This window comes from Aquarana catesbeiana, linkage group LG08, assembly GCF_042186555.1.
Source record: "Aquarana catesbeiana isolate 2022-GZ linkage group LG08, ASM4218655v1, whole genome shotgun sequence".
NCBI classification, from domain to species: Eukaryota; Metazoa; Chordata; class Amphibia; order Anura; family Ranidae; genus Aquarana; species Aquarana catesbeiana.
In genome coordinates, this window is record NC_133331.1 from 193,874,512 (window position 1) to 193,946,600 (window position 72,089).

Genomic DNA, 72,089 nt, shown 5'->3' on the forward strand with positions numbered 1-72,089 from the left:
TGCCTTCCAGTGACATGGGAACTTCCCTCCGTCTGCCAGATTGTTTTCCGTACATCAGCTGGGAAGGAGTGAGGGGGGTGTGACAGTCATGTGATTGTCAGTGTACCAATGGTAATATGAGCCTTGGCCTTTCGGGGGGGGGGGGGGGGGTTGGGGGTGCGAGGCATTGACTACATCTTTTAGAATGAACTCAGTAAACATAAAAGACATACATCATACTTACTGAGCTTTTCTATTTCACAGCCAATCATTTAGTATGATATGTGTATATAAAATAGCAGTCAATTCTTCTCTATTACATTGTAGATTATTATTATTATTATTATTATACAGGATTTATACAGCTCCAACAATATAAAGGGTGAATTATAATACTGTTTTAATACAGAAGAATTAGGAAGGCCCTGCTCATGGAGCTTACAATCTAAAGTTTATAGTTGTGAGTGGCTGCCAGTGTGTTCAATAATTTGATGCGACCAAAATTATCAAATTTAACAGAAATCATAAGTCACACACCCTCCATCCTATTGATTTAGTAAGTCGATTGGCCGTGACGGAATTTTATTGGTTGTTTCCTATCAAATAGATCATATCTTCAATCAACAGTGTATGTGTTGCATCATTCAATAGTTTAATCAATGATGAATTGCTACTTTGTGATCACTCATACCTAGATTGATCATGAATCCGTCCTCCCTAGATCTCCTGCTCTCTAGCCCCCCTGCCACCTCGGCCCATGCTCACCTCCAGGACTTCTCCCGAGCTTCTCCCATCTTTTGGAACTCCCTACCCCAATCTGTCCAACTATCTCCTAATCTATCCATCTTTAGTTGATCCCTGAAAACCCTTCTCTTTAAAGAAGGCTACACTGTTTTTACTTTCTTCATCAACTCATCCCCCACAGTTACTACCTTTTGTATCACTTGACCCTCCCTCTTAGACCCCTTTCACACTGGGGTGCTTTTCAGGCATTTTAGCGCTAAAAATAGCACCTGTAAAGCGCTTCTCAAGCCACCCCAGTGTGAAATCCCAAATGCTTTCACACTGGGGCGGTGCGCTTGCAGAAGGGGAAAAAAAGTCTTGCAAGCAGCATCTTTGGGGTGGTGCGGGAGCGGTGTATAAAGCGCTCCCAAAACGCCCTGCCCATTAAAATGAATGGGCAGTGATGCCGAAGTGCCTGCAAAGAGATTCGGCAGTGGCGCTACACGGGCGCTATTAACCCTTTCTTCATCCTCTAGCGGGGCTGATAAGCGCCTCAATAACAGTGGTAAAGCGCCGCTAAAACTAGCGGCGCTTTACCGCTAACGCCCGCATCGCCCCAGTGTGAAAGGGGCCTTAGATTGTAAGCTGCAGTGAGCAGGGCCCTCTGAATCCTCTTGTACCAAATTACATTGTAACTAATGTCTGCCTAACTTTGTAAAGCGCCGCGCAAACTGTTGGCACTATATAAATCCTGTATAATAATAATGATTAATCAATACATGTATAGCCACCTTTAAAGTTCCCCATGCATTGCATCATAAAGTCTGCCACACACCTGGGCATTGTAGAGTAGGGATGAGCAGCAGCTGCTAGGGGAGGGAGGAAGCCAAGCATATTTATTTACTCATCACCCCTAGATCAGTGGTTATCAACCAGTGGGCCGCGGCCCATTGCCAGGCCTTGGCCTCCCACCTGCTGAGCTGAGACCTGTAAGGGGTACTGTGCCCTGCACTGCACTGGAATGCAAGTAAAGTTGCAAGACTCCTTCCAGCCAGCTCTCTGCTAGTATGGAAGCTGGGGCCTGGTGTGCACCACTTTTACTGGGATTCAGATGTCTAGATCAGCACATAGCTGCGCCAATGATACCTGCCTGTGCAAGCCCCGTGACACAGCAATGGAGCCCCGGGTGTTCGGTCTGATAGCTGGGGGAGGGCTTATTGATCAGCATAGAACCGTCCTGCAAATACACAGAAGCCCTCTGCGGCCACCAGGTCTGCAGGTTGTGTGTGTGTGAGGAGGGGTGTTCAGTGTTCACTGCTTATATTGGGAAAACAAACAAGAATTCTTGCTTTGGGATAAAACTGCAATTGTGTGATAATTTTCTTCCTTTCAGTTTTAATGCACCAGGCCTATAGTTTTGTATGATAATGGGCTCATTCAAACAGACGCAAAGCCCTGTACAACACAAAGAGCCATTCGTTAATCTTTTTGTTCTAACATGGAGCTGTGTGCGGACACCCTATATAAATTAATGGAGACTCGGCGGCTGTACAGACTAATCCGCACAGCCTAGTATGGCAGATACACAGGGATTTTGTAGTGTGGAGCTTTTTTACTACTACCTCCACCATCATCACCAATACTACTACAACTATCACTACAACTACTAACACCGCCACAACCACCACTACTACTACTACGAGTACTACTACCGCCAAAACTACTACCACCACCGCTGCCACCACCACTAATAACATTCACTTTTTTTTCCCTATTCACATAGAACAAATGTACATGCGCTTTCATCAGCTAAATTGGTTTGAACATATTTCCAAATTCCTGAAGCCTACTGTTTAGTCCATAGCCAATGGCCAGGGGAACATTATATTGAGGCCTGTGTAAATATATGATGGGCTCCTGGTTTAAATTAATAGAATTCAATAAATTTAAGAAGGCTTTCCATTTTGTTAACACAATATATGTGAAGCACAAAAATGTAAATAAGATATCAGAAAGCCTGCAAACAAAATATTCACTGTCCCAAACCTCCCACAGGACAGTCAAGGTAACTTCACATTCTCACATATAGATTAAACACATCAAGGACATAACATGAAAACCTTTTCAGAAATAAATGATATCATCATAAAACAATTCATAACAGTTGTGTGAGTTTCTCATAACATAATTTGGTTTAGATTTCTGTAGAGTTACATAATGACTTATTTTTTCAGAATGCTTGGATCTGCATTAATGTATAGTTTTATGACCTGTGTAATAAGTCCAGTTCTCACTTTAAAATGGCAAAGACTTGAATTTATGTGGCGACAACAAGAATAGCTTTGTGGAGCACTGGCAGCGAGGAGTATAGAACTGTGGGAAGTCTAGATTTTTCAGGACACGGGAGAAATCCCCTGGATACAGAGGTACAGCTAATTCTTCTCAAGATTCAACCCACACTTTCTCAATCTTTGGTAAGCTTCCCCTTAGGGGTTCTTCTGCCAAAAATAAATCCAATAAGGGCTCCTTTTTCACTTGCTTCAGAACTTGGCATTTGACATGCTTTTTTAAAGCACTCTAGATGCCAATCAAAGCACTTCTCACTAAATAAAACGGTAAGCTTACAGTTCTGTTTATACTGTTGTGTTTGCTTTGTTTTGCTTCAAAAATGATACTCCATGTCACTTTCTTGGTGCTTCAAAGCATCTCCAAAGCCTCCATAGAAGTCTTTAACAAGGCTTGCTAACAGCACCTGCAGCTTTTGAGGGGCTTTTAGCTAGCTTCACTTTGTTTTGGAGGTATTGCAGCTATGAGATATACCAGAATACACTGGGAAACCAACAAACGTTAAAGAGGTCACCAGCAGTCACTTCCGGTAATGTGTATATACTGTATTTTGGAAGTGTCTGGTGCAGACGTCACATCTGGGGTGCAACAGGAAGGTGAGTGGAGCAAGGAACTAGCAGACAGCACATGTGGTGTGCAATATAGCGGAAGGTGAATGGGGACTGGAGAGAGAGAGAGAGGACTGAGCAGCAGATAATCAGAGCTGGGGGACAGGAACAGGTGAAAATAGCTGATGTCACACATGGTGCCCAGCGTTGGAGCAATATAGTTGGAGGTAAGCCGTGACCATAGAGAGAGGAGGATCAGCAAACCAGAGGATAAGCAAAGCTGGGGGTTACTACTGAGCGAGGGATCATCAGAGCTGGGGGTTACTACTGAGCGGGGGATCAGCAGGGCTGGTGGACAGAGTGGGGGAATCAGCAAAGCTAGGTGTGCTACTGAGTGGGGCATCAGCAGAGCTGGAGGTACTACTGAGCTTGGCATCAGCTGAATGACAATAACTATAAGCTAGGGATCTGTTGAATAGGGGTACTAATTGTCATGGTTATGCAAGAGTTTTGTCTGTCAGCTTACCTGTCTCCAAGTGTTCATCTCTAAAGACCAGCTGACTCTCACCTGACTGGTTTTATAACCTCTCCTCTAAGCATTACCCCACCCCAGGCCCTATCAGGGAACCCTATATTAACCTGTGCACTGCAAGCCAGCGGTGCTGATCAACCATTGCGTGTTAGCTTTCGTGTGTACTTGCTGTGTTTCCTGCGTCTGATTCCAGTTACCGACTTTGGCCTGTTCTCGACTATTCCTGTCTGCTCGTGACCTTGACCTTTGGCGTGTCCCCGACTATCTCTGTTTGCCTGTGACCCTGAACCTTGGCGTGAACTCTGTTGTCCTTGTCTGCTTGTGGCCCCGACCTTGGCTTATTCTCTTACTATCCCTATCCTCCTGTTTCCTACTGTGGGTGTGAGCTGGGGGATGTGACCTGGAGCCAGTTGCAGCCCAGTCCATCCTCACCACTAGAGGCCCCTGGGGAACACCTGCTGGCTCTTAGACTCCGCGCCCCAGGGAATCTTACGCTCTAATCCCAGTGGGATCCATGCTGGTGTTCCAGCGGCCCTGCCTTCCTTACCACCCTGACTCCCATCCACAGCAGTCAGCCATAGGGTCCACTTCCTTGTGGTGCACTCCTGATCCCTACGATGTGCCTCTGCACCTAGCCTCAAGGTGACCTGACACTAATGAGCTGGGGATATGATGAACAAGGGTAGTAATGAGCTGGGGATCTGCTGAGTGGGAGGGTACTACTGAACTAGGGTTCTACTGGGCCCCCTTAAAACAAATAGGAAATCAACACACACAGGGCAGCTGCCAAGCTTCAGTAAAGCTTCAAAAAAGCACGCCAGAAGTATCACAGAAGCATCAAAAACATAATAAAAAGCACATTGAAGCAGTAAGCACTTCAATGTGGGTTAAAGTCAAAGCAAGTGTAAATAAACCCTAAAAACATATTCCAGTAAGGACCTGTTTATCAAGTAAAGAATCTGGGATACTGGCACTATCTGTCTGGACCTTTGGAGGCACTTTAAACTGGTATGCACCATGGGATGCTTGGCATTTACCAGATGCTATGAAAGCATTTGAAAAGGTAATAAAATCAGAAAAAAATTGATGTAATCCATTACAATCTCATGCAGAACATGCAAACAGGCAAATAATTTGTGCGAAGACCATTAAAGTCTATTCACACAAACGTGAAAAATCAAAAGTGTTCCTTTTAAAGGCTTATATGCAAGTTATTGCCATAAAACGTGTTTGGGGACCCGGGTCCTGCCCCAGGGGACATGTATCAATGCAAAAAAAAATTTAAAAACAGCAGTGTATTTGGGAGCAGTGATTTTAATAATGCATAAAGTGAAACAATAAAAATGAAATATTTCTTTAAATATCGTGCCGGGGGGGGGGGGGGGGGGGTTCCTTAGTCTGCCTGTAAAGTAGCACATCTTTCCCATGTTTATAAAACAGTATCACAGCAAAGTTACATTTCTAAAGGAAAAAATGTAATTTAAAACTCGTGGCTGTAATGTATTTTTGGATCCCGGCAATATAGATAAAAATCATTAACAAAAACTGCGTGGGTCTCCCCCCCCCCAGTCCATTTGGGTCTGGTATGAATATTAAGGGGAATCCCACGCCAAAGGTACAAAAAAAATGACATGGATGACCCTCCCAAAATCCATACCAGGCCCTTCAGGTCTAGTATAGATATTAAGGAGAACCCCGCACCAAAAAAAAAAAAAAATAGCGTGGGGGTCCTTCAGGCACTATACAATCTGAACAGCAGTATATATACTATACGGCCTGCCCTATATATTCTGCAGAATAATTGGGCATAAGGTGTTGGTGGTGCCGGAACACTAACCTCACAGTTACTCTTGTTGGGCGCAGGAACAGGCCCTGCTGTGAAATATGACAAAAATTGTAATTACATGGCCCTGTTAAACAGGGGCAGAAAAATTGGGCCTTTGGTGGCGTCAGAACACTGTAACCCTTCACAGTTAAAAGAATGGAAAGGTCTGGTGTCACCAGTGATACACCTCCATCCCTAAAATATGCAAAACAGAAAACTCGCCCTGGGACTTTAAATGAGGTGGGCACCGCTAAGCCAATAAAAGTAACAGTAAATGCAGTATATATTTATTCCAGTAAAAGTGGTACATGCATTAATATCATGAATAGAAGCCAATTCATATAGCATACATATAAATAGGTAGAGTAAAAAGATGGTACATATATGTGTAAACAATCACATAACATACAGGTATCAGGTGTACCCGACACATTTCGCATTTACACATCCTTTTGGGCCTCGGGTACACCTGATACCTGTATGTTATGTGATTGTTTACACATATATGCAGGGCTTTTTTTCAGGGGGAACTTGGTGAAACTCAGTTCCACCATCTCTGGCTCAGACCCTTTGGTGCCTGCTCACCACAATCACTTGTAAACACAGGAAGTCTGGCTTCTGTGTTTATAAGTGACAGCTCTGCACTCTGTATGTAATGCAATCCTGGTTTTCAATGCCCCTTTAAGACCCTTCTACTGTTTTCGTGAAATTTGACTGAACACACCCACTATTTCATATGATTTGGAGGGGTTTTGTGGGGCCGTGGTTAAGTTCCAGCACCTATTGTTTGAGAAAAAAAGCCCTGCATATATGTACCATCTTTTTACTCTACCTATTTATATGTATTCTGTATGAATTGGCTTCTATTCATGATATTAATGCAGGTACCACTTTTACTGGAATATATACTGTATTTACTGTTACTTTTATTGGCTTAGCGGTGCCCACCTCATTTAAAGTCCCAGGGCAAGTTTTCTGTTTTGTTGAACCCTTCACAGTTACTTGCTGGGCGCAGGAACTGGCCCTGCTGTGAATTATTATATCAAAAATTGTAATTACATGCCCCTGTTAAACAGGGGCAGAAAAATTGGGCCTTTGGTTTTGGTGGTGCCAGAACACTGTAACCCCTCACAGGCCCTGCTGTGAAATATTATATCAAAAATATAAAAAAATATAGCAATTTGGTCAAACTAGCATTTAGACGCTGAGCATATGGCTGAGACCAAATTTCTTTTTACGGTTCAGCAACTGGGGTAGGGAAATTTGCCTGCTAAAATGAATTGGTGTTGTACTGCTAGCAGATTGGCTGCAAGTACTTGGGACACCTATTGCTATACCTTCATTCCTCTCAGTGCAGGTATTTGAGAGGACTGGAGGTATAGTAGGGTTGGAGATCCCAGATGAGGAGCAAGGAGAAGTCTGCCTTTTTCTATGATATGGGTCTTTCAAACGCTGTTGCCAACAGACTGCATGGCAGGTCGTCATGTGTCTGGTCAAGCATGTGGTGCCCAAGTGGCTGCTGTTCTGGCCATGCTTGATCTGCTTCAGACATAGGTTGCAAACAGCAACGCTGCGATCTGCTGCACACGTGTCGAAAAAGGCCCACACCAAGGAACTTTTAAAAGTCAGCGGGGAGTCAGCAGCTCCCTGCACCTGCGCAGCTCTGTGGTGTGATGCAATAGGGTGGCTGTACTTAAGCTGCCCCCTAGAGGACATCCTGTCTCATTGGAGTTGTGACTCCTTCTCCTCCTCTTCTCTCAGGCACCCATGTAGTCAGTGACCTCATCATCTCCTCCCTCATCACTGGAGCAAACTTGGCAGTATGCTGCAGCTGGGGGAACATGACTGCCAGTTTCTTGTCCTTCTATAGCACCCCCTGTCTAGACTCACGTTTCTCCCTTCCTCAACCTGTGAACCAACATCAGAGCCTTCAAATTGCTGCGCATCCTCCAGCAGCATATAACCGACACTGCGGTCGAATAATTCTGGGGACTCCTCCGTGCATGATGGTGAGGCTACGGAAGGAGTAACTGGACAAGGAGCCGGTGGAATAGGCAGTTTTTCGCAGCTGCGTTGGAAGGCAAACTACTCTGAGCCTGGGTGACAGGATGAGGAGGATGAGGACAGCTTTGTTATCCACTCCACCAACTCTTCTGCATGTTGTGGCTCAATAACATGGCCAGCAGCAGAAAAAAAGGACAAGCGTGCCCCACGGCCACCTGCAGAGGATGCACCATGTCCACGACCACCACTGTTGACTGTAGACACAGACTGTTGACTGTAGACACAGAGGCTGCTTGCCCTCTTTTAGTGGCCTCTCCTTGGCGGCCTTCCGGACATTATGTATTTTTGTTTTGCAACACCACACTACACTGTATTATATACTGTGTACACAGCCTAAATTGTATTAGATACTATACACCACCGAATGCACTGTATATATAGGCTACACTGAATGCAGTGTATATATAACTCAAGCTATCTCTCTGTCCACGTCAACACCACTACACATGGCCACTATGTAAGCAGCCTTACATAGTGTGGGGAGTGGACTTAGTCCCCCTGAGCCACGATTGGCCAAGGGCACCCTGCCTTTGGCCAATTATGGCTCTCTCAGCAGAGCGCGCTGTGATTGACCAAAGCATGCAGGTCAGGTACATGCTTTGGCCAATCATACAGCAATGCACTGCGATCTTGCAGTGCATTATGAGGTGTTCTGCATCGCTCAAATTTCCTGCAAATGCCCCATATGTTCGGTTCGTTTTAGAACAAACGAACACCTGACGTTTGAGTTGAACTTAAGTTCGACTCGAACTGCGGACTCATCCCTAATGGTCATACAAGCTTCGATAAATGATCAATTCTTAACAATACAAGATACATAGGTCATGGGACTTTAAATAAGGCAAATCACCGCCAAAACATAATATAATTGGTACACATGATTCCAAATTTATTGATAAAATACATGGACATATCGAGTCTTAAATAGGAATTATAATACATTTCATGTACTGTACAGTAAATACACATAAAAATTCCAATGAGGTGATTCCTAGATTGATATAATATGAATTCATAAATGATCCTGGTATTTGTATAGATAATATAATTTTACAGATAAAAATGCATAATTATAAGACATAGCAACCAGAATTTCTTGACATTCTATGACTCGTATGACGTTTTGCTGATCCCTGTCCACTTCATCAGGAGTTGATGCAAGAAAAATATCTGTGAGAGTAAAAAATACTGGAATAGTCATATAAGAGGTAAATAGCTCCCCAAAGAAAAAAAAAGGGGGAGGAAAACCAAGATAAAACGATAAAGCATTTAAATAATTCTCTGACACATATTTACAGAATGTATGTGTTGTGGGCATGGCTTTTTTTCTAAGGGAATAGGTGCAGGTATCCCCTCCTTCCGAATCACTCCTCGTCTCCACCCCCCCCCCCACCCACCTCCAAGTACCGTCCCTTGGTTCCACCCCCTACCCACCTTCCAGTACTATCCCTTTTAGAGAATACAGAACCAAGTACAGTAATTTGTATGTAATTTGATACTAACAAGAAAAGCAATAAAATACATTCCCTGCAGCCAACTATAGACCCCCCCCACATCAATAATAGACCCTCAGCAACAATAGATCCTGTCACCTGTCCCTCATCCTGGACTTCTATTCGCAGTCCTTCTCATTCTACGCTGCTCCTAATACCCTCTGCTTTCATATAGCTGTTCTCTGAAATCTCCTGGGTTGCAAATCATTTTTACTAAAATTTTCATCTTAACCAATTTATACATGGATTAAAAATTTTTAATAGAAAAGTATTAATTGCCTCTGATGATAGCGAGGAAAAGAAATATATTTCTATCCAATGTCTTCAATCTGCAATAGCGGATCTGGGCATATTAGTATGTTTACGTGTCATCTGTAGATACATTGCATATATAGAACATGCCTCTGTCTCCTCCTTATTCCAAATGTACTCCCCATACACTTGTTTCCCTTCCCCCCGCTCATTTGTATCAGGTCCCAGCTGCTGCCCTGCTGACTTATATTGCTTTAAAAAAAAAAGGACAGATGGCCCATGAATGTGATATATAGCTGTGGAAGAATAAAGATTCATTTTTTGTGCAGGCAAACAGAAATGATCAGGAATGTACACAACTGTTTCTGTCTACAATGATAAATACTAAAAAAAGATCCAGACATCTCAGATTATAATAGCATCACATTGTTTTCAAGTCATTAAGTATCAGCTCATATCATTGCTCTTGCTTACAATGACATTGAAATATGGGAAATATGGGTCATAGGTTACAGCAGTAGATGGGTCCCCATTCCTGAGGGTCTTCCTGCCACTCTATATGATCAGAGGTCTTGTGATTTGATTCCATTCTTAAAGGGTGATCTATTCAAATGTATGACATGACATCATACATAATCTACTGTGAACATGACAGATTGGTAAGCTATAAAGGGAATATATAGTGATTTTGTACATCCTCTATTTCTTTAGTTATGGTCAGGCCTAAAACAATAACATTATTTCTCTTATGAAATATTGCATATTAATATTCTACAAATTCATTTTCAGATAAGATGTGAAACTTTGGTGTCTTTCCCATTTTACTCTTTGCTTCTTTGATGAAAGAAGCTCATTGTATACAGCAGTGTTTCTCAACCAGGGTGTTTCCCCCAGGGTTCCTTCGAGCACATGACGCAGTTTACTCTGGTTCAGTGTCATGCATTGATATGGAGCAGATGAGCCTCCCACCAGCACCAAACATAACATTCAATAACACTCTATGGCCAGGATGTACGACATCATTTGTTGCTACGATACTGGCATCTGCCTCGCCTGCACCATGGCAATGCATGACCCTGCCAGGGTAGGCAACATGCAGGGCTGCTCCACCATTCAGAAGATGGAAGTCCACCTCCTCCAGACCTCCTTCATAAATGTTGGGGCTCTGTGATGGGGGGCTGCATGATGGAGGCTTGATGGGGGGGGGGGGGGGGGGGCTTCTAATGTGATAAGGGACTTCTGATATGATGGGAAGCCTCTGATGTGAAGAGGGGACTCTGATGTAAATGGGGGGTGGGAATCTGATGTGATGAAGAACCTCTGATGTGAAGGAGTGATTCTGATGTGAAGTTAACTACATCAAGGCGGTTATGTGCATTTTCCCAAGCTCAAGTTTCCCTTTGATTAGTAACATTTCAATGTTTTACATTTTAGACTGGGTTGCCTTGAGATTTTGTATACTATTAAAGGTTGCCATGACTGAAAAAAGGTTGAGAAATGCTGCTATACATGGCACATTGGGGTTTATTTACTAATGGCAAATTGACTGTTCACTTTGCAAGGGAAGTTGCACTTTGCAAGGGAATATTTTTGCCAGAGCTTATTGAATTAAGTGAAAATGCTGCTTTTTTATTTTCCTTGTCCATGAATAATTCTTTGCAAAGTGAAATTTCATCACATTTGCTAAGATCTGGGGAAAATTCCCTCGTCTTTAATAAATCAGCCCCAATGAAGCAGGGTAGCAAGCCATGGTAGAGGGTCCAGGCTGAGGTTGCCACACACACCTCAGGGATGTCATGGATGTGCGGCCATAGGGGGACTTTCCCTTCACTCTAAGGGCTCATGCACACTGCAGCTTAAAAAAAGCTGCTTTTACAGGCATTTGAGCTTTTATTTCTCTGCCTCTAGATTTAAATAAACTATACCCCAATGACAAAACAATATAACTGGCAACCTAACAGAGTAACACAGGGATGTCCAAACTACGGCCCTCCAGCTGTTGTGGAACTACACTTCCCATGAGGCATTGTAAAACTCTGACATTCACAGACATGACTAGGCATGATGGGAGTTGTAGTTTCTTACCAACTGGAGGGCCATAGTTTGGACACCACTGGAGTAACAGAAAGTCTACCAAACTGATTATATACAATATACAATGTACACAAAATAAGGAATACAGATCAAGCGGGTAAACTGAAGATGCAGGAAACAGTTGGGAAGGGGAAACTAGGACTGGGATCTGGAAGAAGAGGAACAGATACTGTAAGAGGCAGTAGGGCACAGGATGCAGGAGCAAGATCAGGTTCAGGATCAAAATAAATGGCACACAGTCTCTAGCAGGTGAGCAAAACAATGAGGCGAGAGGCACTAGTAGAGGAGGACCTAAATACCCTCCCAGCAGCCAGCATCAGGTGTAAACTGATTCCTGGGGTCTGCTGGCTACTGGGAGACACCCACTGCTGGACACCAGAACTACAACCTTCCGCTCTGGAAAGCACAGTGCCACCAGAAGGCAATCTAGATCCAGACAGGATTATTTGTAAAACAAATATTATATACATATACTTAAAAAACAGGTAAAAAATTAAAAAAAAAAATTCTAAACTCTGAAACAATCAAAAATAACTGATTCAAAACCATTTTTTATAGTGAAAATGTGGGCCATCGTAAGCAGGCATTAAAGTTTATGTGAACCCTTAACAAAACAAAACAACCCAGTCAGTTTAAAATAGAAATGAAAGACAAAGTACTTGTCTTTCATTTCTATTTTGATATATTTTGATAGGGACAAGGGCCTCTTCCCCACAACCCTGGCCGGTGTTTTGTGGGGGTCTGCATCCTGGGGGGCTTATCAGAATCTGGAAGCCCCCTTTAACAAGGAGTCCCCAGATTCTTCCCCCCCTCCATGTGAATAGTGAATACATAGTACCCCTACTCATTCACCAACAAAGTGTAAATAGTATATAAAACCACAAGTTTTTGACAATTCCTTTATTAAAAAAAAAAAAAATCAAATGTCCCCTGGTGTAGATCCATCGTCAATCACAACGCCCGCCTCCCCTGCCGACCCAAAAAAACCCCCCTCCAATCCCGACAGACTCCCACCGTCTGCCAAAGCCCTCTGACAGCTCTTAAATAGCTAAGGGGCAGGGCCACCCGGTGATGTCGCAGGGTGGTACTGCCCCCTTGTGACATTATCGACTGAGGGCATGCTGGGTTGGTGATGCCACAAGGGGGCCACGCCCCTTCATTATTTAAGAGCTGTCACACGGCGGAGCTGGCAGACTGCAGGAGCCTTTGTCAAAGCCAGAGGTTTTTTGGTTGTTTTTTTTGGGTCGGCGGTGGCGGCGTGATTGACGATGGATCTTGCTGGGGGGGGGGCTTTTTTTTTTTTTTAAGTAAAGGCATTGTCAAAAACAGCCTGTCATTTTTTACACTACACTTTTTTGGTGAACGAGTAGGGGTATTATGTACCCCATACTTATTCACATTGGGGGGTGAGGATCCGGGGGTCCCCTTCTTAGAGGGTTGTGGGGAAGAGGCCCTTGTCCTCATCAACATGGGGACAGGGTGCTTTGGGGGCAGAGCCCCGACTTCCCCAAAGCACTCCCAGGGCATGTGGCCTGGTATGGTTCTGGGGGGGGCGCTTGCTCGCCCTCCCACTCTTTTTTTGACCTGCCAGGCTGCATGCTCGGATAAGGGTCTGGTATGGATTTTGGGGGGAACCTCATACCATTTTTTTTTAATATTGGTGTGGGGTTCCCCATTAAATTTATACCAGACTCAAAGGGTCATTGCCAGCATTCATTTTCACAAGTCGCACCCACATCGCATCTATAATCATAGAGGTGTGACTTTAATGCAACTTTTGAGAGTTTACATCGAGGTCTATGGATCTCAAGTCACATGAAAGTCGGACCAAAGTAGTGCAGGAACTACTTTGAAGTCGCTGTGACTTGATGTCACAGATATGAACAGTTATCATAGGGAAACATGGGGTGCAACTTGTCATGCGACTTTGGGATCCAAGTTGCACAAGTGTGAAGGTGGCCTTAAAGCACCTCACAGTTAGGTGTGTGCCTAGCCTAATGATGGAATAGTAATGAGCTGACATGAATGCTGGCCAATAGTGGGTAGCACTCTCGCCTAGCAGTAAGAAGGGTCGCTGGTTCGAATCCCGACCACAACACTACCTGCCTGGAGTTTGCATGTTCTCCCTGTGTCTGCGTGGGTTTCCTCCGGGTACTCTGGTTTCCTCCCACACTCCAAAGACATGCTGGTAGGTTAATTGGATCCTGTCTAAAATTGGCCCTAGTATGTATGAATGTTAGTTAGGGACCTTAGATTGTAAGCTCCTTGAGGGTGTAGGGACTTATGTGAATGTATAATGTATATGTAAAGCGCTGCGTAAATTGACGGCGCTATATAAGTACCTGAAATAAATAAAAATAAAATAAGGCCCACTCTCTCTATTGCCCATCACTATTATAAGGAAACACCCAAGCCAATGCAGTGATGTGGGGGGCAAGCTAGGTATCATGTAACCTTGATGTTGAGTTTCCAATTTTTCTGGGGTTGAGAGGTTTTCTGCTACATATCAGAAAATTTCATGCAGACACCTGAAGGTGCCAACTACTGAATGTGAGTCCTTGCTACCTATGTTTATAATGCCACAAAGTCACATTCTGTCAGCATATTAAAAAATAATCCTGCCTGGTATTGCTACATTGTATAGCAATATTGTGAATAAAAATACTTTAAACATTTTCATGTTTGTAAATGCATAAAACCACAAAGATTGTAGCTTAAATAAACAGACACATCATTTCAGTCACATTAAAGTGGTTGTAAAGATAAAGAAAAATATCTGCCAGCCCCTCTGTTCTATCTCTATACTACATGATATAAATGTTTTTATGATACGATGCCTGTAAATACCCTTGAGAGCCTGTCACAATCTCCTGTCATGCAAATTGGATACGGGGAAACCTGCATTCATTTCTCATAGCCTAAATGTGCTCCCTTGCAGTGGCGCTATACCTGTACTGCAATCTAGGGCAGTGTTTCTCAACCACTAGGCCGTGGCCCACGGCCAGGCCACAGTCTTCCTCCAGAACCCCTAACATGCCACAGTGCCTCCCAGTTACCATAGTGCCACAGAGCCTCCCACAGTGTGCTGGAGTGTTCCTCAACTTCTCACAGTGCCTCCAGGCCCCCACGAGAGCCCTCAGTCCCCAGCTTTCCATAGTGCCACCCACCCCTTGCAGTGTCTTCCAAGCTTGCTGCAGAGCCTCCAGCCCCCCATAGTGCTGCTCCCAACCTCCAACAGTGTCCCACAATGCACACAAGCCCCCTCAGTGCTTTCCAGTCTCCACCAGTGCCCCTGCAAAGTCACCAGCCTAGTAGAGACCTTCACACTTCTCTAGAGACCCCATCCACAACCATCATCCGTTGCAGTGATACCCAGCCCTTCCAGAATTTCAATAAATATTTTGTGTTCCCATATTTTTATTGTGTGAATATAACTTTTTTTTACTGTTGTGGCATGGGAGATTTTCAAAAAAAATTACCAGACCCTGGTCTCAATAATGTTAACAACCACTGGTCTAGGGGACTTGGAAAAATCACTTTTACTTACCAAATCTCTGCTCTAGCAGGCTCTTCTGCATTGCTACCCAGTCTCTGCAGCCTCTTATCCCCTGCACTTTGGCGGTCTAAGGTCCTTTGATGTCATCAAGATTGATGTAGGGAGGGTGAGCAACCAGTAGATCACGGACAGGCGACTGGTGGATCGCAGTCTGGGCTTGCTGACCTGCCATTCCAGGGCATCAAACAGAGTGCATTACAGAAGGACTACTTGTAAGGATGGATCTGTAGTAGGGAGCAAGAGCCGCATAAGCTGATGCCTCCTCTGTAGTGCTGGCTCCTGTCCCATGCAGGGTGAAAGCAACTGCACTCCACCTCTTATCCTGGTTAGCAGTCTCCAGAGTGGTGCCAGCAGCAGGAAAGAAAAGATATTCAGGTCAGTGTGAAGCAATACACTGGCCATAATAGTATAGGGCTGCTTTCACACTGATGTGCTGTAGTTTACCCACATCGCGGGTGAAGTGCAGTGTACCTGCAGCTTTCCTGTGGGTTTGCTGTGCTTAGCCGTAGACTTCTATTAAATCCTGCGGGTTTGTTGCACTTTCTGAAAGTACACCAAAACTTGTGAATGCAGGAGCTTTGGTGCGCTTTTAGAAAGTGCACCACACCTGCGGGATATAATAGAAGTCTATGGCAAAGCACAACTAACCCTGGAAAGTTGCAGATGCACTGCGCCCGCAGTGCAAGGTAAACCGCACCACATTAGTGTCAAAGCAGCCTTATAGTGGGCTCAGAATAATAAGGGCTTATTTACATTTGCAGTTTGAGGGTGGTAAACCCCATAGTTAAGGCGTGTTTTTATCACCCCAACCGCACCCCCTTTAGCTGCAGTGGCCAGGGGTGTACACATGTCACAGCCAGTAGTTATATGTCCTGTCATGGTTGGTTGGTGTAGCACCTGCCAAGCATGACCCATTCAATTGAATAAGGCCACTTTGCAAGTTATTCTTATTATACAGGATTTATATAGCACCAACAGTTTACGCAGCGCTTTGCAATACAAAAGGCAGACATTACAGTTACAATACAATTAAATACAAGAGGGTTAAGAGGGCCCTGATCAGAAGAGCTTATAATCTAATAGGGTGGGTGCCCTGCAACCTTGTGCAGTACAGCAACCACCACCTACTTTAACCCCTTGGACCCCGCAGAAGCATGAAGTTGTGGGGCACTTGCAGAGTGGCCCCATTTACTTGAATGGTTCGTGATTGGCAGCTGGTAGCACCCACTAAAAGCAACAGGGGGTTTAATTCCTGCTGCGCCATGTGTACACCTTTGGCTGCTGCCCCAGCTTTACATGGGGATGAGCCCTAAGGATGTCGCTACCAAATTCAACTAAGGGCTCATTCACAAGTGCAGCAGGCACTGCTGCTCCTCTGAACAGCGATCGGCGTGGGTTTACCGGGTGGTGAGGAGGCAATATGTTAAACCTATGATTTCCGTGCAAAGCACGCGATTTCAACTTGGTAGTACAATTAGAGTTTAAATCAGGTGCAAGGAGGTGACACTGAACTTTGACTTGTCCCATGTTGTTCAGGTAGCTCTCCACCTCTTTTAGGTTGCCTAACCCTGATGTAGTAAAACTGATTTTCTATCCTCAAGACAGAAACAAGCAGTCAACCTTTGCAGTGTGGGCACAGCAAAGGTTGGGCCCTTATTTTTGCAAAAAAAAAAAATGTAAGACGCAGAAGATCGTACTGAGTTATACTATTTGAATAGCCTTCTTTGTCTCTATACAGTATGTTATTGCTATTATGTACACATGCTTCTGATTTTTGTTGCTGTGTTCTAGTGTGTATGTTAGGATCGGACGTGGCGTATTATGACGTCAATACATTTCCTTTAAATAGGTACGGGAAACTGGCTTCTAAAATTAAATGCCCTGAAGAAGTAATTCTCATGAGTGGAGAACAGAGGATGTATCTAAATACAGAGCTATCACCATCGTGACAGCTCTCACATTCACTCTCCTTTATCTGACTACAGAATTTGCACTTTCGTTCTTTATCTTTATGAAATAACAGCATTACATAAAAGGGTGATTTAAATTCTGTGGTGCACTAATAGGATCCCACTGCCAACTATTCCATCATAAGTGACTAACAAAAAAAACGACCCTATATGTTCAGATTTAAGCCGGTAAAATCTGGCTCTGTCTCAGATACAAAAATAAAAGTTTTGTGCTGAGAACTTGGCTCAAAACAAACATTTTCACAACTAAATACATTGCTTTGAACAGCTTTTGCCTCATTGAGAATTTTCACAGTGAATGCGTTTTCCTGCTCTTCAAGTTGCTGTCCAAGCCTCCCAGAACTTTGTCTATGTAGAAAGAGCTGTTTGTTCATCCATTGAAATTCTCCTTGAGAACTGGGTCAGTCCATTATTTTTGGAAATTCCTTGTTACAAGCCAAAACCATAATGTCGTTGTCTACCTTGCGCTTTTTCTCAAAGCGAGATTTAGACCTCAGAAGATAAGTTGGAAGAAGCAACGCTTCTGTTTTGGAAATACTCGATAATGGCTTATTTAATAAACCATGACAGTAATTAAAAATATGAAAGAGTAAATTGCTGATGGTGTGCTTTGCGTTTTAACAAACCTTTGACATATTTAGACTCTGACCGCTTTCAGATAAAAAACAACAGTAGTATTGGTCTCCAGTAGGAAGAAACTCTTTTGTAAATGAGTATCATAGTAATCATTAACCAACATGATGGCATTGTACAGGTAATGACAGAATTCTAGGTCATCCAAAGGATAGATTATCTTACCTTCCCATTAACTCTTATTCAGCTGGTATCTAAATATGAGTTTCAAAGGAGTGCAATAGACATAAGGTAAGCAAGGCCAGTCAATAACTGGCCACCAAAGAAATCCCTTCATCAATGACAGAGCCTGATCATCTACAAAGCAACCCGTATAGGAGACTAGGGCCCCGCAAGTGCACAAGGGGGGGGCAGCTACAACCTTTTTGCAATAAACCGAGGAGATACTAAATTGCCTGCCAGACATTTCACATTGGAGAATATACTTGTAGGCAGTTGATATCGGATTGGCTGGGTCATGCCAGTACAGACAAAGCAAACAGGGCAAATTCTCTGTCAATGTCAATCACAGGATGGGCAAAGCTGCTACTTTTGCTTAGAACGCTGTTCTGTTTTATTCTGCCTCTGATCAGAGATTTCAAGGAATTAGCTGTGTGACCAGTGGCAGCCCGTAATGCAGGGCACAGGGGCACCACCACCCAAATCCATGCGACCAGCCCCCTAATCTACATCGGGCGCCAGACACATGGATTCCAATGGTTTTTTCTTTTTTTTAAAAAGCACGTGATTAGAGACAGAGGCTCTAATAGGCTTCAAAAGGGGTGGACCCTGCGCCCCGAGCCCACCCAGTTGTGTGACAATAGCAAATTAATATTTGCTATTGTCTTAATGATTCTCCCCCCAGCCAATCAGGAAGTGGATCCTGAGACCTGTCACCTGATTGGCCAAGAGGAGAAGCGATGCTATTGGCTGCAGAGGAGCAGGAAAGAGATGTAGGGGAAGCCGCCATGAAGCACCAGGAGGAGGAGACGGCACCTGGAGTAAGCGCTGCCCGCGACCTAGATGGGGTACGTGCGGGGCTGGTGGGTGACCAACCGACAGGTGGGGGTACCTGTGACCCGACCACCAGCCCCCACTGTGTGTACCTAAAAAATATTCCCTTCAGATTTTTGGGGAGCGTTCTGCAGAGTACCTTTCCAGTTGTGCAATCCTTGAATCCTTAATCCTTGTACAGCTTTAACAGGTTCCCTGCAACAAACAATCTCTGCTAGCTGTTTCAGTTTGAAGGAACATTATACTCAATTCTGTTTTATTATTTACTGTATTCTGTTTTAGACATGGACCTTAGGTATGTTCTATGCTTGGTACCTTTGCGCCTCCGCCACTGTCATCACACTCTTGAGTGGTGGAGATGGTACTTGGGGCAACCATTTATACGAACAAGTACTTAAACAAGGAGCATCGATATACCCAATTTTTATTTTCTGTTTTATGTCCCTGAACATAGATGATGCACTGGTCTCATTGCTCACTTGTGTTGTCTCGGGATAGATCTTGGGTATGCTCTATGCTTCATACCTGTTTTTGATCCTCTGGGCCTCCTCAATTGTCATCACATTCTTGAATGGTGGGGAAGGTGCTTGACCAAGTACCCTAGTGTCAATACCAAGCAGAAGCTAATAGCCAAGTAGGAAGCACAAATGAACTGAACTAAGTGCTTGTGGGTTTTGAGTCTTTTGACCAGGTCATTGGATATCTCTCAGTGGTCAAAGAGAATCCATGCTGGGCATTTCATTTTTACACTCTTGTATGTATAGGACCTGCAACAGAAGCCTGATATTGCTAAAAGCTTACCTTATGGGCTTACAGGTTTAACAATAAAACAAGAAACATTGGGGGTTATTTAGGAAAGGCAATTCCACTTTGCACTACAAGTGCACTTGGAAGTTCAGTCGCTGTAGATCTGTGGGGGACGTGCAAGGAAAATTAAAAACAGCATTTTAGCTTGCACATGATTGGATGATAAAATCAGCAGAGCTTCCCCTCATTTCAGATCTTCCCCTCAGATCTACAGCGACTGCACTTGCAGTGCACTTGTAGTGCAAAGTGGATTTGCCTTTCATAAATAACCCCCATTGTGTTCTACACATGGGGTCCCAGATTTTCTTTTACAGTGTATTGCCTCTAATATTCAGTCTAAAATGAAAAGCAGTAGCCACATCCACCTTGAAGCCTATCTAAACACAGCAAAAGTAATATACTGCAGCTTGCCAGTCCCTAGAGATGTGGTTGCTGGATTAGTTTTTTTTTTTTTTACAGGACTTTTTCCTTTTAATTTCACATGCTCCTCCTGCCAGTAACCCACTTTCTCTCCTAGATTGACGTGCTCAGTCACCTTACTGCATCTATGGAACTGGAGAGTTGTCACAGGAGAGGACTACAAATGTCTTCTGTTCTCTACTTACGATAAAGGATCAACAGGTATTACAAAACACTTTTAATGACATTTTAAAGAAGAGCTCCAGTCTGTACAAAAAAACTAAGAATTAAAAGTCAGCAGCTACAAATACTGTAGCTGCTGACTTTTAATATAAAGGACACTTTCCTGTCCAGGGATGCTGTGATGTCGGCACCCGAGCTGATTTGTCAATCGATTTCGGGTGCATGCCCTGGCATTGCAAGTAAGGGAAACCAGCAGTGAAGCCTTCAGGCTTCACAGCCTTTTTCCTATTGCATATGAGTGAGTCGCGCTGCGCTTTCTGAATGGTCCGGCCGTTTTTTTGGGACCTGTGTGTCCCAGAAGGCAGCAGGGGGGGGTGGGGTGGGATGGGGAGGAGGAGGGGCTGGAAATGTCATAGATTGCCCTGAAGTGGGAGCGGGTACCTGTTAAAACCAGTCAAAAAGTGCCAAGAGCTTTGCTTTAAGCAGACCAAAAGGGAACAAATGAGATGTTCACTGTTATGATGTACATACGCTTTAAACTGTCTAAAATATATGTAGCACCCTGGGGTTTATTCAGGGAGCTTCTCACAAATTTACTTGCCAGAAGGCGTTATCTTGGTCGATTGATAGAGATCTATTTATTTCTCCCTAAGTTTGGCCTTGTTGCACTTTTCTCTTCTACCACTAGGTGGCCAGGTGCTTAGTGGTACTAGATACGAGAAAGGCAGCCCAAGGTCAGGTTATGGGTATATGGGGTATCTCAGCAAATGGGCAGGGGTTTTCTTGAATCCCTTGGCCTGCTGGGAGAACCTATCTATTCGGGTAAAGTCAGGTGATCTCTGTTCTGTGTCACCTCGATGGCTGTCTGGGTGAACGTGTGTCGTACGCCCCAGGCTGCTAGGCTGAAGATTGGGCCTATCCTAGGGGCATCTGGCTGCCAGGCTATGTGAGGGCCTATCCAGAAGTAAGAGGGCAGCGCAGGGTTGGGATTGCGGCTTGTAAACCAACCAAAAGTGACGGTTCTGTCGCCCAGGGACCTCACCGGTTAGCGGGGGTGAAGCTTGAGAAGTATCTGGAGTGCCAAGCTAGGGACCCAACAGGGAAGCGTGGGTGACGCTTGAGGGGATACCACTGCAAACCTTGGGGGAGCTCAAGGGATTCAGAGTTAGTGAATCAAGGGGTCTAGTGAGAGACCGGGAGCTCAGTGCTGAAGAACTACAAGAGGCAGTTGTAGTGAAGCTAAAAGGACGGTTACGTTTGAGTTAGGAACTGTTAAAGACTGTTACCATAGGAGACAGCAATCCTGCAAGTGCAGATGTGGCTTTCTTCTGGGGCCTTTCCCTGCATGGCTGTCCCTCTATTGAAGTCTTGGTGTCTGCCAATTGAATTTGTAACTACCTAAGGGTGTCCTGGCCCTAACCCTCTTTCCCCCAAAAATACAAAAAGGATTGTTAAAAGAAATAAAACCCCTTTTACATCCAAGAAGTGTCTGGCGCCCAATGACTTTCACCATCTTTGCACCCACTATGCCTCACAACCCACCACATATTGAAGGATGTCAGCTATCTTTGGCCTTGGAGGTCTTCATTAGTCTGGACAAGACCAGAGACCTTGCTACATATAACTAAAGGTTAAATTTTTTTTAGTTTTGAATAGAGTAAAAAGGGATTAGAAGACCTGTCAATTTTTATTGCTGTCTGTGCCCCGGGATTGACCCTCTCTTTGTCCTGTTTACCATTATTGTTAAAAGTTAAAGTAAAAGAAAATCTCAAATTTTGGGTGGTCCCAAGAAATTTTCCAAAGGGGATACTAGTTCTGGTGACCTGGGGATCCCTAAAGAATTCTCTTAATTTGCAGGGATATCCTCTCCCTTCCTGTTTGGCTATGGGATAGAAAGTGTGGAGGGAAATCTCCACAATGGGACACGAATGGCAAAACAAAATCAGACAGGGGTTATAACCCTCCCTTGCTCCATCTAAAATGAAAAAAAAAAGTCTTGCTTATAGTTTCTACTTTAAAAAACAACCTGGGGGGGGGGGGGGGGGGCAGCTAAACATTCCCTGCAGTGCTGGGATCCACCACTACTTCTTGACACAATTAGCCTGCAGTTTCCTGCTTGTGTATTCCTTGTGTTACCTCCTTGCTGCAGTGCTTCTCTACCCTGATTCCTTTCACATGTGTGGTTTGGCTGTGCTCACCTATGGGCGTTGTCTGGTATTCTGTGGGCTTTTATTTCCTTCCCTTCCATCACTTCCTGGCTCGCCTCCTAGTTTGCTTGTCTATATAAGACATGCTCGGTGCATATCACATTGCCTGAGTAACTGCACAGTACTCTGAGTGCATGTTATGTGGTGATACTGTGGCTGGCTACCTGAGTACCAACCCTGGCTTTGTTTATTTATTTATTTATTTTTTTGCTACCTGCCCTGGTTTGTCACCTGGATTGCCGTTTGGCTGCTTGTTCGCTGAACGCATGAGTTGTCTCCACATCCTCAGCTGGGCGTACCTGGGGGCCGTGACCTGGTTCCAGCTTGCTGCAAGTCCATCCCCATGATCAGGGGCTCTGGTGAAGAAGTAGGCTCAGGCTTAGACTCTGCACCCTGGGGAACCCTGATTTGGCAATCTACAAGGGCTCACTACCACAGATGCTTGAGACTTCTCATCTAGTTGAAAGTCGTACAAACAGTCTGATTGTTGAATGACCGAGCGTCTGATTTTTGTCAAACGGGCATGTGCAGGATTTTGTCTAGCATACTAACTATCCGCAAATTGTCGTTTGACAAACACAAATGTAGTGACGTACTATGAGAGTATAAGGAGGAACTTCATTTCTCAAGCGCTACCCTTTGGGCCCCTTCTGCTAATTTCGTGTTAGAAGTTTGGTGAGCGTTGATTCGTGATTTTCAGATCGTACAAAACAAATGCCTTTCAAAATATGTTTGGCATAACTACATGCAAAGCAGCTTCATTATTATTCTACTAACCACTTAACCACCGGGCCATAGCCGAATGACAGCTACAGCGCAGCTTGATAACTCTGGGAGGGCGTACATTGACGTCCTCCCAGAATCGCGATCCCACGCGCCCCCCTGGGGCACGCACACGTAAAAGGCCGCTTACCACGTGATCACTCCATCAAATGACAGAGTGATCGCTTGTAAACAAACCGGCATCATGTCCGGTTCCTCTCTCCCCTCTCTGTACTGATCGGTGCAGTGTGAGCAGAGAGGGGAGAGATTGGGTGCAGCAGCGCTGTGGGCTGGATCTGTAGTGCCCATTGCAGTCTCATCCATCCATCCATGCTCAGTCATCCCTCTGTCATACTCATCCAGCCATCCATACTCAGCCATCCCTCTGTCATACTCATCCAGCCAGCCATCCATGCTCAGCCATCCCTCTGTCATACTCATCCAGCCAGCCATCCATGCTCAGTCATCCCTCTGTCATACTCATCCATCCATCCATGCTCAGCCATCCCTCGGTCATACCCAGCCAGCCATACTCAGCAATACTCCTCCATGCTCAGCCATCCATACTCAGCAATACTCATTCATCCATACTCAGCCATCCATACTCCGTAATACTTATCCATCCATCCACCCACCCCCATCCATACTCAGCCATACCAAGTTGTACTCAGCCGTACCCAGCCATACTCAGCCGTACCCATCCATCCCATCCATACTCGGCTATACTCATTCATGCTCAGCCATCCACATTTATGGCTCAACCATGCTCAGCCATCCCAATCCACGGTTCATCCATCCCCATTCATGCACATCCATATCACATCAGTTCTCATCCATACCACTACAGTGCCTCACAAAAGTGTAATAGGTAGTCAAATTAGATTTGAAATGTATGTCCCTAAAACACCTGACTGTGCTCCCTGCATGTTGGCCCCTCTGTATGTGGCCTGGCTCTGCAAAAGTCTCCCACATGTGGTATCGCCGTACTCAGGAATAGGAGAACATATTGTGGGGTGTAATTTTTGGTATGTACATGCTATGTGTTAGAAATATTGTATAAATGGACTTTGTGTAAAAAAAAAAAATGTGTTTTCATTTTCTTTCCACATTTTCCAAAAACCTCTAGAAAAAAATGACATGTTCAAAGGACACATTATTCCTCATAGATTATACATTGGGGTGTTTTCTTTCCAAAACGGGGTCATTTTTGGGGCCTTTCCATTGTCCTGTTGCTCCAGGGCGTCCAAAATGTAAGAGGTAGTCAAGAAATGCAGCAGAATGTATTTTAGGGTGTAATTCTTTGTATGTTCATGCTATGTGTTAGAAATAAAGGGCCTTCAAAAATGTGATAGATTGTAAGGAAATTAGAAGTGTGATTTATGCTCCTAGAACGCCTGAAGGTGCTCCCTCAATGTTGGGCCTCTGCATGTGGCCAGGCTGTGTAAAAGTCTCATACATGTGGTATCGCCATACTCAGGAGGAGTAGCAGATTGTGTTTTGGGGTGTAATTTGTGATATGCATATACTGTGTGTGAGAAATAACCTGCTAATATGACAATTTTGTGAAAAAAAAAATCTTGATTTTTCAAAGAATTGTTGGAAAAAATTACAACTTCAAAAAACTCACCATGCCTCTTACTAAACGCCCTGGAATGTCTACTTTCCAAAAAGGGGTCATTTGGGGGAAATTTGGACTTTCCTGGCTTGTTAGGTTCTCAGGAAATGAGATAGGCCGTCAGTGCATCAGGTGTGATCAATTTTCAGAGATTGGCACCATAGCTTGTACACTCTATAACTTTCACAAAGACCAAATAATATACACTAATTTGGGTTATTTTTACAAAAGATATTTAGCAGTATAAATTTTGGCCAAAATTTATGAAGAAAAATGACTAATTTGCTAAATTTTGTAACAGAAATGGAGAAAATGCATTTTTTTAAAAGAATTTTCAGTCTTTTTTCTTTTATAACGCAAAAAATAAAAAACCCAGCGGTGATTAAATACCACCAAAAGAAAGCTCTATTTGTGCGAAAAAGAGGACAAAAATTTCATATGGGTACAGTGTTGCATGACTGAGTAATTGTCATTCAAAATATGAGCACCGAAAGCTGAAAATTGGTCTGGTTAGGATGGGGGTTTAAGTGCCTAGTGAGTAAGTGGTCAAAGAAGATGAGAATTTTGACATTTCATCAATTGCCACGTCACAAATATTCTAGATTATGAACAATAGTTTACAAGATCTAACTCTTCCCAGTCGTTCCTTGATTCAGAGCATGCGTGCTTGTACTTTTGACGTGTGACGATTTCTGTACTGACCACCTGAAAATCAGACGTTGAGTTCACAGCAGACAAAACATTTTATAGCCTGCACATCCAGCTTTTGTCTGAAGTAAAAGTCAAATTGGCTGTCAAAAGCACTGTACTAAGGATCCGAAAATCCGCCGACAGCTCATCTTACGAATTCTCCCTTCAGATCTTCCTATCTTTGTGTGTACACACGGTACATGGTACGAAAATCAGAAGGGAAAAGTCTGAAGACGAGCTGTCGGCGGATTTTCGGATCATTAGTACGGTGCTTTGACAGCCAATTTGACTTTTACATCAGACAAAAGCTGGATGTGTAGGCTATACATTTTTTTGTCTGATTTTCAGATGGTCAGTACAGAAATCGTCACACAAAAGTCGAAAGTACAAACACGCATCCTCTGAATCAAGGAACGACTGGGAAGAGTTTGATCCTGTAAACTACTGTTCGTAATCTAGAATTAACATTTGTGACGTGGCAATTGATAAAATGTTGAAATGCAGCGCACATTCTCATCTTCTTTAATGGGATAATAATGAAGCTGCTTTGCTGGTGATACTGATGTAGTTATGCCAAACGTATTTTAAAAGGCATTTGTTTTGTATAATCTGAAAATTGCGAATCAACGCTCAAACTTCTACTAACACGAAATTAGCAGAAGGGGCCCAAAGGGTGGCGCTTGAGAAATTAACTTTCTCTTTATACTCTCATAGTACGTCACTACGTTCGTGATCGTCAAACGACAATTTGCGGATAGTTAGTATGCTAGGCAAAATCCTGCACATGCCCTTTTGACAAAAATCAGACGCTCGGTCATCCAACAATCAAACTGTGTGTACGAGGCTTAAGGCTGGTGCTAAAAGGAAAGCCCAAGTGAGCTAAGGCCAACCATAGTGTGGTCCAACACTGCTGGAAAGTTACAACTGACAAATGCGGCCGGTGCAGAAGATGACTGAGATGGGGAAAGCAGCGGTATTAAGATAAAAGGATGCAAACAAATGCTCAGTACAGTTCAGGACAGTAATGGGGGGGGTCTGAGGGCAGTAATGGTGGGACTCAGGACAGTTAAGTCTGTAGGGGGATGGCGCAGGACAGTAAAGGGGGGGGCGCTCAGAACAGTAATGAAGGGACTGAGGACAGTAATGGGGGAACAGGAAAGTAATGGGGGGGGGGGCGGTCAGGACTATAATGAAGGCACTGAGAACAGTAATGGGGGCTCAGAACAGTAAGGCACCATGCACACTGCACATTAAAATAACATTATAAAAACGCCAGTAGCTTTGCAGTGAGCCTTTCAACGTTTTTTAATGTTTTTGCAATAGCGTTTATTTGCGTTTTTTAGCATTTTTCCATGTTAGCGTTTTTTTGCGTTTTTTTAATTTTGAAATTTATTTGTTTTTTTCAATGGTTTAAAAACGTTAAACGCTGGTGAGCCACGTTTTTGAGCATTTATCAGTGTTTTTGAGCGTTTGGCGTTTTTTTTGGTCAGAAAAATGACTCCTGAATGCAATTTTATGGAGTTCAGAAAACAGCCCATAAACTCCACTGCTGATAAAAGTTCAAAAACGTCCATGTGTTCATGGACACATACAGGGCTGGTGCAAGGATTTTTGACACCCTAGGCGAAACCCCCCTGGCTCCACCCCTGACTCCACCCCCTTTCCCCTGCTCATGTAAACCCCACCTTTTTAATGAAGTGCCCATCAAACGCAGCCTCACCAGCGCCCATCAATGCAGCCTCACCAGCGCCCATAAATGCAGCCTCACCAGCGCCCATAAATGCAGCCTCACCAGCGCCCATAAATGCAGCCTCACCAGCGCCCATCAATGCAGCCTCACCAGCACCCATCAAATGCAGCCTCACCAGCACCCATCAATTCAGCCTCACCAGCACCCATCAAATGCAGCCTACCAGCGTTCATCAATGAATGTTTGTTGCTTCCATTCATACGGGAGCTGGGATATAGACACAGTCCCCTGCCACTGCTGCACCTCTGACACTATGTTACAATGGAGCGGTGGCTGCCTGCTGATGCTGAAACGTAGTTGCTTGATGCAAAGAGAAGAGAGTAGGAACACCAGTGGGCAGGCGCCCTAGGTAGCAGGGCGCCCTAGGCGGCTGCCTAGTTTGCCTAGTGGTAGCACCGGCCCTGGGATAGGATAACATAGAGTGGAGTTTATGGGCTGTTAAAAAAACCGGCCAAACTCCAAAAAATGGCCATTTATGAGCTCCACTGTGCATGGAGCCTAAAGGGGTAGAATTTAGCACAGTAATGGGGGAGAGCTTAGGACAGTCATGAGGGGGCTTAGGACATTAATGGGGTCACTGAGGACTGTAATGGGGGGGGTTGAGGACAGTAATGTGAGGGGGGCTCAGGACATTAAGGGGGGGGGCTAAGAACAGTAATGTGAGGGGCCTGAGGACAGTAATGTAAAGGGAGGATTTTGATGTGAAGGGGAGTGCCTGTGATGTGAAGGGAGAACTGATGATGCTGATGTAAAAACAGGATTGTGATATAAGGCTCCATTTATTTTAATGGGCTGCCCTACCCATGAGAAACGCAGGGGAAAAAGTCCCAACCCTTCTTTTTTTTTTTAATTGCACTGCATCAAGTGGATCAATGTGCACAAAAATGTTCTGTAGGTGCCAATGTGTGGGGGTGCCATTGAGAATGAATGGCACCCACACACATCTGGTAAAGTGCAGCACATTTCTCTGTGGGTTGGAAACGCATGCGAATTCGTACATGTTCCCCAGTCACAGGGATGTGAACCTAGCCTAAGAAGAGGGGGGGGGGGGGGGCGGAAGGATTCGAGTCATCGCACAAACATGTGATTCGGACCTGTGCTGGAAGAATATTTTACTGACTGGACCTCCATGAATTTTAATTCAATACCCCTGTACTACTGTATAGTCTAGCTCAGGATTGCTAGCAAGGGTGGGTTTGTGCATCTTTACTGAAAGTGACACTTGTCCTTTAACTGTTTTTTTGCACCATTATATGCTGCAGTTATATGTTTTTTTCTGTTGGAGAGGGGGATGCACAGCATGAGGATGAATTTTATATTAGAGGGAGGAAGAACAAGTGACAGGGGATTTTGCGTCAAGTAAAATCTATGCTTCTCTACAATCTGTTCCCTTTTTGAGTGTGTCTATGCCAGGGCAAATAATTGCATGGAACTTGGAAGCACAGAGTATTTCAATGGGGACTGTGATAAGCCAAAGGGTGTGTGCACTTCACAGAAGGAGTTAAAATCAATGAATGTGTGCCTCCTACAGCAATGTTTTACAGCATGCAAGGCTAACATTACAGTGGCATGTGATATGAAACTAACTGGATCACAGATTTCAAACGTAATGCTTTTCAGAATAATGTTGAGTAAACAAGCCAATACCTAGACAGGCTGGTCTGTGCCACCTATAACAGATTTGGTCATATGTGGGTAAAGCCAGATCGACTGCTGATACCATCTGGCTAATCTTGGAGGATTCTTGGTCTGATCCTACAAGACGGTAATGGGTACTTCCAATATTGTAAGCACTTGTTACCACTTGTGAGATTTTTAAACCTGTGACCTTCTCAATCGTCCTCTCAGAAATAAGATGAGAGGAGATAACCACATGTGTGTTAATTTAGACATTCATGCAACTTGTATGATTACCAGTGGAAGAACCTGATACAACAAGCAAAGGCCACCTATCTAGTGGTGGTAAACTAAGATGGCTGTGCAAGAGCAAATTTGGGCCCTCATTTCACTACTGCCCTGGTGTAAACCTTGATTAACTGTGTACATATAATTAGGCAAGTGGCTGGAACTCTAGGTAAATTGATAGATGGAGGTGAAATGTAGCCTTTGTGATACTCTCCCTTTGTTTATCACATGGAAAAGAAAATGCTCACTTCCAGTTTCAGTCCATAGGATTTCAAGAGGAAATAGAAGAAAAATTCTGCATATCATACTTTCAGACAGGAAGGAAATGAGGTTCTAGCTGCCCTACATGGACATTATAAACCAATGGCATGGCCTGGGCATTAAGAAGAATGCCTCCTGGTGAGTAATGTCCAAGTGTACATGATGGCAGGAGAGGTCCAACCTACCATTAGTATACATGTGCTCCAAACTCCTACAAGGCCCACGTGTCAGCCCCTGCATCTGCCAGTTTAAGTTAAAGTGGATGTAAACCCGAAATTTTTTTTTTCTTTTTTTTATCATACTGTAGAGTATAAGATTTCCTATCATTTGAGCCCAGACTTGCCACACAGAGTTAATCTATCTCTGAGCAATCCCCTTTTATTGTTCAGTGAGACGATTCTTGACAAACTGAGAAAAACTTTGTCAAATCCTCCCCCTTGCTGTGAGTGACAGGTGATTTACATCTTGTGCATTAGCCTAAGAGACATGCAGTATTTTTAAATCCCCCCCCCCCCACTCCTTTCTTCAGCAACTCTGCAAGGATTGGCTGTTCCACACCTCACCATGATTTGGCATGCTGAAGTCATGTAGTTACTTTCCTGTCTTTTCACTGGATGTTAGAGATCATAGCAGAAGTTCAGTGTTAGAAATACACAGGAGAAAATGCATATTGACAAGGGGAGTGTAGAGGTGGGCGGGGAGTTTCCTGACATCACGACTCCACCCACCGAGCTCCAGACAACAGACCCCCCCCCACAGAATATGCAGTTTTTCGTGTCTCATAACAGACAGAGGGGAGACATTTGACAGGTAAAGATACATGCAGGAGGCATGTATATCCTTATAGATAACCCCTATGGCAGTAGTTTAGAAAGGATGACATTGGGTTTACATCCACTTTAAGTATTCATGTTTAAGAAGATCTGTTTCTACAAAAGATGTTGGCATTCCTATTGTCTATTTCAATTTCAAACGCTCAGGTCTAAAAATGGCATAATCTAGCAGGCATTGAGCCTGCATATACAGTACAACAGAATGCTTAAAGGAGAAGTCCAGCCTGAGCTCTTTGGCTGAGCTTCTTCTATGGGTCACAGGAGTGCAATTAGTTTTGCACATCTGTGACTCGTTTTCAGCAGAGAGCAGACTGAAGTCACAGGAATCAGTCCAGGCACCACGTCATCCCGACAATGGAAGTTGGATCCACAAGGTGCCTGGACTGACACCCGTCTCAGCCTCTCGAGCCACTGAGAGCCTGAGAGTACCGATCCCCGCCCCTCCACTACTTACTAACAGTCAGCAGCTCTCTGCTCGGGGAGCTGTGAGAACCGAGTGATCGGTGATGTTCGATCACTCAGTTCTCAGTGTAGAGGCTCTGGGGGACAGATGCAGCATCAGACTAATGCTGCATACACCTAGGTAAGTATGATGGGGGGAAAAAAACACCAAACCTATACTTCTCTTTTAAAAGTTTTACTACATTGGCGATTTGTGCACAATCCAAACATCAAATAATGATCATCCTGATGACCATGTCGGGATCGTGTTTAATGTGTCTAGGGAAATTACACTCCACTGCAGGCTATACATTTCTCTTCTGTCCCAGCTGTAGGAGTAGGCTCTCAAAAACCATGAGTCGCCAAACATCAGTAGAGAGATTTTCACCATAAAAGCCGATGTAAGTTTATTGAAGCCAAAAGGATGCAGTTATAAAGTCCACCTGGTGCAATAGCTACCCCAGTGCACTTCACTCCACTAAAGGAGACTATTTATATGTAGTACTATCCCTATAGGGACTGGAGATGACAGGGTTCCCCACTGCTGCACAGCCAGGCCACAAGTAACTATACTTTCTCCAGAGGCAAGGAACAGTCTTTGAGCTTTGTTTTGATGTTTTATTAGGAGGTAATAACTTGGTGGGGAACAGGTATTATGGGATGCCCAGCTTGATAGCAACAAAACCAGGGACAACTTCCTTCCTATGTACAACTCCAATTGATTCTTCTCCTTTACTCTTTACAACCTCTTTGGGTAGATAATAGTGTTGGGTGAACGGTTCAGCCCGAGCATCAATTCGGGCCGAACATTAGCTGTTCACCCCTTCGATGAACACCCGAAGAATCGGGACGTTCGACCATTTGTTTGGCCCGCCGAGCGCCCTACAATGCACTGTGCGCCACACAGTGCATTTGAAGTCCTGATTGGCTGAAGCAATGAAGGATTTGCCCAATCAGGGCACAGAACACTGTCAGAGCCATGCTTGGAGATAGTAATGATGACTGTGCCCAATCATGGCTCATTGCACATAGATCCACCCCCCTCTATAAAAGGATCTTTCCCACAGCAGTCATTTGCAGTGTGATATTGGAGTGGAGATAGATAGAACAGGGCTCTGTTCATTGCTACTAGCGAGTTAGTGTGCTATAGTGATTCTATTGTGAGTGTAGAATGTCAGCTTAGTGTGAATCTAGTGATAGTGCAGTGTGAGTGTAATGCGACCATTAATTTTTACTTTAGTGTCAGTTTAGTGTTTTAGGGCAGGTTTACTGCAGTATATTGAGGTGCGTTAGTGCACGTTTACTGCAGTATATTGACTTACTGTACATTAGTGCACTTTTCCTGCAGTATATTGACTTACGTTAGTGCGTGTTTACTGCAGTACAGGCAGTCCCCGAGTTACGAACACCCGAGTTACAAACGACTCCTACTTATGAACGGCCTCAAATGCCAGCCACTTGTGCTCCACGCTGGTCCTGGATACCTCCGGACACATCCCATACTGCAGTACTACATGTACTGCATGGCCAGAAGAGCCCCAGATAAAATAACAAGCGTCCGGAACATCCCACATCCATGCACAGGCGGACGTTACACTTGCGAATGCAGTATTCCGACCGAAAGTTACACTTACAAATGCAGTGTTGCGTCTTACCGACAACTTCAACTTATAAGCAAACCTACAGTCCCTATTGTGTTCGTAACTCGGGGACTTCCGGTATATTGAGGTGCGTTAGTGCACCTTTACTGCAGTATATTGAGGTGCGTTAGTGCACCTTTACTGCAATATATTGAAGTGGTTTAGTGCATGTTTACTGCAGCATATTGAGGTGGGTTAATGCACGTTTACTGCAGTATACTGAGGTATGTTAGTGCACGTGTACTGCAGTATATTGACGTGCGTTAGTGCACCTTTACTGTAATATATTGACATGCGTTAGTGCACGTTTACTGCAGTATATTGAGGTGCATTAGTGCACATTTACTGCAGTATATTGATGCGCATTAGTGCACATTTGATAGTGTAAAGGTGCGCTAATTCTATATAAAGGGTGGGAAAACTCACAGTGATATAAAATATAATGCACAATAATGTTGCCCAATGTGAACACAATGGGTAAATTGGAAACAAGTGTGTGGTCTAGACTGACCTGTGGATAAGTAAAATTTCTTTAAACTGTATGTGCATAATCAAAAAATATAGACATGCAATTCAAACACAGTGGGGTTTATTTACTAAAGGCAAATCCACTTTGCACTACAAGTGCACTTGGAAGTGCAGTCGCTGTAGATCTAAGGGGGACATGCAAGGAAAATAAAAAACAGCATTTTTGCTTGTATATGATTGGATGCTAAAATCAGCAGAGCTTCCCCTGATTTCAGATCTTCCCCTTAGATCTAAAGCGACTGCACTTCCAAGTGCATTTGTAGTGCAAAGTGGATTTGCCTTTAGTAAATCAATCCCAAAGTGTATATACTCTAAAAAGGAAAAAAAACTGACAAGATAGTAAATATATCAGCAGTCTCTTTCAGGTTCCAAATAGTCTATGTGAAAGCAAATCAAATTCAGCAGAGTGAATGGGCTGAATTGAAAGCACATCCAATTATCTTGTGAGTCCCAAATCGACAGATGCAGATCCCAAGGTGTGTGGACTCTTTAGTATGAAGACACCACTGTGCTCAAAAGTATTAAAATTGGCTGCTTACCAGACCCACATAGGTCACAAGTGTGTGTGCTGAGCTACAGCTTAGGGATGCATGCATTCCTCCGTCTACCAAATCTCAGAGATTCACATTGGACAACAGCTCCCAGCAGACCCGGATGGATGAGTAGACTATTTGGAACCTGAGAGAGACTGCTGATATATTTACTTGTCAGTTTTTTTTTCCTTTTTAGATTATATACACATTGTGTTTGAATTGCATGGTTTATATTTTTTGATTATGCACATACAGTTTTAGGAAATTTTGCCTATCCACATGTGTTACAGGTCAATCTAGACCACACACACTTGTTTCCAATTTACCCATTGTATTCACATTGGGCAACATTATTGTGCATTATATTTTATATCACTGTGGATTTTCCCACCCTTTACATCAGGGGTCTTAAACTCAAATTACCTGAGGGCCACAGGACGAGTTTTTATTTCCCATGGGGGCCGCATGCAAACTTTCAAGCTTCAAAAAGAACATTAAACTAATATATATAGTGGTAGTTACTGCTTGCTACCAGTCACTGCTTACTGCCCGATGCTTGGCAGTGTTTGCTCTGCAGCGTCCAGCAGCCAGCTCCCAGCAGGACCCACAGACGTTCCCATGGCACTATGAGGGGGCCAGCAGTGTCTGTGTCCACAGGCAAAGGTGGATGCGGTCTGTCCTCAGGCAGGGCACCATTTCCTCTGTTTAGTAATGTTGCCATGTTATCCAGCCACATCATACAGAGGAAGTGGTGGACTGGCTTACTAAACAATCCTCATCCTCCTCATCCTCTGTCACCCAAGCAGAGACTAGTGCGTAGTCCACCGCAGCTGCCAGAGCAGCTTATTCTGCCTCTTTGTCCACAGCTACTCCTACCAGAGCCCCAGCATCATGCATGGAGGAGTCAGCTGAGTTATTTGAACACACCATCCGCCACTTGCTCCTTGACGATGCACAGGCATTACTTGATTCTGATGTTGGTTCTGAAGTTGAGGAAGGTAGGAACATGAGCCTACAGAGAGGGGAAAACACTGGTAAACAACAAATTGGTAGTCATGTTCCCCCAGCCGCTACGTATTGCCAAGTTGGCTCTATTGGTGAGGATGGAGGGGGTGATAATGATGAAGTCTCTGACGTGACTTGGGTGGCGGATAGAGCAAATGAGGAAAGTGAGGGTGAGGCACAACCTCAACGAGGCAGCAATCATGGAGGAGTGGAGAGCAGCCACCATATTCCATCACATTGTGTAGCTGTTATCTCCCAGTCCACGTCCCACAGCTGTCTGTGCCTTTTTTAGCACATGTGCAGCCGATCGCACTGTTGCAATTTGCAAACTTTGTCTCAAGCAGATCAAGCCTGTGCAAAAACACCAGCCATTTAGGTACCACATGCTTGACAAGGCTGAAGGCTCTGCGTGGCATTATGGACAGGGCACTACTGGCAGAGCAGCGGGAGAAAGAGGGGGACTCCCTTTACTCTCAAGGCCCACTTTATGCAGACACCATTCTTGCAACGCCTTCTGTTGGTCGAAGAGGAGCAGTGGAGAAGGGGGTCGCCTCCGTGATGCATTTCAAAATTGTATTAGTCAGCTTCCACATACCATTGGCAGCATCTGCATCATATGGTGGGAGATTATCCAGGGGCAAAAACAGACATTGAGAGCTTTCCAGTTGAAGATCCACTGGGTTACTGGGTCATGAGAATAGACCACTGGCAAGAACTTTCCCAGTATACAAGTTAAGCTGGTGGGCTGCCCTGCATAGAGCAGGCTTTCCGAACGGACATTCAGTGCTGCCAGAGGTTTTGTGACAGATAATGTTTCTGTCCACAGACTCTATTGACCGGCTGACATTTGTCAAAATGAATCATTCCTGTATTAGCAGCAGTTATCTAGCCCATGATTAGGGATGAGCCAATCACCCCACGTATCGGTTCACACCAGAACACCTCGAACATGCAAAAAGGTCTAGCGAACATGTAAACCCTATTAACCAGTTACCAACCGGCCTGTAGCCTAATGACGGCTACAGGGCGGTTCGGTAACTCTGGGAGGGCGTACTATGATGTCCTCCCAGAAAACTGCTCCTGCGTGCCCCCCTGGGGCATGGGAACATCCATGCTCGCCGGGTTCACAGGACCCAACGCAACACGGATCGCGGTAAATGGCCGCTGACAGCGGCCCTTTACCACGTGATCGCTCCGTCCAATGACGGAGCGATCACAAATGTAAACAATGCCTTGAAGCAGGGTCATCAGGAGTTCATCTCTCTCCTCTCCTCACACGGATGCAGCGGAAGAGGACAGCTATCGTGTGCCTAATAGTGAGTCTATTTTATATATAACAGTGCCATCTGTGCCACCTGTGCCACCTCTGTGCCACCAGAGCCACACCAGTGTAACCAGAGCCACACCTGTGACACTACAGTGCACACCAGTGCCACATGTGCCCATCAGTGCCACCTGTGCTCATCTGCACCACTGCAGTGCCGCCTGTGCCCACCAGTGCCGCCTGTGCCCACCAGAGCCACCTCTGTGCCACCAGAGCCACACCAGTGCCATTACAGTGCCTATCAGTGCTACCTGTGCCCATCAGTGCTCATCTGCTCCACTGCAGTGCCACATCAGTGCCGCCTGTGCCCACCTGTGCTGCCTGTGCCCACCAGTACCGCCTGTGTCCACCAGTGCCACCACAGTGCTCAATAGTGCACATCAGTACTCTGCAGTGCAGCCTCACCAGCCACCAGTATGGCAAAAAAATATTTTACTAGCGAGGAGGCCTACCAGCATCTAAGCATGACCGATGAGAGCAGCAGGGAGCTCTGAGTCTCAGTCTGATTCAGATTCGGCCTATGAACCCATAACAAGCAGTGGGTCTGATACAGAATCGGAGGAGGAATGTGTGCCCATGAAAAGAAGGCGTTCTGGCATGGAGCAGCAACCTACTACCAGCAGCGCAGTGCCATCCACCTCGAGCGCAGTGCCGTCCACCTCAAACGCAGTGCCACTGCAACAAAGGCCAGGCACCAGTAGGGTGTCATCTCAGCCCCAAAGGGATAGGGGCCATGCCACCCTTCCCTATACCCTTCAAAACCCCCTGTGGCTTCCCCCTAATTCTGAAGCAGCAAATATGCCCCCTTTTACTGCCCAGCCAGGTGTCCAGGTGAACACCGATGATTTTGTCATCCTTGATTTTTTTAAATTTGATTTTCACTGAAGACTTACTATCGTCAGGCTTGTCGCGACAGGACAGGCAAAACAAGCAATTGCTTGGGGCCCCGAGCTGGCCTGGGGCCCCAGCCATGCTGCCGGCTGCTGCTTCCTATAGGCTGCAGCCTGTAGCGTGGCCGAGCTTCTCTTCCTTCCTCCTGCAGTTTCCTGTTCCCGGCCGGACTGACAGAAAGTGCACACACTGAGTGCTCACTTCCTTTCAGTCCGGCCGGCCAGGAAGAGAAAACTGACTGAGTCGGGGGGGGGGAGTAGTAAGGGTGGGAGGCAGTCATCAAGACCCATTTAGTAATAAAAATAGGGTAGCTTGCTGACCATAATAAAAACAATTACCATAGCTTTCTTTCCATTCTCTTCTTTCTTTACCATCCCATTTCCATCTTATTGCTTCTTTTTTGAATCAGGTAATATTTATTAAAGCTTTTTGCAAAAATTTACAAAGCAGAGAAAAGACTCTACAGTACACTCTACTGTAGAGTCTTTTTTCTGCTTTGTAAATTTTTGCAAAAAGCTTTAATGCATATCACCTAATTCAAAAAAGAAGCAATAAGATGGAAATGGAATGGTAAAGAAAGAAAATGGAAAGAAAGCTATGGTAATTGTTTCTATGGTAAAGCTATGGTAAATCTTTCTTTTTTGCTTTGCTTTGCTTCTACTCCTGACTCTCCCTGTGTCAGTGGCCTCTGGTGAGAGGAGCTTTTCAGCTTTGAAGCTGAAAAAAAATTACATGAGGTCCACCATGGGCCAAGAAAGGCTCACAGGACTGGCACTTACATCAATTGAGCGTGATGTTCGCCAGTCTTTGGACATGGAGGACATTGTGATTGCCTTTGCAGAAAACAAGGCTCGCAAACAGCAGTTTTAGGTAATTTGCACATGTTTGTGAGAACTGAAAAATGTTAATGTGTGTGTGTGTTTTAAGTATGTTGGTTTTAGTTATTGTGCACTTTTTTAATGTATATTTGATTTTATGGTACAGTGGTGTTTTTTTTTGCAAATGTTCAATTGTTGAAAATGTTCAAATTTTATGCACATTATATGCAACAGCAGTATTTGTACTGTAAACCTTTTTTATTTATATAAAGTGTTGGTGAACTTAAACTGTATCGCTATGCTGTGATTCCTGTAGGCTTTGCGTGCAGGGGGGGGGGGTTGGGGGGCCTCCATGTCCATTTTGCTTCGGGCCCCCAAATTCCTTCAAACGGCACCCTCTATGCATAGCAGTACATAGTAAGCAACCCTGGCTCTAGTTATGCCCATCCTTTTGAGTGGAGGGAACTTACCGTAGAGGAATTCAAAATTTTCTTAGGCCTAATTTTTAATATGGGACTCACAAAAAAAACTAATTGTACTCCAATTGGTCTACCCACCCCATCCACCACATGCCACTCTTCTCATCGATTATGTCACGATCAAGATACCTTTATGATTTTGCGGTTCCTCCACTATAATTACAACACCCAGTGCCCTCCCCGAAATGACCCAGCTTTTGACAAATTATTTAAAATACGGTCACTCCTAAATTATTTCTCTGAAAACTTTCTCCAGTTATATACCCCCGAACAGAATATCTCCGTTGATGAGTCCCTTGTAAAATTCTCAGGCAGGCTGGGCATCAAACAGTTTATCCCCAGCAAAAGGGCCCGTATGGGGTTAAAATGTACAAACTTTGTGACCGAGCCACAGGGTACATTTATGCCTTCCGGGTGTATGAAGGGAAGGACTGCCAACTGCATCCCCCTGAATGTCCAGAGTATATTGGAGCCAGCGGCAAAGTTGTCTGGGAGCTTGTTTATCCACTCATTGGAAAGGGATACCATCTTTATGAGGATAATTTTTATACTAGCTTGCCCCTCTTCCGCAATCTTCACTGGAGAGACACCCCAGCATGTGGTACAATAAGAACCAATAGAAAAGGCTTCCCACAAAAACTCATCAATGAAAGGCTACGACGAGGGGAGACAGCGTATTTGCGGAACCAGAAGCTATTGGCTGTCAAGTGGAGGGACAGACGAAACGTCCACATGCTCACGACAATCCATAATGACACCTACGTGGAAGTCTCCAGAAGAAACGGCCCGATCCAGAAACCAGCTTGTATCTATGACTATAATTTGTTTATGGGGGGGAGTGGACTTCAATGATCAGATGATTGAACCCTACCTTCCCACAAGAAAATCCCGTCATTGGTATAAAAAAGTGTCCATTTATTTTTTCAGTTTGGCCATGTATAACACTTATGTTATTTACCAAAAATCTACAGAGACCCCTGTATCCTATCTGCACTACCAGGAACAAGTAATCTCCGCCCTTTTTGTACCCTGAAAGCCCACCAGAAAATATTCGCTCTGATTCCGTGCGCAGACGCCAAGAGCGCCACTTTCCCGAGACAATCCCCCCCCCGTGAAACAGGCCACAGACGTCAGAAGAGACACCACCTATTATTGTCCCCAATGTCCTTCCCAAACAGGCCTCTGTATATGTGAATGTTTCCGCCGTTACCATACTTCTCTACATTAGGAAAGTATGGTAAACGTAATTCTCATTTCCTGTCATTTTCCTCCACACCCCTTATGCCTACCTCACTGAGCTGTACATACCTCTGCCTTCTCTGGAACCGACCCTGGCCTGTTATATGACCAAGCTTCTGCCTAACGATAAACATACCTCTGCCTTCTCTGGAACTGACCCTGGCCTATTATACGACCAAGCTTCTGCCTAACTCTAAACTGTAAATTTTTGTTTATTAAAAATCTTACAAACATAAAAACTTATTTACATATATACAAAAAAAATAAAAATATATATAAAAAATAGCTTACATCAGCATAGCAAAAACATAAAGAAAACTAAATATACCAACCTAAACAAAGCCATAACCTCCACCTAAACACCCTCAGGCTAAGAAACCATTACACATTTAACCCATGCATGGCCTTTTTCCAAAAATACAATCTTATATAAAAATCTAGGGGACGTGAATGGACAGAAAGAAAGTAGCACACCCAGAGACTGACAAAAAGCAGCTATGGAGACCTGACATTCCTCCACGCCTTTGTCCAGGCCCCCGGCCGCCACTTGTCCTTCTCAAGACCCCAAATCTTCCCAACCTCATCCAGAATGTCATGCACCACCACCTCGACAGGAAGGACTTTTTTCCGAATGGAACCCTGACATCGTGCATTCCATGTGAAGAAACGGACTACTAAGCTAACTAGAAAAAGTGTCTAAAATCAAAATCCCAATGTGTCTCAAAGGCCCCATTCGACCACTCTGTATAACTCAAGCAGGAAAGGAAAGGGATACTCAGAGCCCCACCCACCCGCTTGTAGACTTCTATATTGAAGGGGCACTGAAGCAAGGAGTGGTCCATTGTCTCCTCCACCCCACCACATTCCACTCTTGGACAACCGCGGTTCTCTGCAGAGCGATGCTTCAGGTTACTCTTTACATAGAGTCTGCCATGAAAGGAGCGCCAGGCCAAATCCCGAAACTTTAAAGAGATTCTCTCTAGATCTGAGCAAACGCAGACACTCCCTCATAACAGGGCCTGGGCAATCCCTCAAGGCCAGTGGCTCGCTAAAGGCAGATTCAACAACCCTCTTCTCCAGGTCCTTATCAGGAAGAGACTTAATTTCCTCCGCCGTCACTTGCCACTGCCGAAGCATTTTCAGGCACGGGGCAACATAAGCCGGGTGCTTACCATGTCGGACCCTCAGGCTTTTCACCGGCCCACCATTCTCCCAGCTTCGCAAATAAGGCCTAAACCAGGACTGAAAAATGCCAACCCACCCTTGTGGTTCCTCTGCCAGCATGTTAGCAAAGCTATGTTTCAAAAACATCAGAGAAAAAAAAACAACTGGGTTGACCATACCTAAGCCACCCATCCGCCTGGGAAGGTAAGTTACAGACCTCTTAACGAGATTGAGTTTGTTCCCCCATAACAGTTGGAAGAAACAGCTGTAGATTCTCGCATAGAGAGACTCTGGCAAAACACAGACAAAGCTGACATACAGAAATACTGGGATCAGGTAAGTTTTAATCAGGTCAATCCTTTCCCTGTAAGAGAGTTTCCAGTCCCTCTAGGTGGCAACCTTGGCATCAACATCTTGTAGCCTGCTTTCCCAATTTGCGAGGCCATAATCGCCGGGACAAAAATTTGATGCCTAAAACTTGAATTTCCTGTTGGCAAGACATCCGGAAGCTCGAAGCCGTCGCCTTCCTCACCCATCCAAAAAAACTATACTTTTATCCTGATTAATCTTTGAGCCAGATGCCTCAGCATACTGCTCCATTACTGAGACCACCTCCTCCGCCTCCTCTGTCCCAGAGATGAAAACAGACACGTCATCAGCATAGGCCACGACCCTCAGAGGAGGCTCACCAGGAATGCCCAAAGGCACTCCGCACAATGGTCCGCTCTCTAACTTTCGGATGAAGGGATCAATTGCGAACGCATATAGCAGAGGACTCAAAGGACACCCCTGATGCACACCCGAGCCAACCTCAAAGGGCCATTCGATCCAACCATTCACAAGCATGAAGCTTTCAGCCCCTCTGTACAAGGTCTTCAGCCAATCGATAAAGCCTCCCTCCAGGCCATACTTGCCAAGAAGCAGCCATAGGTACTCATGATTGACCCGATCAAAAGCTTTAGCCTGATCCAATGCCAGCAAGTACTTTCTCCAGCCTGCAGCCCTGCACCGCTCCAAGGCCTCCCGGGCAGCTAACACCGCTGAAAAAGTGCTTCTACCATGAACCGAACAGTGCTGGTGGTTGGAAAGTAGATCGCCCGCTACAGATGACAAACGCCAGAAAATTATTTTTGCCAGTATCTTCCTATCAACATTGAGAAGGCTAATTGGCCGCCAATTCTCAATTTTAGAGGAATCCTTACCCTTTGACAGAAGAATCACCGCAGATTGTCGCATGGAGGGAGAGAGTAAACCCTCTCTCAGACAGCCATTAAAAACCTCCACCAAATATGGGGCCAGAGCAACCTTAAAGTGCTTATAAAACTCGGCCGTCAACCCATCTGGCCCAGGCGACTTTTTAATGGCAAGCTTATCAATAGCCTTAACCACCTCATCTGCAGTGATGTCCTCTGTCAAACTCGCAAGAGAACTGCCATTTACCAGTCCTGGAAAAGAATCCAGAAAACTTGATATGCCTGCCTGATCAAGATCCCTCCTGCCCAGGACTCTAAACTCTAACTCTAAACTGTACCTACCTCTGCCTGCTCTGGAACTGACTCTGGACTGTTTGACCAAGTTTTTTGCCTGCCTCTTGGACTGATCATTTACCCCGCTATGCTAGTGGGAACACAGGGGTCTCACATATGTGAGGGGCTCCAGAAATGTTTTTCTGGATGAAGAAAACTCATTTTTTAGTTTTCTTATTCCCACATTAGTGTCTGGAGACTCGGAGGCTTCAAAGAGATTTGGGTGGGAGAAGCCTCTACCTCTGTCCCCATTCTTTCCTGGCCTGCTACTTGGACCATGTTCCTGCTTACTACCAGGACCAATATTTTGTCACTGCTGGCAATGTCTCTACTTGCACTGACCCTGGACTGTATATGGACAGCATCCCTGCCTGTACTGACTATGGACAATATTGCTGCCTGGACAATTCCATTCACTGTCGCTGACCACGTCCCTGCTCAGCAGAATGTCTTTGCTCAGCAGAATGTATTTTAGGGTGTAATTCCTGGTATGTTCATGCTATGTGTTATAAATAAAGGGCCTTCAAAAATGTGATAAATTTTAAGGACATTGGAAGTGTAATTTATGCTCCTAGAACGCCTGCATGTGCTACTTCAATGTTGGGCCTCTGTATGTGGCCAGGCTGTGTAAAAGTCTCACACATGTGGCATCGCTATATTCAGGAGGAGTAGCAGAATGTATTTTGGGGTGTCATTTTTGCTATGTACATACTATGTGTTGGAAATATCTTAGAAATGGACAACTTTGTGTAAAAAAAAAAAAATGCATTTTTATTTTTTTTCCACATATTCCAAAAACGTGTGGGAAAAAAATGAACTGTTCAAAAGACTCATTATGCCTCATAGATTATATGTTGGGGTGTTTGCTTTCCAAAATGGGGGTCACCTTGTGGGCGTTTCCATTGTCCTGGTGCTCCAGGGCCTTCAAAAGTGTAATAGGTGGTTGAGAGATTAGATGTGTCATTTATGCTCCTAGAATGCCTGAATGTGCTACTTCAATGTTGGGCCTCTGTATGTGGCCAGGCTGTGTAAAAGTCTCACATGTGGTATCGCCATACTCAGGAGGAGTAGCAGAATATCTTTTAGGGTGTCATTTGTGGAATGTACATGCCATGTGAGAGAAATAACCTGTTGTAATGACAATTTGGTGTGAAAAAAAATAAAAATAATCTTTATTTTGCAAAGATTTGTGGGAAAAAATGACAACTTCAAAAAACTAACCATGGCTCTTACTAAATATGAATGTCTTCTTTCCAAAAAGGGGTCATTTTGTGGGAATTTGTACTTTCCTGGCTTGTTAGGGTCTCAAGAAATGAGATCATGAGATGGCACCATAGCTTGTAGACTCTAACTTTCACACAGACTAAATAATATCCACTAATTCGGGTTATTTTTACCAAAGATATGTAGCAGTATACATTTTGGCCCAAATTTATGGAGAAAAATTACTTGTTTGCCAAATTTTATAATATAAATGAAGAAAAATAAATTTTTTTACAAAATTTGCGGTCTTTTTTCATTTATAGCACAGAAAATAAAAAACCCAGAGGTGATCAAATACCACCAAAATAAAGCTCTATTTGTGTGAAAAAAAGAACAAACATTTCATATGGGTACGGTGTTGCATGACTGGGTATTTGTCATTCAAAGACCACTGAAAGTTGAAAATTCGCCTGGTTAGGAAGGGGGTTTAAGTGCCCAGTGGGTAAGGTTAAAGTCTATGGGAAACGAACATGAAAAATCAAAAGTCCTCATTTTAAAGGGTTACATGCAAGTTATTGCCATAAAAAGTGTATGGGGTCCCGGGTACTGCCCTAGGGGACATGCATCAATGCAAAAAAAAGTTTTTAAAACAATCGTTTTCCAGCAGCAGTGATTTTAAGGATGCTTAAAGTGAAACAATAAAAATGAAATATTCCTTTAAATATCGTGCATGAGGGGTCCACTTAGTCTGCTTGTAAAGTGGCGCATCTGTGCAATGTATAAAACATGCCACAGCAATAATGACATTTCTAAAGGATAAAATGACATTTAAACTTGCTCGCTGCTGTATTAATTTTAAGGGGAACGCCACGCAAAAATGTTTTAAAAATTGGTGTGAGGTCCCCCAAATTCATACCAGACCCTTATCCCAGCATGCAGCCTGGCAGGTCAGGATTGGGGGGGTGGGCGAGCGCCCCTACATCCTGAACCATACCATGCCCTCAACATGGGGAGGGTGCTTTGGGGTGCTCCCCAAAGCACCTTATCCCCATGTTGATGGGGACAAGGGCCTCTTCCCGAAACAACCCTGGCCGGTGGTTGTTGGGGTCTGCGGGGGGTGGGCTTATCAGAATATAGATGTTAGAAGGCAACATGGTTTAATATCCTATTTCTGGAGTTTTACTTTAAGTTGAAGGTTGACCCAACAGGATGTTGAATCAGGCCCCTGGCAGGAGGTAAAGCTTGGCTCTAGACCAACTGGTGTGATAAAGATTGGAATGCTTGATTAACACATCTACAGACAAGCTTCTAAGAGAACAACGGCTGCCAAGATGATTGATGAGGTGGGCTACATAAGATCAAAGGGCCAACAGTCACCGAAGATGACCCAGGTCACATAGCGATGATACATGGATGAATGCTGCCTCTAGAGGCCAATACAGCAGGACAGACAAAAAAAAATATTTTAAGAACTGCCTCTTAACTACTTTGATTCGTCAGAAACCTAGATGGGCTGGCATTGGGGTTGGGACTGAACGGTGTATGAATGGTGTGTAAAAGTGTTGACCGAGAGGAAAAACTCTCTTATGCCATTTTGAGCCCAGCTGACGAGACAATATCTAGAGGACGATCTTTCGTAACGTATCATTGATGTTTTTGTATTTCATATGCTCTGTAATATTTTTCTTTAGTGTTTTTATGTTAGCATTTCCTATTGTCTTGGGAAATAAATAAGATGTTGTTTTACAAAGCAGTGTGTTTATTTTCATAGCTAACCTTATATCATTGTACTACTACCAGTAACATTATCAGAGCTTTAATAGACTAGCTAACTATAGGAATAGACAAATTTAATACATATATGGAATAAATAGAGGGAAATCGTAACCACCTAATATTTATTTCAATATTTATTTCAATTGGCACCTCAAAAGGCATGAGGAATTTATGTCTGCACAGAATCCAAACCCTTATGTATTTTTGTCTTGAGCCTCTATAAGATAAGGAATCCTTAATTCAACTAGACCCAGAATTGAAAGCCTTCACTACTGTGGACAAGATTTGCACTGGTTCGTGAATTCTGAAGCCCTGCTTGAGTGTTCCTGAAAGTTCTATGAATATTTCATCAGTGAAACGGACGCGCAGATCTGGTGACATTTTTGGCTGGTATATGTGTATGTGTTAACGTTTATTGTATTGCTAATGCAAATAGTTTTAGGCCTGCGTAGCTGGTCAAGTGTGCCGACGAGTGAGGGGCTGATCACCCTTGAGTAACTGATGTAGCCTGCAGATTGAAAGGATAAACCAGACATCTTTGAGGAGACAGTGGGAGAAATATATACATATATTTTTTGTTTTGTTTTGTATCCATGTAAAAGTGAAATGGCTTTTTGCTGTAATATGAGATTAATCTGGCCTACAATCTGAAATAAGAGGGCTAAAAATCAGTGGTAATGAGGAAATAGTAAGGCATTGATTAAGAGTGTGCATGTCTCCTGGTGTGGAACAACAAGTCAATGTTAGCTTTCAAACAGCTTTGTTTGTGTGTTTGTGTGTGCATTGTGTAAGCAGCTGCTGTGTATAGACTGGTTGAACAACCTTCAGTGTGGACTAATTAGCACATCAATGGAAGTCATTGAAGATTTTCTTAGAAAACATGCCTGTGTTAAATTCAACACTATGTCAGAAAACGCTTTAACCCACCAATTTAATGATTTTTTGAAATAATGTAATATTCATAATGATGAGATAACATAAACCATCTTCGAAGAAAGGCAAGAAAGTGAGAATGGCCAATGTTGTATGCATGTTTAAAATGAAAGATGTCGCTGAAAAAAAAAGGATTAGAGTGGTGTAAGGATAGAACAGAATTAATAGAAAAGATAGAATATGCAAGTGTTTGTGAGTGTGATGAACTGAGGGATGACATTGAACAACTAGTGACTGAGAATGGTTCGTTGGAGCAGAGATTGGATGAATTTGAGGAAACATGTATGTTGAGGGAACAGTGTATCGCTTCTTTAGAACAGAGGCTGGGAATGAAACTGCGATAGAAATACTTAAGAGAGTTACAAGAATGTAAAACTCAGCTAGCCCAAAAAGATCATGCCATGTCTTTGAAAGCACAGACAATGGATAACGTGCACATTCATTGTTGTGCTAACAAGGATACACATCCCTTTGTGACACAGGAGCAGGGAGACCGGATGCTGGTGGAACAGCAACCAGTATATTCGGCTGACAATCCTGAAGAGTCCCCAAATCAGAGTTCTTCTCTCTTTACTTCTGCGTCAGAAAGGACTGAGCAAGGAATAGGAATTATAAAAAGGGAGGGTACCCAATCCACAACACTCTCCATACAAGATTGTACAAGTCTGTGCCAGATTTTGGGGAAATTTGACACTAGTGCTTCACCCATTAGTCTCTCAAATAGGCTGGAAGCTGTGGCGACACGGTACTTTTTAAACAATAGGGATGCATGTACTCCTCCGCGCATGGCTTTCATTGCAACTGTGTGAAAAACTGCAACCACCAGTTGTGAGACACAGAGGTCTATCTCCCGAGTTAAATTCAAATTGGGGAAACGCGGCAGGTAGAATGAGGGGATTGCAGCGCATAAGGGGAGGAAGAGATACTAGGGGTTCAGACGCCCTAGAAAATACAAAATTTAGGAGGGGAATTGATCCAATACTCTTTTGCAGTGAATATTTCTCCATTTATAAAGCCACATACAATTGTCCTGTTATGTCTCCTGATGACAGTAGTTTCTATGTTCTATGGCTAATAAGTGTACATGTGTTGATTACCATACCAGAATTGCACTGAGGAATGCCACCTCATACCAGACCTTTATAAATATATTAAGGGACTGGGTCCAGGAGACAGATCAAGACAATAGGCCCCACAAAAGAATTTCAGAGATAGTTAAAAGCGAAGAAAGAGTGAGATTTACAGGCAGGTGTTACAGATGTGGGAATACAGGCCATTTAATGAAGGGCTGTAAATTGCCTAGGAGAGGCACAGGTGATAAGAAGCCTTGGCATAAGAAAGAGCAGCAAAAACCTGGATCAGATAAGGTGGCAACGGAGCCAAGCAAGGCACCTGGTGGTACACTATATGGTCCTCTTTTAAGGGAGCTACAGAGGATAGTAAAGGATTTAAAGAAAACCAGGAGGAATATAAAATCCCAGCCCCAACCAATCCTTATTTTAAACAATAGGGATGTCAGGCCCCAGTGTTGTCCCTAGTATGTCATCTGGAGAGAGACAAAGGCAGCAGACCACGTATCCAAGGGGCGGTAGGGGGCCATCGCACAAATATACTTTTGGATACAGGAGCAGCTGTCAGCTTAACGAATATCGAACTTCAAAAGGATCCTACTGGGAAACAAATTTTTCTTAGAGGATTCGGAGGACAACTAGTACCTTCTGAGCAGTCAATAACTGTACCCATAGAAATAAAGAGGTTATGTGTGGAACACAGTTGGTTTCTCCCCAACACAAGAGAGCACTTTTTTGGGCTCTGATGTCATGGGGGCACATGGACTGATTCTTGATCTCTGTAATTGGGTACTGTGGAAAGGGTCTAGATAGGGCAAGGTGCACATGGTCATGGACTGCTGTGAGGTTACATCAGTTAAAACCAATAAGATCCTTAACCCACAGGCACTGCTGAAAACAAAGGACCAATTATTGGCTAAAATCTTGTGGCAACATAACAAAGTGTGGGCAACGTCTAAAGCGCAATGTGGTAAAGTTTCAAACATGATTGTTAAAATTGTGGGCCCTGATCCGCCACCTCAGTGTCAATACAAAATCCGCCTGAATCTATCTCGTACATCGAGAGAACAGTGAGGAATTTGTTGGCACAAAATGTAATTAAAGAGTCCCAATCTAAAATGAATGCAGCCCTCTGGCCAGTAAAGAAGGAGGGGGGGGGCCACTGTAGATTTCTGTGCGCTAAACAGATGCACCCCAGCTATTACAAATGTGGTTGCTAAGATGCCAGACATGGTGACAGCACTGAAACCTTCAGCAAAGGTGTATTCATCAATTAACATATCAAATGGTTATTTTTTAATTCCCCTACATGAGGATAGCCAATATAAACTTGCCTTACGTTTCAGGGGAAACAGTATGCATTCTGCCGATTAGCCCAAGGGTTCAAATCCAGCTATACATACTTCCACATCTGTATGGTGGACATTATGAAGACATTTTCTGAGCCAGAATGCATCATTCAGTATGACAGCAGAATAGACAGAATAAAAGCAGTGTTGCTGCAGGAGAGGCAGGGCAAATGGGTACCTGTTGGATACTGGTCCAGGGTACTAAGCCCAGTAGAGAGGGGATTCGATGAATGCGTCAGAAAACTTGTGGCAAGAACCGCCCAGTGCACTGCCAAAGAGCATGTTGTGGAATTTGGCAAAATCATTCTGCAGACACCCCATTCTCTGATTAAAATGCTTTTGGAATGTACCCTCAGTGGAGTATCCTCCCAAAGGGTAGCCAGATGGCTAGTAGATTTAACACCCAGAAACCTTACCGTGACCCAGTGGTGGGAAAAGGTAATTCAGTGCCCAGGGCGAAGATGCCAAAATGTGCCCCCCCCCCCCTCCCGAGCAGGGGGCGGAGCTAATTGAATAATGTGCAGCGCACCAAAACATATGTAATGGTGCGGGGTGCACCAGTATTACACACATACACAGAGCCAATTTGATTGCTTTGATGATGGCTTGGTTTACAGCCAATAAGGAGTAATAGCAATAATGGCTGCCCAAGGGTGATTTCTGAAGATTGTAAATGGAGCTCAAGAACTAGCTGAAGCTGACCTTGGCTTTTGTCAAATGGTCCTGCTAGAAATACTCTTTTGATCAGCGGGCTGCAGCGCTGATCATTGTATTCTGATCAGTGCAGGAGTCCTGCTGTCAGAGTACAATAGCACATGGGGGAGAGGGGGGTTTCTGAATCTACCTTGTTTGTGTGCATGCAGGGATCTATTAGTTTTTCTTCCTGCAGGCTGAACAAAAAAAAAAACAAATAGTGTGCACCCAGCTTTAGACAATGTGTCAGGGAAAACATTTATCATTCTTAGTCCTTCCGCACATGAACAGTAAAGGTGAGCATACACTTTACAATCTGATTGTACAATTTCTGCACAATCTCCCTTCGATTTACCAAAACTTTGTAATATGAGGACAAACCTAAACAATTCATTATCCAATTAGTAGTATCCAATCAGGCAGGCCCTTGTACTACATAGTTGGTTGTAGATCCAAAAGGTATTGTACAATCAGATTGTATAGTGAATGGTAAGCTGGCCATAGATGGATCAGTTTTTTTGATCAGTTAGTGTCTGAATGAAAAATACTGAGCAGCTCTCCTCAACCACACAAGCGAGGTGGATGGAGGAATCCACTGCACTGAGACATTGCATTGTGATAGTGGTTAGAATACATTGATTAGCGCTGCAGATCAAAGGAAAAATTCCAACAAGCTGGTTTGAGAGAAGTTAATCATATTAGATTGACTTCTCTTAAGCAGGAATGGCCATAGATGGATTGAAACTCATCCAGTCCTTGGTGAACCAGCTGAATTTCCATTCATGTCCAGATAGTAGCTCCTGTGTAAAATCCTTGTTGTTTTCTGATGCCTGGGAAGCTGGGGAAATCACTAAGCCTCCATCTACATGAGTTGTTTAGGCCCATTCAGACATGTGTGTCCTGTGCAGGGCTCTCTTGTGCATTGTGTGCATCCCCGTGCCAGTGTTCTATTCATTTCTTTTGGGACTAAAACCTGCATGTCATATTAGAATACAGAGGCTGTGTGCAAGCAACCTCATGCATAGTTGCCAACAGTCCCGATTTTCCCGGGACAATCACGATTTTGGGACCATCGTCCCGATTGAAGCTTGCCCCGATTGTCTTCCTGGGATTTTGGTTTTGTCCCGGGAAAATCGAGGAATGTTTTTGGAAAAAAGCGGCAACGGCTACACAAAAATGGCCGCCTTCGCCTCCAGGAATGGTGTTCCCCCTTGTGTTCAGTGCAGAGGAGAGGCGCAGCCAATCGGCTTCTCTCTTCAGTGTACAAATAGAAAATTCTATTGTACACTGAAGCCTATTGGCTGCAGGGATTGGCGACCCCTCCCCTCTCTCCACTGAACACAAGGAAATGTTCAGTCTCCACACGCCGCCGCCCCCGCTGCCGCCAACCCTCCGCTCCGCCCGTGTGTCTGAAGAGCGCCACTGATGGAAGGACCGGGGCTCGCTGGTGGGGACAGTGCACTGATGGTCCTGGCTCCCCCCTTGCGATGAGCGGGGGGGGACACAGTCACACTGATGGAAGGACCGGGGCTCCGCTGGCTGGGGACAGTGCACTGATGGTCTTGGCTCCCCCTTGCACCCTGTCCCCCCATGTCACCACCATACCTGCACCCCTCCCCCCATGTCACCACCATACCTTCACCCCCCTCCCCCCATGTCACCACCATACCTGCACCCCCTCCCCCATGTCACAACCATACCTGTTTCCCCCCTCCCCCTGTGTCACCACCATACCTACTTCCCCCTCCCCCTGTGTCACCACCATACCTGCTTCCCCCCCTCCCCCGTGTCACCACCATACCTGCACCCCCCTCCTCCCTGTGTCACCACCATACCTGCACCCCCTTCCTCCCCGTGTCACCACCATACCCGCACCCCCCTCCTTCCCGTGTCACCACCATACCTGCTCCCCCCTGTGTCACCACCATACCTGCACCCCTCTCCCCCCTGTGTCACCATCATACCTGCACCCCCCTCCCCCCATGTCACCACCATACCTGCACCCCCCCTCCCCCCATGTCACCACCATACCTGTTTCCCCCCCTGTGTCACCACCATACCTGCTCCCCCCCTCCACCGTGTCACCACCATACCTGCACCCCCCTCCCCCCATGTCACCACCATAACCTGCAGCCCCCTCCCACCATATCACCACCATACCTGCCCCCCCTCCATGTCATCACCATACCTGTTCCCCCATGTTGCCACTATACCTGCACCCCCTCCCCCCATATCACCACCATACCTGCAGCCCCCTCCCCATGTCACCACCATACCTGTTCCCCCCATGTCACCACCATACCTGCCCCCCTCCATGTCATCACCATACCTGTTCCCCCATGTTGCCACTATACCTGCACCCCCTCCCCCCATATCACCACCATACCTGCAGCCCCCCTCCCCCCATGTCATCACCATACCTGTTCCCCCCATGTCACCACCATACCTGCACCCCCTCCTCCCCATGTCAACACCATACCTGCACTCCGCCTCCCCCCATGTCACCACCATGCCTGCACCCCCTCCAGCCTAGTCACCACCATGCCTGCACCCCCTCCGGCCTAGTCACCACCATGCCTGCACCCCCTCCGGCCTAGTCACCACCATGCCTGCACCCCCCAGGTCACCATCATGCCTGCACCCCCAAATCACCACTATGCCTCCACCCTTCCCCAAATCAGCCTGTAACACCCCAAGTCACCATGCCTCCACCCACACACCTCTCCCCCCTTGTCACCAGTCTTGAGATGTAGCTAGACTGCAGCCAACACTCCATCTGCAGCCAACACTCCACTGGGGACACCTGATGTAAGAGGCACTCTGCTGGGGACACCTGACGTAAGAGGCACTCCGCTGGGGACACCTGACGTAAGAGGTACTGTACTGGGGACACCTGATGTAAGAGGCACCGTACTGGGGACACCTGATGTAAGAGGCACCGTACTGGGGACACCTGATGTAAGAGGCACTGTACTGGGGACGCCTGATGTAAGAGGTACTGTCCTGGGGACACCTGATGTACGAGGTACTGTCCTGGGGACACCTGATGTACGAGGTACTGTCCTGGGGACACCTGATGTAAGAGGTACTGTCCTGGGGACACCTGATGTAAGAGGTACTGTCCTGGGGACACCTGATGTAAGAGGCACTGTCCTGGGGACACCTGATGTAAGAGGTACTGTCCTGGGAACACCTGACGTAGGAGGTACTGTACTGGGGACACCTGACGTAAGAGGCACTGTACTGGGGATACCTGATGTAAGGAGGCATTCCGCTGGGGATGCCTGATGTAAGAGGTACTGTCCTGGGGACACCTGATGTAAGGAGGCACTCCGCCGGGAATGCCTGATGGAAGGAAGCAATCTGCTGGGGGCACCTGATGTAAGGACGGACTCTGCGGGGGGGCACCTGATGTAAGGACGGACTCTGCTGGGGGCACCTGATGGCATCTGGTGGCAGGTGACACGCTCAGGGGTCCCACTGGTTCTGCATTATGGTGAGTTGAATGATTTCATTCTATATTACAATATAATAATAGAAATAATGCGCTTCAATCATCCTGGACACCATAACAACCATGGTGCCGGGATGATTGAAGCGCTAACACCAGGTGTTTGGAGTATCTTTATCTGCTGAATGTTAAACTCTGGAATACACATTGCTATTGTGGTGTAGGATCTGGGTCTGCTGTCCCTCCATCCCTCTCCCTCTCCCTCTACCCCCCTTTCCCTCTCCATCCCTCATTCACCTCAGACTCTAACCACACCCCTTTTTGAGCCATGCCCATTTAAGCCACACCCACTATTTCACATAAACCACGCCCATTTTTTTGGCTTTGCGCGCCACATTTTTTCTTTTCCCTGTGCTACGCCTACAAACGCACGCCCCACCCCCTAATTATAGTGTGACTCCGCCTACTGCCAAAAAAGTGTCCCGAAATTTTTTTTTACAATGTTGGCAACTATGCTCATGTCCACACAACACAGAGGAGGAGACACCTTCACATTGTCCAGAGCAGGGAGGAAAAAAACAGAAGGCTCGGGGGGCGGAGCTGGTGATGTCACACAGACATCGGGACACTCCGAAAGTAGGAATGACAGAAATTAATGGAGAGGGGTAAGAGAAGCCGCTGTCCAGGCAAGCAGAGGAGCAGGAAAGCTGTATGTATCTGGAATCATAGAAGCATTGATATGCTTTCTCAACCTCATGTGCCCCGCCCACTCCACTCTACTGTCGCTCAGGGACTAGTACAGTGCACTGTGCAGGCAGGGGGCTTGTGTAGTGCTGCGATCTAGCCCACACGCAGGAACAAAGCTGCTCTCTTCCTACCCTGTTAGATTTGGCACTTGGCAGAAAACTCTGTGCTGGGCGTGGTTACACCCGGCAGACAACGCCCTCTTCCTCCAAATAAATTATTCTGCCCAGGGCAGCTGCTCGTCCCGCCCACCCCTAGTACTGGCCCTGCCGTGACCCACAATGCCACCTATACTCTCCCACAATTGATGCAGTATGAGGGGGAGCAGCATGACTGTGGGGAGGTACATCAGACCAGAACACAGGAGGTGTTCAGGGTAGCAACAGGTAATGAAGACCTTAAATTCTGGGTGGATGGATCAAGGTACTGGGATGGAGGAAGTTTTCACACAGGGTATGCCCCGTGGTGCCCCCAGACCAATGAGAAATTCATGACCAAATGCCCTTGAAGCTTTTCTGCCCAAAGAGCCTAACTGGAAACAGTGAGAGAGGTCATCACGCATTTCAGTTCAGTTCCCATAACCATATTCTCTGACAGCGCCTATGTCACAAGGTCATTGACGGAATACATGCCTTTGTGGCAGTCAAGGGGCTTCAGTGATGCCTTTGGGAAAGACTTGGTACATAGTTTGGTGCTCAGAGATCTATGGAAAAGAGCGAGTGTGGAGCCTCAGTGTGGCTATAATTAAGGTGAAAGCTCACCAAAGAGGGGGTGAGGAGGTTACCGTGGGCAACAACAAGGCAGATGAGCTGGCAAAGGAGGAGGCTCTGATAGGAGTCAAGTGGACACCCTATGATGCTGAAGGGAGGTAGGCCTGAGAGGAGCATAATTTTGAGGAGCAGGCGGTGGAAGCAGGTTCACATGAACTCTTGGCGGTGCTAAGGACGCCTACCCCGTGCTTAACGGATGAGCAAAATAAGGATGAGGCCTTGAGCTCAATCAAAAAGCAGCTTAGAGTAAAAGCGGCAGATGCTCCCCAAAACTATGTATTACAAGACAATCTACTGTTAAGCGAGACTTCAGAAGGACAAAGGTTTGTAGTGCCCTCCCAGCATCAAAAGGATTTAGCCTGTGAAAATCATAGGTTGACAGGCCACATGGGTGTTCAGGGTACCTTGAAATTTGTGCAAGCTAGATACTGGTGGGAGATAATGAGTAACAGTCTCACAAGTAGTGCAGGAATGTTTGATCTGTGCACAAATTAACCCTAGGCCAAAGGGACAGAAACCAGTATTAGCAAAGGTACAGGTAGCTTATGGACCGTGGAAAAACCATGACACTACCTGCCTGGAGTTTGCATGTACTCCCTGTGCCTGCGAGGGTTTCCTCTGGGTACTCCAGTTTCCTCCCACACTCCAAAGACATGCTGGCAGGTTTATTGGCTTCTGTCCAAAAAATTGGCCCTGGTGTATGGGTGTGAGTTGGGGACCTTGGATTGCAGACCCCTTGGGGGTGGGGACCGGTGTGGGTGTGTGTGGAGCACTACATAGATTGATGGCGCTACATGGGTACCTTAAATATATAAAAAATAATATAGTGGATGGGCATCTGGATGGGACGCAATGTGCGGGGATGGGGACAATTGTGGGTGCTCACACAGGTTGAACTGGATGGACTGGTGTCATTATTCAACCTTACTAACTATGTAACTATATAACTATGTAAAACCTGCAGATTGACTTTGTTGGTCCATTACCAAGTGCCCCTGGAGGATACAGATATCTACTGGTAGTTGTGGAAGTCTTTTCAAAGTGGGTGGAGGCTCTATCCCTGAGAAAGGACTCTGCTACTGCCAAAGTTAGAGCTTTGTGGACCGACGTATTTTCAAGATAGGGGTTCCCCAAAGTTCTGGAATCGGATAGGGGGACTCACTTTACCGGCAGTTTCATGAAAAATATTTGTGAGCTGCTGGGAGTAGAACAGAGATTCCTTGTACCATACCATCCACAGTCTGCGGGGATGGATGAGGGAATGAATCGAACGCTGAAAGAGCGGCTTAAGAAGATGGTACTGCAATCAGGAAAGAACTGGCTGATCCATTTGCCTTCAATCCTGATGGCCGTACGAGGGTCTGCTGTGAAAGGTTCATCATTAACCCCATATCAGTTAATGACGGGGAGAATGATGAACCTCAGCCATCCAGCAGACCCAATACTTAGTACCCCCCTGAGAGAGAATGCTGAAAGGGACACATTTCTGGTCCAGCTGCAAGAACAGGCACAGGGGTATTTGCAATTTGCTGCAAATAACGTGGCACCTAAAGAGAAGGAGCAGCCTGAAAGGCCTCCCATTAGCTTGAAGATTGGAGACAGGGTTATGGTGAAGAACTTCATTTCCAAGTCTTCATGGAATGCAAACTGTACCAGACCTTTCAGAGTCACTATGACCCTTAGTGATCAGGTAGTCAAAGTGAAGCGGCTCATGGACAACAAGGGTGCAAAAGGCATGAAAAAGAGGGAGATAGAGAAGTGGGTTCATGCCAATCAATGTAAAAGGTACTGCTGATAACAATTGATTCCGCTCTTGTTCTTGTTTTTCCAGAGTCCTGGTGGAGCAAAGATTGGCAAGGTCTCTGGAGAATGGATGAAAGGATCATAATTGTCGTGTTGGGGATCCATCTGAGCCATATAACAAATTTATTCAGACGAACATTCAGGGGATGATGTGGAAAGGAAAAATCCTGAGGAAAACTATGCATCCACTTCTGTTGTGTCATCAATATTGGACTTGTTAAGCCAGAAGGGGAGGCAGGGGGATGTTGAGAGAAGGAGAAAAGTTCAGATTATATCAGAGAGTCCTAAGTTACCAGAGAATTATCAACTGGGTCACCATGATCAATTTGCAATACAAAGTTTCTTTTGCTTTTGGACAATTTAATCTTAACTCAACATCTCGAGGTCTTGCGTATAAACGAGATGTGCAAAATATCATATCGGTATCCCTCCAGTCGTTTGTGGATGCAACTATATATATGAATGAAACGGGTTATTGGTTAGGGAAAAATTCCAATATATCCAAAGCTTTGGAAGCAAGGGACGTGAGATATGGGGTTTTGGTGAGGAATTAAAAGAAGGGAAATATGTTTTTGTGTGTGGCATATATTGGCATAAACAAACTGATATGATGCAGATGCCCAGGAGGCTGACACTTAGGCATAGTAAGGTGTCTGTTGGCCAAACTAGGGAGCTCCAGATGACACATCAATGGTGTGAAAATTTCCTTGTGGGGGTGGTATCTCAGCCTTATCGGTCCTATAGAGAGGCTCTCGGTTACTGGACATGTGGGACACCAGAACTGGACATGGGGAGATACGCCTGGTTGATGTCTCACCTGAGAGGTTGAAACCCTGCACAGGTAATGCCAGTGACTACACACAGAGGTATGCTCTGTTAGAGAAAGGGGAACCACTAGAAATAGATCTCAGCTCTTCTCAAACGCTGGCTAACAGGGTACAGTATGCCTTCACCACATGGCAATTCAACATCTCACAGTGGTTGATAAAATCCTACTACCCTATATGTGCTGAATATACACTGAATCGAGTGCGGTCATTGTACCAGTGGCTTACTTCCAGAGACGTGCAGACACAGAATGAGGTTCATGCAGGACGCTTATTTCTGAGGAGTAACCGAAAGAGGTGGGATGTATTCAGCACTATATTGGGGGGAATAGGAGCTGGGATGGGTGTTGTTAATGGAATGGACATCGGTCTCCTGAGGAACAAACTCTCAGCAGCCATAGCTTCAGACAGTAAGCAGGGCTTTGTTACTCAGTGGGAGATTAATGACATTCTTGATAACATTCAACAAAGTCACATAAATACCCAGGTTAAAGTGGCTCAAGATTTTATCCACCATTTTAAGAGGTTGGTAGAGAGTGTGGTGGTACAGGGCAAAAATATGTAATGGGCTCTGGCGTGCACGCAGGGGCAGGCAGAGTTATCAACCAACATCAAGCTGATTGTACAATCTCTGTATGAGGGGCAGTGGCCTTTATGAGTAATGCCGCGTACACACGAGCGGACTTTCTATCCTACTTGGTCCGGCACACTTTCCGACGGACTTTGTCCGCCAGGTGCGCCGGACTTTAAAACGGACGGACTTGCCCACACACGCCGGGACTTTCCGGCGGGCTAAGTCCGCCCGTCTTTCCGACGGACTTTCGCCGGAGTTCCGGCGGACTTTCAGAATGAACGGACTTGCCCACACACGGACAAGTCCGTTCATTTTGAACGTGACTCAGGTGCGACGGGACTAGAAAAGGATGTCAATCTTGCCGCTTTTATCGGCGAGATTGACACCTTGCTAGCCCCGTCGCGGGGCATACCAGGCCCTTAGGTCTGGTATGGATTATAAAGGGGAACCCCGCTACGCCGAAAAAACGGCGTGGGGTCCCCCTAAAATCCATACCAGACCCCGATCCGAGCACGCAGCCTGGCCGGTCAGGAAAGGGGGTGGGGACGAGCGAGCGCCCCCCCCCCTCCTGAACCGTACCAGGCCGCATGCCCTCAACATGGGGGGTGGGTGCTTTGGGGGAGGGGGGCGCCCTGCGCCCCCCCCCCCCAAAGCACCTTGTCCCCATGTTGATGAGGACAAGGGCCTCTTCCCGACAACCCTGGCCGTTGGTTGTCGGGGTCTGCGGGCGGGGGCTTATCGGAATCTGGGAGCCCCCTTTAATAAGGGGGCCCCCAGATCCCGGCCCCCCACCCTATGTAAATGAGTATGGGGTACATGGTACCCCTACCCATTTACCTAGGAAAAAAGTGTAAGTAATAAAACACACTACACAGGTTTTTAAAATATTTTATTAAACAGCTCCGGGGGGGGATCTTCCTCCGGCTTCGGGGGTCTTCTTCCGGCTTCGGGGGTCCCTCCGCTTCGTCTTCTCCCGGCGTCCGGTTGGTTCTTCTCCGCTCTCCGGCCTCTTCTCCCGGTGTCGCAGGTCTTCGGCCGGCCCCTCCGCTCTCTTCATGTAGCTCTATTGCGAGCGGAGGTCCGGACTTCTGGGCTTCTTGGCTTCTTGGCTTCTTGGCTTCTTGGCTTGGCTTCTCTTCTCTTCTCTTCTCTTCCCCCAGATGTTGACACGACGCTCTCTCCGGCTGGACTGGTCTCTGAGGGCTGCGTTGTGACTTATATAGGCGGAGACCCCGCCCCCATATGATGTCACAGTCCTTGGGCATGCTGGGACTGTGACGTTTTAGGGGGCGTGGTCGACCACGCCCCCTAAAACGTCACAGTCCCAGCATGCCCAGGGACTGTGACATCATATGGGGGCGGGGTCTCCGCCTATATAAGTCACAACGCAGCCCTCAGAGACCAGTCCAGCCGGAGAGAGCGTCGTGTCAACATCTGGGGGAAGAGAAGAGAAGAGAAGAGAAGAGAAGCCAAGAAGCCAAGAAGCCAAGAAGCCCAGAAGTCCGGACCTCCGCTCGCAATAGAGCTACATGAAGAGAGCGGAGGGGCCGGCCGAAGACCTGCGACACCGGGAGAAGAGGCCGGAGAGCGGAGAAGAACCAACCGGACGCCGGGAGAAGACGAAGCGGAGGGACCCCCGAAGCCGGAAGAAGACCCCCGAAGCCGGAGGAAGATTCCCCCCCCCGGAGCTGTTTAATAAAATATTTTAAAAACCTGTGTAGTGTGTTTTATTACTTACACTTTTTTCCTAGGTAAATGGGTAGGGGTACCATGTACCCCATACTCATTTACATAGGGTGGGGGGCCGGGATCTGGGGGCCCCCTTATTAAAGGGGGCTCCAAGATTCCGATAAGCCCCCGCCCGCAGACCCCGACAACCAACGGCCAGGGTTGTCGGGAAGAGGCCCTTGTCCTCATCAACATGGGGACAAGGTGCTTGGGGGGGGGGGGCGCAGGGCGCCCCCCTCCCCCAAAGCACCCACCCCCCATGTTGAGGGCATGTGGCCTGGTACGGTTCAGGAGGGGGGGGGGGCGCTCGCTCGTCCCCACCCCCTTTCCTGACCGGCCAGGCTGCGTGCTCGGATCGGGGTCTGGTATGGATTTTAGGGGGGGCCCCACGCCGTTTTTTCGGCGTAGCGGGGTTCCCCTTTATAATCCATACCAGACCTAAGGGCCTGGTATGCCCCGCGCTCGCCGCAATAGGAAGACTTGTTTTTCCTATTGCAGCGAGCGCGAGATGCAATACCATCCCCTCGTGTCGTATTTGGTCTGTCGGACCAGCCTACACACGAGCGGGCTTTCCGTCGGACCAGCACACACACGAGCGGACTTTCCGCCCGAAACTGAGTCCGACGGAAAGATTTCAAACATGTTTAAAATCTAGGTCCGGCGGGCTTTTGGGAAGAAGTCCGCCGGAAAAGTCCGCCGCCGCCCACACACGGGCGGATTGTCCGGCACACTCTGGTCCGCCGGACCAAGTATGCCGGAAAGTCCGACCGTGTGTACGCGGCATTAGCATCACAGCTCAGTAAGATTTTGCCAAAACACATCTTTTACACTAATCCAAGGTGATGGTTGAATGCCTGGATGGGCTGTGCTAGTTTGGATTATGAGAGATGTTATGCTTCCTCATTGATCCCATATACAGAAGTGCAGACTCGGTCTGTGTATTTGGTGGTATCAATGGGCTTGTTGACTGGGGATTCTACCTTGTGGCATCTGAGGCTAAATTACCCACATGTGATCAGAGAGGATGGAAGCTGGAGGCAGGTTGATATTTCCCTCTGTTGAAGGCATGACCATGATGTCCTTTGTATGCCAGGTCAACACACGGTGGTGAACAAGAAATGTTGGGAAGATGCCTCACTCTGTGTTCTGGATGGGGAGATTATTGCCAGGAAGGGAATATCGGTGTATTATTTGGGACATAGGAGAGTTTGTTTCTTTGTCCTAAAGGATACCAATGTAACGTTAGTCATGGAACTAGGATGTTCTGTGAACCTAACAATAGCTAGAGGAGCATGGTTTACCCATGGCAGTGTCTCTGAAATCCAGACACAGGAGTGGAATTATGTGGTACCGCATATTGCCAATCTGTCTGCGGATGTCAACTATAACCACCCTGTTAGTCTGAGAGCCCTGAACCTTGGTATGGGAAGGAAGATACAGGAATGGTTAACAGATTGGGATAGAGATTAGAGTCTTATGAGGATGCTGTAGCAAGAGAGAACTAATGCTACTATAGCCACCTACCATGATCAGAATAAAATAAAGGAGGTAGTGCATCAACTAGAGAATGATGCTGGGGGGTATTGGTGCAAGGTAATATTCAGACATTCCAGTAAGGCCAACGGTAATTTGAATTATTTGATACATCCTGTTGTAGTAGTACTCATTATTGCTGCAGTTTTGTCATTGGTTCAAGCTGTTATGTGTTGTTGGACTTGATATCTATATAGGAAGCTCTCGCATTTATCTATGCAAGTTGAGGGACGAATTGACGGTAAGGTCTTTGGTACAAGTTAGAGGCTTTGCTGCCAATTCAGAGCCCTGAAGTACCGCTGACATGCCAAAATTGTAGGAAAGACCATTGTGAGTAAGCCTGCCTTATCCCGACCCGTATCTTCAGTAAAGAGTTATAGGAGGTACAGAGTGGGATGCTTAATTTGGTGGGTCACATAAATATGCATATATTATGGTAATGGGTTGATTTGTGTGATGGTATAGTGTGACATATGTGTATTTTAGGTTAGCAATAGGGGTGAGTAAGGCCCTCCTCGAGGTTCTGTATCTGAAAGCTGGTTAATATGCTGCTATGAGTGTGTTCTGGTGAATGGTGAGTGAATAGACACCCCTTGCCTGTACTGCACCCCGTTGTGAAGACACCGGACAGGAGAAGACACAGAATGGTGACATGGAAGCCGTCGCTGACGAATGATGGTGGTGTGTCACTCAGGGCCAAAGCGGCACATGTTGGAAAGTGCAACACGTTAAGACAGTTATGGACTGTTCCATAGGAGCCATGTCTGAAGAAGGGTGATATGCGGCCTTTAGGCGCAAAGCTGAATTTTTGTTGGCAGGCAACATGGTTTAATATCATATTTCTGGAGTTTTACTTTAAGTTGAAAATTGACCCAGCAGGCCCCTGGCAGGGGGTAAATCTTGGCTCTAGACCAACCGGTGTTATAAAGATTAGAATGCTTGTTTAACACATCTACAGACATTCTGCAAAGAGAACCACGGCTGCCAAGATGATTGATCAGATGGGCTACATAAGATCAAAGGACCAGCAGTCACTGAAGATGACCCAGGTCACATAGCAATGATACATGGACGAATGCTGCCCCTAGAGGCCAATACAGCAGGACAGACAGAAAAAAATATTTTAAGAAGGACTGCCTCTTAACTACTTTGATTCGTCAGAAACCTAGATGGGCTGGCAATGGGGTTGGGTCTGGATAGTGTATGAATGGAGTTAAAAAGTGTTGACCGAGAGGAAAAACTCTCTCTTGCCATTTTGAGCCCAGCTGAAGAGACAATATCTAGAGGATGACCTTTCTTAAAGTATCATTGATGTTTTTGTTTTTCATATGCTCTATAATATTTTCCTTTATGCCGCGTACACACGGTCGGACTTTTCGTCTACAAAAGTCCAACGGACACTGACGGACTAAAGCTGGCTGGTAATCCGATCGTGTGTGGGCTTCTCCGGACTTTCAACGGACTTTTTTAGCCTCAAATCCGACGGACTTTAGATTTGAAACATGCTTCAAATCTTTACGTCGTAACTACGACGGACCCCGAAGTCCGCTCGTCTGTATGCTAGTCCGACGGACAAAAAAACGACGCATGCTCATAAGCAAAAACTAAACGGAAGCACTCGGTCTAGTAAAACTAGTGTTCGTATTGTAGGTAGCACATTCATCACGCTGCAAAATCTCTGATCGTTGAATGCAGCGCATTTTATTTCTTCTTTACGAATGCTCTAAAGAACGAAGGTGTTTTGCTGTTCATAATCAGAGTTCTCCTGAACTGATTTCTGGATTCTTTTTCTCTTTGATCTCATGAATGATATAGTATGCATTTTAAAAACAATGTTTCCATACTAATAATACTTTTTCCCCTTTTTTTTTTTTTTTAGGTTTGTAAAGTTACCACAAAGAACCCATTATTCTAGTTTTTTTTTATAGTGATTATTTTTTAGTTTTTAGATAAAGTTAACCCAAAGCACCGTTTTTGGTTATGTAAATTTTTTTATTTTCAAGACTTACCACTTGAACATTATTAACATTAGTAATGTATTTTTGGTGTGTTTTTTTCAAACTCAATGAGATTGTTGTCCCTTGTTAATTTAACATTGTGTGTAAAATCAATGATTTAAAAGAAAACACATAAAGTCTTTTGCTAAACTCAAAAAAGATCCATTTATTCATGGTCAAAATAAAATAAAGAGGAAGTCAACGCTGGCAAAAGTCGGTGTACAAGAAAATTGGGATCTTGCGGAGTCCATATAAGAGGGAGCACAATCTGGTCCAAGAATCCCAGAGATCAACAGCACCAGCAGATGATCTAGATGTCCCCAGACTGTGGTCCTACAACAGCCTGCGTCTTCTGTCAGACCAGACTGAACCCAGGTCATCACTTTCTTCTCTTCCCTGCAGCCTTTCCTCCACGCTGCCCTGCAGCCTTCCCTGTAGCCTTCTTTGGAGGCTGTGGCTGTGGTGTTTCAGTTGTGGCAGGAGGAGGAGGAGGAGGAGGAGGAGGAGGGGGGGCTGCCTCATGTAATTGGGTGTTTTGTGTTAGCGTGCCCTGCAGCCCCTTATGGATTGTTTCCCCAAATAGGCGCTCACAAATGAGGCGCTGCTCCCAATCCATCTGAAGAAGCCTGCTGGCTAAGTAGCAGCCATAGGATTCTTCCGCTTCGGGGGGGCTCCTTAAAAAACGGGTGGCCTCTTGCATGAGGCGCAGGGATGCGTCCTGTGTGACCATCCCCTTCCTGGCCCTTTTTTTGGGAAGGTGGAGGGGAGGCACTTGGGATTCGGTCAGGCTCCTACTGGGCCCAGCCACCTCACTTGGCCCAGCCACCTCACTTGGCCCAGCCACCTCACTGGGAGCAGCCACCTCACTGGGAGCAGCCACCTCCTGCCTGACACTGGGCCCAGCCTCCTCCAGGATGATGGTGAATCCGGCCTCCTCCAGGCTGTCCATGGGCCCGGTCTCCTCCTGCCTGCCACTTTCCCCACATTCCTCCTGGATGGACTCATCCTGTGTATAAAAAAAGGACAATAGTTTTAGTATATTTTTTTGGGTTCATCAATGACACACAGTTTGCTTCTCATGAATAGCAAATTCAATGTGAATACATCTCTTTAATAAAAGAGTCTAATCAGACACCCTAATTATTTCAAGCAGGTGCCAAACATATTTAGCCACTACTGTCAATTGATATGTATACACAATTTTGAGTGCAAAATTATTTTAGACAATTATAACATCCAGTTAACATCATTAATATTAGTACAGTAAATATTTGTTAAAATAATTTACCTGACTCCAGATGGTCATATCTGGTTCATCCAGGATGGAAGACCCAGCTTGCTCCTCATCAGCCTCTGCTGGGGTGGAGGGAAGGGTGGAGGGAAGGGTGGAGGGAAGGGTTGAAAGTGATGGCCTGGCTTCATTCTGGTCATCAAGAAAACGGAGTTGATTGTAGTACCACAGCCTGGGTACATAAACATCATCTGCTGATGCTCCTGATCTCCTTGATTCCTGGATCTTCTTATGCTCCCTCTTATACATGTTCCTCAAGACCCCAATTTTCTTGAGCAATGTCTCCATTGTTGCTTCCGGGATGGTCGCCTGGACAAAGGACAGAAGTCTCTCCAGCGTTGACTTCCTCACATGCTTTGCATAATACTGAGGGTGTTTCACCTCCCACAAATTCCTCATCTCTCGATATTTCGAAATAAAAGCTGTAAGGAACTCTGGATCCTTAAATAGGGGATTCATTATATCTGGAAAAGATGAAGTCACAAGACAAAAAACACTTTTATTATAGGTTTCTGCTAACCCCTCATCATCTTCTCCCTATGTAGGCCTCATCAATCTATCAAGCCATATAGGCCGCTTGCTACAAAGTCATGACCATAATAAAACCCAAAAAAAAATATATCTAAAATTACCTTCGTTTTGTAACGTCCTGGTCCACTATCACCTACGCACAGAACGTACGTACGACACGTGCGCAAGGGCCCTCTTTACATACTACGCATGTGTGAAACTCCGCCTGCGTCGCCCGCCCCTGACGTTCGAAATTAACTCATGTTCTCCGCCCCCTAATTCGACGCAAAGAACGTACGTACGACACGTGCGCAAGGGCCCTCTTTACACATTACGCATGTGTGAAACTCCGCCTGCGTCGCCCGCCCCTGACGTTCGAAATTAACTCATGTTCTCCGCCCCCTAATTCGACGCACAGAACGTACGTATGACACGTGCGCAAGGGCCCTCTTTACACACTACGCATGTGTGAAACTCCGCCTGCGTCGCCCGCCCCTGACGTTCGAAATTAACTCATGTTCTCCGCCCCCTAATTCGACGCACAGAACGTACGTACGACACGTGCGCAAGGGCCCTCTTTACATACTACGCATGTGTGAAACTCCGCCTGCGTCGCCCGCCCCTGACGTTCGATTTTAACTCATGTTCTCCGCCCATTTTTTGTTACGGCGCGTAGTGGAGTAAATAATGGCGGAGACACCTGACATGTTGACGACCTCAGGTAGTGGAGACAGCCCGGAGGCTGGAACGTCAACAAAATCTGTGAGGCCTAGATTTAAGGCCTCTAATATGAGTTTTAAAGAGATGGTGGAGATGGTGGCCATTCTTCACAAAGACGACTATGATGGGAAGTATGGGCCGTACGCACGGCCAAATTTGCGCAAGGCCAAAATAATGGCGAAGGTCGTGGACACTTTGCAGGCATCTTTTGGGGTCCAGCGCTCCAAGGATCAACTTCGAAAAAGATGGTCTGACCTGAAACTCAGGGAGCCGGATCAATACAGACGTATCCGGAAAGTTCTTAAAAAAAGTAAGTACTTGTCGTGTTTTTCTCTTGTGTTTATTACCTTGTATACTGCTCCATGTGCTTTTCCTTCCTATACGATTTTTTTGTTCATCGTTTTAAACGATCTTTTAATAAACTTCGTTACATATCTATAGATAGATCTATCTATCTATCTATATATATATATCTATATATGTATCTATATATGTAGAGAGAGAGAGAGAGAGAGAGAGAGAGAGAGAGAAATATATAGAGAGAGAGAAATATAGAGATAGGTAGATAGATATAGAAATGTAAAACATTCTTTTTGAATATTTTAAGTTATCTTTTTTTTTTGCTTTACATTTAGTTAGATATTTATAGATTTTGTTCCAGATATAGAGAGAGAGAGAGAGAGAGAGAGAGAGAGATCAAAAGATTATTAACTATATTTTGAGATATTGATATCTAGATATCTATCTATACCATATGTCTTTATAATTTTAAATATTGAGGTAAAATAGGAACTCTACACAAACCACTTCACTACAAATGTTGGAAAATTACTATGTACTAAAATATCTGTGTGCTAAGTAGATTAATAATTTTTTGTTTCACATAGGGGAAAAATCACTCAGCCAACAAGAAGACAGTCCACCCCAAGCCAAACATGATTGGGAAATCAGCCCAAGTCCCACTGAGGATGTGGAGGAAGGAGAGGTGGGCGACATGGGCACCCCACCAGGTGAGTGTCTGACACACCAGCTTACGGTAATCTATGCATGGCTGCCTTTTGTTTAATGTAATTTGTCTACTCTATTTTAGGGGATCTGGTTGTGCTTGATTCAAGCAACAGCGCCACCCCCGAGGATGTGGAGGAATTATGCTACATGGGCACCCCACCAGGTCAGTGTCTGAGACAACAGCTTTATTATGGTAAGGTAAACTATGTATGTGTGCATATTTCTAAAGACCTTTTTTGGTTTCATTCCACTTTAGGTACAACAAGAAGTGACTATTTCACCTCAGAAAGTGCCCAACGGCTAATTGGTCAAATAATGGCCTGGAATAAGGACATCGATGAAATGCGTAATCGGCTGGATCGTATGCAGCAGGAAATGAAGGACATGATTGATGTTTTGGGTCGAATCTAAATGCCCTTTTTGAAACCCCAAAACATCAATCATGTCCTTCATTTCCTGTTTTGCTGACCCCATTCTGGGCCTTCTCTTTATTTTTTTGGCTGAACAGAAATGGCTGTTTAACCTAATTGAAAAAAGGAGGGCTGTTTCTCGTAAATACCTAAAAAATCCACAAAAAAATAAAACTTGATTTTCTCAAAAACCACAAAAAAAAAAAAAACTTGATTTTAAAAAAACCAAAAAAATAAAAAAACTTGATTTTAAAAAACACAAAAAAAATAAAAACTTGATTTAAAAAAAACCAAAAAAATAAAAAAACTTGATTTTAAAAAACACAAAAAAATAACAAAACTTGATTTTCAAAAAAACCAAAAAAATAACAAAACTTGATTTTCAAAAAAAACAAAAAAATAACAAAACTTGATTTTAAAAAAAAACAAAAAAATAAAAACTTGATTTTAAAAAAAACAAAAAAATAAAAAAACTTGATTTTAAAAAACACAAAAAAATAACAAAACTTGATTTTCAAAAAAACCAAAAAAATAACAAAACTTGATTTTCAAAAAAACCAAAAAAATAACAAAACTTGATTTTCAAAAAGACAAAAAAATAACAAAACTTGATTTTCAAAAAAACAAAAAAATAACAAAACTTGATTTTCAAAAAAACCAAAAAAATAACAAAACTTGATTTTCAAAAAAACAAAAAAAAAAAACTAAACTTGATTTTAAAAAACCAAAAAAAAAAAAAAAAGCCTGTTTGCGAAAATCAAAAAGCCAAAAATATTTTTTTGTGGATTAGGTAGAAATATTTAAATATAATTATATTTTTCTACATTATTAAGATATCATTATATTTTTGTCTATGAACATTTTATACTAAATGCAGAACTGAATGCATAACAACCATTAATAAAAACATCTCCTTATAGGAATTAAATAAATGTGTGGTTTGTTATTTCAAGGCTCAGTATCAGTTTGGTTATAATTGTAAAAAAGTTGTTTACAGTGGCAATGGAGCTTATTTAGACATTTAAAATTAAAATACAGTTGGCACTACAACTGCTCGACCATAACCTAGGAGACAGCCCAAAAGAAAGGCAAGCAATAAATATAATGCAAGATTTCATCAATATTTTTTTTATTGTAAAAAATTAAATATCCTGGCCCATTGCAATGGCCCCCCTACCCATAAAATAATTAACATATTGCTGTCTAACTTGACGGGCACTTTGGGGGGCCAAGCCAGTACGGACAGTATCCAGGCCCGTAAGGTTGGCATCTATTTGTCCGGCCTCAGGCCCAACTGTGCCTATATAATTCTGAGAATGTTTGTTTAAAAAGTTGTGCAGAATGCAGCACGATAAAATGATAAAATTAAGTTTGTATTCCGCCAAATTAATGGCTGTTTGAAACAGGCGGAACCGGCTGGCCAGAATTCCAAACGCATTCTCAACCACTCTTCTAGCTCTGGCCAGCCGGAAATTAAAAACCCTCCTCTCCGGGGTGAGGGTTCTTTGGGGGAATGGCCTCATGAGGTGCTTGCTGAGAGCGAAGGCTTCATCGGCAATGAAGACAAAGGGGAGTCCTTCCACGTTATCCGCATCAGGTGGCAATCCCAGGCCACCACTCTGGAGACGCTGGCAGAACTCCGTCTGGGCAAATACTCCTCCATCCGACATCCGGCCATTCTTCCCCACGTCCACATATAAAAAATCATAGTGTGCCGACACCACCGCCATTAAAACAATACTGTGGAACCCCTTATAATTAAAATAGTATGACCCCGAATGGGGTGGTGGCACAATGTGGACATGTTTCCCATCTATAGCCCCTCCACAATTGGGAAAGTCCCAACGGCTGGCAAAATGGGATGCCACAGTCTGCCATTCCTGTGGCGTTGAAGGAAACTGGGGAATCAAACAAGAAAACCAAAATCAATTAATTTTGAAGCTAACATTGCAAGAAAATTAGACAATTAAAAACATTATTCCCCAGCATCAGTATAACATTCAATAATTTAATTCTTCTGGAATAACTAATATGGAAAGGCACACTTATCAGATTGCTCACCCCCTCTGATGGAACATTGATTACATTTTAGGGGGTTGTGAAATCCCTAAAAAAGATTACTTTTAGGACACGCAGGAATTTAGGGACTAAAAAGGCTACAAGACTGCAGTTGTCGCACTCTGCAGGTGCAGTTGCTAACCAGCTTACAGTAAATGAGGTAATGTAAAAAGGCATTCATGTTGCAAGGAGTACACAATCACATGCAAGGGCAATTAATGAAAACACTTTGAGGCTTGCATATGATTTGATGATGGAAATCAGCAGAGCTTCTGCTCATTTACTAAAGCACTGGAACAAATGCACCTGTAGAGTGCACATGCATTTTGCAAAGTGCAACATATATTTGCTTTAGACAAATCAACACCACAGAACATTCAAGCTAATTTTTACGAGGGGGGGGGGGGGGGGGGGTTGTGAAATCTAGATAATTGCTATTTAGCAGCACACTATTTGGAGTGAGTTTAGGTGGGGGGGGGGGGGGGGGTTGGGAAATCTAGCTAATTGCTAATTATAAGCACACTAAATACACTCAAACAAAATACATTCAAAATGAGTAGACTAGGTGGATATGTTCCCATCACTTCATGCTGGGGAGGTTATTGAAGGAAAATATACATGCATGACAAAAAATAACAGGAAAAAAATCCAGCATGTGTGAGGATAAAAAGGGGACATTCACACTATATTGCAATGATGGTAAGTAGTGTTTGAAGCAAGAAATACATTACATTATCAAAGATTACATAAAAGAACATGTGATGCTAATAAAAGAAAAATATCTTACCTTAATATAGTCCTTCTGCAGGACCTGGATGATGGCAGAACAGGTCTCTGGGATAATGATCCCCAGAGCCTGGGGGGAGATGCCTGTCGAGAACTTAAGGTCCTGCAGGCTTCTCCCTGTGGCCAAATACCGCAAGGTAGCGACCAGCCTCTGCTCCGGAGTGATGGCTTGCCTCATGCAGGTATCCTGCCTGCTGATATAGGGGGTCAGCAAAGCCAACAAACGGTCAAAAACGGGGTCCGTCATCCGGAGAAAGTTCCTGAAATCCTCAGGATTATTCTCACGGATCTCACGGAGCAAAGGCATGTGACAGAACTGGTCACGCTGAAGCAACCAATTCTTGGTCCATGAACTCCTCCTCGCCCTGTTCATGGACTGGTCTTGGGCTGAAGAATAAACTACAGCACCAAGCACATACAATGCACGAGCTCGACGACGAGTACGTACAGGTAACATGGCTTCAAAACGGTCGGCTGGTCAGAACGCACTAAACAGAACGCACTGAAGAACAGCAAGGCCTGTGAAGAACGACCTGAAAATCAGGAACGAGCGGCCAATAAAACAAAGATTTCTCAATGCCAACTGACCAAACGCACTGAAAAGCAGATACAAACCTCACAAGCACAGACTGAACAACAGTTAAAACGAACTGAAAAATACGAGTCTCACAAGCGCGAATCGTCTCTCACCAAACTTCTACTAACACGAGATAAACACGAGATTAGCAGAAGGAGCCCAAAGGGTGTCGTACGGGCTATTGAACTTCCGTTTTATAGTCTCGTCGGACTTGGTGTACGTCACCGCGTACTAGGCTGTCGTACTTTTGTGTGGTCGTGTGTAGGCAAGTCCGTTCGTAAGAAAGTCTGCCGCAAGTCCGCCGAAGGTACGTCGGAAGTATGTCGGACAGGCTGTCGGACTTTTGTAGACGAAAAGTCCGACCGTGTGTACGCGGCATTAGTGTTTTTATGCTAGCATTTCCTTAGGAAATAAATAAGACGTTTTATTAACGGTTCCCGACCGGCACGTGCTGATGTACATCGGCAAAATGGCACGGCTGGGCAAATGGGCGTACCCATACATCCCTTTAAATTATCCGCCGTGCCATTGCGTGCGCGCCGGCGGCAGCGCGCGCCGGCCTGGGAGCTCCGTGAGTCGGGTCGCGGGTCCCGCGGACTCGAACGCCGCAGGGAGAGGACGAACGGGGAGATGCTAATGTAAACAAGCATCGCCCCATTCTGCCTAGTGACAGTGATAACATCACTGATCTCTGCTTCCTGTGATCGGGAGCAGAGATCAGTGATGTGTCACACGTAGCCACGCCCCCCACAGTTAGAAACACTCCCCAGGACATACTTAACCCCTCCCTAGCCCCCTAGTGGTTAACCCCTTCACTGCCAGTGTCATTCACACAGGAATCAGTGCATTTGTATAGCACTGATTGCTGTATAAATGACAATGGTCCCAAAAATGTGTCAAAAATGTCCGATGTGTCGGCCATAATGTCGCAATCACAATAAAAATCGCTGATTGCCGCCATTACTAGTAAAAAAAAAAAATAATAATAAAAATGCCATAAAACTATCCCCTATTTTGTAAACGCTATAACTTTTGCTCAAACCAATCAATAAACTCTTATTGCGATTTTTTTTTTACCAAAAATATGTAGAAGAATACGTATCGGCCTAAACTGAGGAATATTTATTATAGCAAAAAGTAAAAAATAATGCATATTTTTCAAAATTGACGCAATTTTTTTGTTTATAGTGCAAAAAATAAAAACCGCAGAAGCGATCAAATACCACCAAAAGAAATCTTTATTTGTGGGGAAAAAAAGGACGTCAATTTTGTTTAGGAGCCACGTCGCACAACCGCGCAATTGTCAGTTAAAGTGACGCAGTGCCGAATCGCAAAAAGTACTCTGGTCAGGAAGGGGGTAAATTCTTCTGGGTCTGAAGTGGTTAAGCAGTGTGTTTATCTTCATAGCTAACCTTATATCATTGTACTATCACCAGTAATATTATCAGAGCTTTAATAGACTAGCTAACTATAGGAATAGACAAGTTAATACATATATGGAATAAATAGAGGGAATCCATGACCACCTAATATTTATTTCAATATGTACTTCACTAGAAGCCCCCTTTAAAAAGAGGGCCCCCAGATCCCCCCCCCCCCCCCCCAAGTGAATGGGTATCGGGTACATTGTATCCCTACCCATTCGCCCAAAAAAGTGTCTAAAAGTAAAAACCACAAGAGGCAGTTTTTGACAATTCCTTTATTATAAAAGAAAAAAAAAGTGTCCGCAATGTAAATCCACCATCAATCACGCTGCCCGGCGGACCCGAAAAATAGCAAAAACGAGAAAAACTCCACCTTCATGGGAGGCCTCCCAGCAACTGCTGTCTTTTCGCTTTGACAGCTCTTATATAGGCAAGGGCAGGGCCACCCATTAACGAAACTGGATGACCCCGCCCCCCCCTGACGTCTCATGATGTCAAAAGGGGGCGGGGTCACTCGGTTACGTCACCGGGTGGCCCCACCCTCGCCTATATAACAGCTGTCAAAGCCAAGAGACAGCAGTCACCAGGAGGCCTCCCGTTGAGGCGGAGCTTTAATTTTTTCTATTTTTCGCGTCCGTCGGGCAGCGTAATTGAAGATGTACATCGCGGGACACTTTTTTTTTTTTTTTAATAAAGGAATTGTCAAAAACTGTCTCTTGTGGTTTTTGACACTTTTTTTGGCGAATGGGTAGGGGTACAATGAACCCGATACCCATTCACATAGGGGGGGCCGGGATCTGGGGGCCTCCTTGTTAACCGCTTCAGCCCCGGAAGAATTTACCCCCT

At 45.0% G+C, this 72,089-nt stretch overlaps 1 long non-coding RNA gene across 1 annotated transcript; it reads left to right on the plus strand.

The window, feature by feature from the left end:
• The first annotated feature begins 18,196 nt into the window (after window positions 1-18,196).
• Window positions 18,197-57,281, plus strand: LOC141105326 (uncharacterized). The gene is made up of 3 exons (XR_012235572.1): window positions 18,197-18,246; window positions 20,333-20,436; window positions 55,829-57,281. It is a non-coding gene; the product is annotated as an uncharacterized lncRNA (long non-coding RNA).
• Window positions 57,282-72,089: the final 14,808 nt, after the last annotated feature.